The following is a 60,948-nucleotide window of genomic DNA, read 5'->3' as shown; positions in this document are numbered from 1 at the left end:
CGATCCAGTTTCTAAATGTTTTGCTGTGTCTGCTTTGCCTGTACTAAGTAGAATATAGAGAAAGAAAATAAAGGATGAGAAAACTACCATAAGGAGGTATGTCTGTACATGTAAATCGATAGAACTTGGGATTGTAATGAGTGAAAAGTCTGAATTACCTGAATTACCCTATTGAGAAACTGTGATGTCATTAAGCAGCCATTTCAACAGGCAGTGGGGTATACTCAAACCTTTTTCAAATTTAAGCCGGGATTTTTCAGAATCAGGAAATGCTAACACTACTATCAGTAACTCACACTACTCAAGTTATTATTCATATGGTGAGTTTATTGTGAATTAAGATACAGATGGTGTTTTAATGATATATGTGAAGGCTGTCACATATGCACTCTGGTTTTCATTGTGCACTGGAGAGAAGCATTAATATAAACAAAGAAGCAAATAATTATATACATCTCCTTTCCCAGAAAATCTTTGAAGCAATTCCGCCACTGTGGCAGATCATTCTGTGCATTTAACTATTCGGTAAATATATACATTAAAATCTATTTATCCACATTTTAATAATTATTCTTTGTCAGCATGTTTCATTTGGGTATCTTAAAAATGTGAATTAGTTATATGGGTTTTGGTATTGAATTTATTCTGTTGATTTTTTTTAAATCCTTTTAAAGCTAAATATGACCCACCACAATAATAAAAAAATGAGAAGAGAGGAAGAGGTAAAGTGCTAGTCTTTCTACACTAGTATTTTGGTTTTATTTTGCATTTTAAAATGTTTGTGGAATATACATATTACTTTAGCTGAAATAAAGAAAAATACTTTAATAAGAAAGCAAAAGTAGGTCAGAAAGGTCCAAAATCTAAACAGGTAAGTATAGTTCTCATAGTACTAGTTTATACTCCATTCTGGAAATAATCTATAATTAAACATAATCAGTGTGTTTTGAGAAGCATATCTAACAAGTCTTTTTGCTGTTGTTGAGCCTTTCAATGGTTTGTTTTCATGGATGGGCTCCTCTGTGCCTGTAGTAATTGTTGTCTTTGGGGCAGATCTGAAGAAATCAGTGTTTTTATCAGTGCACGTTATAGCACATCCATGTACTTGAAAATTTAAATGTAGTAAATTCTGTTAAACTGTTTTCATGAATATTTTGGGGTTTGTTTAATTTTCAGTTACTGGAAAAATTAAGAAAACATTATTTTCTGTACATGTAGATTATTTCATTTTCATTGAGGGTTGAGAAAAGACAATCTTCATTTGGTTGTCTCCCTGGGAATATTAGATTGACTATCTTTTTCTTTCTCCAGTAAGATTAGTTCAGTTCTTGCTGAAGATGTCACAATAGTTTTAGAAACTGGAACATTTGATGAGGCCCCATCAATTTCAACTTTTCCACCCTCTGTTGTTTCTTTAGGTGATAAGCTTTCTTGTGCATCAAAAAATACATCAGGTTTATCTGATGGGCTGTCTTCATCTGAGATTCTTCCCTCTTTATGACCCATCTCTTCTTTGTCAACAGTCTTAGCCTTTTTGGAAGGAGATGTGAAACCAAGCTTGGGAAATCTAAACCATCCAGTTTTTTCAGCTTGCTTAGAAGAATCAATATCTGATGCATCAGCAGGTTTTACATCTTCTGGAAGTGATTTTTTTACTTCTGTTTTTGAATCTGTGCTTGCTTCATCACCAGAAGATGAAAAGCCAATACTTGGAAGCCAAAATTTGAATCTTCCAGGAGATCTTTTACTATCAGTTTTTTCTTTTTCATTGGTTATGTCTTTTTCTTCATCTTCTAGTGCTTCAGCTACACCCTCCTCTTTAGGGAGAGGACCCGCAGTTACTTCTTCTGGTGACTTATCAGGAAGACTCTCTTCAAATTTACTGGAAGGCTTTACTTCAACAGCAAATGTTTTTACCTTTGGCAATCTTACTTCTCCACTAAGTTCTTCAGTCTCACTGTGTGGTTTGTCAGATAATTTCAGCTCAATAGTGCCAGTCCTCTGTGGTGCTACTCCAAAGCTTTCATCAGCACATTTAGGTTTGCTCACTGATTCACTTTCTGTAAAAGATGGCTCCTGGACTAGCACTTCTAAGTTACTGTGTGATTCAGGCAACTTCACCTTGAGCAATGAGAATCCTAAAGTAGGAGTTTTGACTTCTGATGAGAGAATCTCTGATTCTTTCAGTATTTCAGTAGTGTAAATCTCACACCTTTCAATAGCAACATGTTCAGGTTCTACTTTCTCACTCACTTCTTGGCCCTCTACATATGACCAATGAATGTCTCGCCCCGCATCTGAAAGGGCGGACTCTATGGTAGTAGTCATCTGTGCTGTTTTAATGTCAGGTTCAGTCAGTGTTAGAATTTTGCTTTTTGCTTTTTGAATACTACCCTCTAAAGCCACTGGTGTTTCTTCAGGGATAGCAGAGCTCGCTTGCAGTTGCACTACTTCAATGTCAGTACTAGATCCCTTTGGATCCATTACCACTTTTGACACTGAAACATCAGCTTCAGTTGGAAGAGCTTTGAAAGTGAATTTTGGTATTTTTAGTTTAGGAATTTTAAGATTGACTTCTGGGCCACCTTGTGATTTTTCCATTGTTTCCACTGTTCTGGTAGATGCTTCCATATGATCTAGGCCAATAGATCCTTCTGTTTTTTGAAACTGCATTTCTGCTGTGCCTGTTTCAGTTTTAGATGCTGAATCAGCTTCTGACTTTGGCAAATTGGTACCGTCTTCAAACCCCTGGATTTCTGAACACAACAATCCAAACTTTGGAATCTCAAACTTGTATGGTTTAATTTTACTTGTTTCTGCTCTGTCTTCTACTTGCACTTCCACCCCTGCAGACATGTCCTTTTCAACACTTTTCACTTGAAATTGCATTTCTGGATCTAGTCTAGTAATTTTCACATCCATCTTCACTCTTGGAACTTCCACTTTTAGATCTTCCAGCTTAGCTATAACATAAGCACCATCTTCTGATCCCTTTGTTGTAGACCATGCATACGTAGCCCTTTTTAATTTGCTCCCTTCACTGTCTTTTCCCATAATCTTAATCTCACCCTTTATCTTTTCTTTTTTAATTACTGCCTCTTGGTTCTGAATACCTAGCTCTTCCTTTGGAAGACTAACATCTATTTTCTCCTGTAGTGCATCCAGAGTAATTTCAGCTGATGGTGGTTTCAATCCTACTCCTGAAATCTCCAACTTAGTGGAACTTTCTACCTTTGGGAAATCTATATCCTGTGATTTGACTTTATGCTCTTGAAGTGTCACAGTACCTGTAGGAAACCTAGTTGTTGAACTGTCGTCTTTGACAATTTCTGAAGCACTTAGGTATGATTTAGACAATTCTGCTGAAGGCACTGTGAATTCTGAAGTATGCATTTTGTGTCCTTCAGCACCGTCCCTAACTATGTCCGCGTAAGTTTCAGTTTTTGGAATATTCACTCTACTGTCTGTTCCTTCTGTGGATAATAAAATATCTCCTTCCATCTTTGGCAAGCTAACATCAGAACTCTTCACAGAATCTCCTAATTTTTGAATCCCTTCTTTTCCAATAGTAATTTCAGCAACTGCGTGTGGTAATGAGAAGGTATTTTCAGCAACACTTACTTCAGTTTGTACTTTGGCAGAGGAAATGCCTGCTTGAGCTTTTTCCATACTTCTTTCAGTGTCAGCATCACCTTTTTTTTCCTTTAAGGATGCCCTGCCAAAGGCAGGTATTCTGAATTTTGGCATTTTAAACCATCCCTGATGTTCTTCAGTTGGAACTTCTTCAGCTTTTATTTCATGTTCTTTCAATTTGCTTTCTTTCTCTTCAAGGCTTTCAATAGTTCCCTCTGTCACTGTTTTATACACTGACTGGGGGCTTATGTCTACCTTTGGAGTTTCAATATCAGCTGTCAGAACTTGGGGTGTTTTTATCTTACAAACACCTACTCCAGGATCTGACATATCAGGTGTAAGTTCTGATGCTGGAACTCCCACAGCAATGTCAGCAAATTCATTTGTCATTTTTAGCTGGGGTAGCTCAGCTTCTATTTTTGGAGAGGTAATCTCTGTCTCTGGGCCTTTCCCTTTTGTTAGGGAGATTCCAAATTTTGGCTTCTGGAATTCGGGCATTTTGATTTTCCCTTCAGGACCTTCCAATTTCATGTTTCTTCCATCCACAGCTGATGATTTTTCTGTTACTGTTTCAGGGCTCCTCAGTTCAACTGAAAGTTCTCCTTTGGGGAACCTAATACTTGTTTTTTGTATGGTATCTTCATCGGCAGAACTTGATTTTAGGACAACCTGTTGAAAACTCCCCTCTGAGGGAGGCAGAGCAGCATCAGTCTTTGCTGAGCTGACTCCTGTTTCAGTTTGGGAGGCTCCAGTTTCTATTTTAGAAAACCCCAGAGTGGGGATCTTAACATCTGCCAGTTTTATGCTTATTTGTGCCCCTTCTTCTGTCCTTTCGGAATGACTTCTTTCTATATCAGGTATCTGTATTGAATCATCACCCTTTCCTTCTGTTTTAGGAATAGTAGCATCAGCTTCAACTTTTGCTGAATGGGTCTGAGATTTGGGAACCTTGATCTTGGAAAGTGAAATTTTAGGCATGACAAATTGAGGTTTTTTAATTGGGCTTTTTTGTTCAACTTTTCCTGCAGATATTTCCAGATCAACGGCTGGCCCAGTACCTTGATCGTCAGTTGCAGTTCCTCTCACTTCTGTGTCTGTTCTGCTTGACATTACAGCAAGTTTCTGATCTTCCAAACTTGCTACGGAATCCAGTTTAACACTTGCTTCCTTCTTTGGTGACCAACTGAAGGATGGAAGTTTGAATTTTGGCATTTTGAAATGTCCTTCTTTCTCTTCTCCATCTCCATCTTGCTTTATTTCCCCTTTGATTTTTAGTGCTGCATCTGAATCATGAATATTGCTGTCTGGTTTTGGAATAGAAATGTCAGCTGATGGGAGGTGAACATCAGCCTCTGATGCCTTATTGTCAGCTTTGATCATTTTGACTTCAGAGCTGTAAGTTTCTTTTCCTGTACCACATTCCATATCCAAATTCGGGGCTTCAACAGCAATATCAGCTATTTCTACCGTTGCTTTTAGCTGGGGAGACTTGACTTCTGATTTGGATTGGCTGACTTTTTCTGACACTTTCCCTTTAGAATGTGCAATTCCAAATTTTGGCATTTGGAATTTGGACATTTTTGTTTTAACTTCAGGACCTTCAATTTTTATTTCTACATTGCCCACAGCAATTTCACTTGACGTTCTTTCAACAGTTGTGTCAGGACTCTTCACCTCGAGGGAGCCTTCAGTTATCATCTTGATATCTGAGGTGGAGAGGCTAGCATTAGCAGCAGCTGATTTCAATGTCATTGATGGGAGACTGACATCCAGCATTGGTGCACCTACAACAACTTCAGCATCAGAGACCTTAGTCGGTATTTCAGCATCAGCATCAGTCATATCAGATGTTATCCTTCCCTTAGAAATTTCAGATTCAGCTTTGGAACCAATGTCACTTTCTGATGGTTTTCCCTTAGACCAAGTAATTCCAAATTTTGGTTTTCTGAATTTAGGAATTTTAACTGTAAAGACTGTGTCACCCACAGACGTTTCCGCAGCTGTTGTTTTCCCTCCAGGCTTCAGACTGCCTTGCTCCAAAGAACCATCTTCATTTAAAAACTGAAAATCTGTTCCTGGAAGATTTTCATCAGCAATAGATGATATTTTTGATTCAGATTCTGCTATATTAATTTGGTATTTAGTAAGAGTAATGTCCCGCTTTGGTAAAGAGGAATCCTGTTCACTTTTAGAAGAAACAATATCAACTTTAGAGAAACCAAGGCTAGGAATTCGGAATTTAGTATTTTTAGAGACACTATCCCCCTTACTATCAGGAAGAATTTTAGATCCAACGCTGCCTGTAAGAACAGCAGGGGTTTCCTCTGTTACAGAATAACAAAGAGCTTCTGCTACAGAAAATTCACCTCCAGATTTACCCTGTCCATGAGGTTTAAAACTTTTAGAAAGAGAAACCTTAGGCATTTTAAATAGGGGACTTTTAGATTTACCAATTTCATCCTCTTTTAAAGGGGAGGAATCAATTCCAACTTCAACAGCAGATGTTTGGATGTCGGCCCCGGGCAGGGTCACATCGACTTCGGCAGCTCCCGATGGCACTGTCACTTGGGGCTCCTTGAGGCTGACGTCCACATCAGCGGCCACAGTGGCCTTGGCGTCTCTGCTGCTGGACCAGCCAAAGGAAGGCATGCCGAACTTGGGCATCTTGAACTTGCCGTCCTTGGTCTTCGCGGCCTCCTTCTCCGGGGCTTTGGCTTCCCCTTCGAGGGTGAGGGCTGCCTCGGGTGCCTGCACGTCGATGCTGGCCTTTGGAAGGGCGACGTCGACGGACGGGAGGCTGATGTCCACCTTGGGAGCTTTGATGTCAGCTTTGGGCATTTTGAGGGAGGGCTTCTCCAGCTTCCAGCCAGCCCCTTCGGTTTTGGCGCCGGGGACGTCGGCTTTGAGGCCCAGCGTGGGGCCCTCCACTGCAGCCGTCACGGTGGCAGAGGGAAGGTCGACCTCTGCGGTGGGCAGGCTGATCTCGCCTTCGGGCCCTTCCGCCTTGGGGAGCGACACTCCAAATTTGGGCTTGTCGAACTTGGGCATCTTAAACTTCCCTTTCAGGCCCGTGGCTTCCAGCTCGGCCCCGTCGAGGGAGCCTTCGGCTGTAGGCCCTTTGAGGTCTATCTCGGGTGCCTGGAGCTCGAGGGAGCCTTCGACGGAGGGCAGCTTGATGTCGGGAGCCGCGATGCTGATGTCGCCAGTGCCGGCCTTGAGGTCTGCCTCCGGGAGGCTGACCTCTGCATCCAGTTTGGGAGCCTTGACGGTCGGCTTGGAGAAGGCCACGCTGGGCACCTTGACTTTCGGCATGTGTATTTTCATGCCGCCACCCTCAAGTTTGCCGGCAGCCACCTCCAGGCCGCCTTCGACGTCGGGGCCCTGCAGGGCGACTTCGCCCCCCTGGACTTCGGCCTGGGCTTGGGGCAGCGCGACCTCGGCCTTTGGCAGGCTGACCTGCACGTGGGGACCTTTGACTTTGGGCAGCTTGACGTCGGGCAGCTTGACGCTGGGCATCTTGAATCGACCTTTCTCGCCGTCTCCTGTGGCGGCTGTCTCCAGGGCCACCTCCACGCCGGGCGCTTGGATGTCGGCCCCGGGCAGGGTCACATCGACTTCGGCAGCTCCCGATGGCACTGTCACTTGGGGCTCCTTGAGGCTGACGTCCACATCAGCGGCCACAGTGGCCTTGGCGTCTCTGCTGCTGGACCAGCCAAAGGAAGGCATGCCGAACTTGGGCATCTTGAACTTGCCGTCCTTGGTCTTCGCGGCCTCCTTCTCCGGGGCTTTGGCTTCCCCTTCGAGGGTGAGGGCTGCCTCGGGTGCCTGCACGTCGATGCTGGCCTTTGGAAGGGCGACGTCGACGGACGGGAGGCTGATGTCCACCTTGGGAGCTTTGATGTCAGCTTTGGGCATTTTGAGGGAGGGCTTCTCCAGCTTCCAGCCAGCCCCTTCGGTTTTGGCGCCGGGGACGTCGGCTTTGAGGCCCAGCGTGGGGCCCTCCACTGCAGCCGTCACGGTGGCAGAGGGAAGGTCGACCTCTGCGGTGGGCAGGCTGATCTCGCCTTCGGGCCCTTCCGCCTTGGGGAGCGACACTCCAAATTTGGGCTTGTCGAACTTGGGCATCTTAAACTTCCCTTTCAGGCCCGTGGCTTCCAGCTCGGCCCCGTCGAGGGAGCCTTCGGCTGTAGGCCCTTTGAGGTCTATCTCGGGTGCCTGGAGCTCGAGGGAGCCTTCGACGGAGGGCAGCTTGATGTCGGGAGCCGCGATGCTGATGTCGCCAGTGCCGGCCTTGAGGTCTGCCTCCGGGAGGCTGACCTCTGCATCCAGTTTGGGAGCCTTGACGGTCGGCTTGGAGAAGGCCACGCTGGGCACCTTGACTTTCGGCATGTGTATTTTCATGCCGCCACCCTCAAGTTTGCCGGCAGCCACCTCCAGGCCGCCTTCGACGTCGGGGCCCTGCAGGGCGACTTCGCCCCCCTGGACTTCGGCCTGGGCTTGGGGCAGCGCGACCTCGGCCTTTGGCAGGCTGACCTGCACGTGGGGACCTTTGACTTTGGGCAGCTTGACGTCGGGCAGCTTGACGCTGGGCATCTTGAATCGACCTTTCTCGCCGTCTCCTGTGGCGGCTGTCTCCAGGGCCACCTCCACGCCGGGCGCTTGGATGTCGGCCCCGGGCAGGGTCACATCGACTTCGGCAGCTCCCGATGGCACTGTCACTTGGGGCTCCTTGAGGCTGACGTCCACATCAGCGGCCACAGTGGCCTTGGCGTCTCTGCTGCTGGACCAGCCAAAGGAAGGCATGCCGAACTTGGGCATCTTGAACTTGCCGTCCTTGGTCTTCGCGGCCTCCTTCTCCGGGGCTTTGGCTTCCCCTTCGAGGGTGAGGGCTGCCTCGGGTGCCTGCACGTCGATGCTGGCCTTTGGAAGGGCGACGTCGACGGACGGGAGGCTGATGTCCACCTTGGGAGCTTTGATGTCAGCTTTGGGCATTTTGAGGGAGGGCTTCTCCAGCTTCCAGCCAGCCCCTTCGGTTTTGGCGCCGGGGACGTCGGCTTTGAGGCCCAGCGTGGGGCCCTCCACTGCAGCCGTCACGGTGGCAGAGGGAAGGTCGACCTCTGCGGTGGGCAGGCTGATCTCGCCTTCGGGCCCTTCCGCCTTGGGGAGCGACACTCCAAATTTGGGCTTGTCGAACTTGGGCATCTTAAACTTCCCTTTCAGGCCCGTGGCTTCCAGCTCGGCCCCGTCGAGGGAGCCTTCGGCTGTAGGCCCTTTGAGGTCTATCTCGGGTGCCTGGAGCTCGAGGGAGCCTTCGACGGAGGGCAGCTTGATGTCGGGAGCCGCGATGCTGATGTCGCCAGTGCCGGCCTTGAGGTCTGCCTCCGGGAGGCTGACCTCTGCATCCAGTTTGGGAGCCTTGACGGTCGGCTTGGAGAAGGCCACGCTGGGCACCTTGACTTTCGGCATGTGTATTTTCATGCCGCCACCCTCAAGTTTGCCGGCAGCCACCTCCAGGCCGCCTTCGACGTCGGGGCCCTGCAGGGCGACTTCGCCCCCCTGGACTTCGGCCTGGGCTTGGGGCAGCGCGACCTCGGCCTTTGGCAGGCTGACCTGCACGTGGGGACCTTTGACTTTGGGCAGCTTGACGTCGGGCAGCTTGACGCTGGGCATCTTGAATCGACCTTTCTCGCCGTCTCCTGTGGCGGCTGTCTCCAGGGCCACCTCCACGCCGGGCGCTTGGATGTCGGCCCCGGGCAGGGTCACATCGACTTCGGCAGCTCCCGATGGCACTGTCACTTGGGGCTCCTTGAGGCTGACGTCCACATCAGCGGCCACAGTGGCCTTGGCGTCTCTGCTGCTGGACCAGCCAAAGGAAGGCATGCCGAACTTGGGCATCTTGAACTTGCCGTCCTTGGTCTTCGCGGCCTCCTTCTCCGGGGCTTTGGCTTCCCCTTCGAGGGTGAGGGCTGCCTCGGGTGCCTGCACGTCGATGCTGGCCTTTGGAAGGGCGACGTCGACGGACGGGAGGCTGATGTCCACCTTGGGAGCTTTGATGTCAGCTTTGGGCATTTTGAGGGAGGGCTTCTCCAGCTTCCAGCCAGCCCCTTCGGTTTTGGCGCCGGGGACGTCGGCTTTGAGGCCCAGCGTGGGGCCCTCCACTGCAGCCGTCACGGTGGCAGAGGGAAGGTCGACCTCTGCGGTGGGCAGGCTGATCTCGCCTTCGGGCCCTTCCGCCTTGGGGAGCGACACTCCAAATTTGGGCTTGTCGAACTTGGGCATCTTAAACTTCCCTTTCAGGCCCGTGGCTTCCAGCTCGGCCCCGTCGAGGGAGCCTTCGGCTGTAGGCCCTTTGAGGTCTATCTCGGGTGCCTGGAGCTCGAGGGAGCCTTCGACGGAGGGCAGCTTGATGTCGGGAGCCGCGATGCTGATGTCGCCAGTGCCGGCCTTGAGGTCTGCCTCCGGGAGGCTGACCTCTGCATCCAGTTTGGGAGCCTTGACGGTCGGCTTGGAGAAGGCCACGCTGGGCACCTTGACTTTCGGCATGTGTATTTTCATGCCGCCACCCTCAAGTTTGCCGGCAGCCACCTCCAGGCCGCCTTCGACGTCGGGGCCCTGCAGGGCGACTTCGCCCCCCTGGACTTCGGCCTGGGCTTGGGGCAGCGCGACCTCGGCCTTTGGCAGGCTGACCTGCACGTGGGGACCTTTGACTTTGGGCAGCTTGACGTCGGGCAGCTTGACGCTGGGCATCTTGAATCGACCTTTCTCGCCGTCTCCTGTGGCGGCTGTCTCCAGGGCCACCTCCACGCCGGGCGCTTGGATGTCGGCCCCGGGCAGGGTCACATCGACTTCGGCAGCTCCCGATGGCACTGTCACTTGGGGCTCCTTGAGGCTGACGTCCACATCAGCGGCCACAGTGGCCTTGGCGTCTCTGCTGCTGGACCAGCCAAAGGAAGGCATGCCGAACTTGGGCATCTTGAACTTGCCGTCCTTGGTCTTCGCGGCCTCCTTCTCCGGGGCTTTGGCTTCCCCTTCGAGGGTGAGGGCTGCCTCGGGTGCCTGCACGTCGATGCTGGCCTTTGGAAGGGCGACGTCGACGGACGGGAGGCTGATGTCCACCTTGGGAGCTTTGATGTCAGCTTTGGGCATTTTGAGGGAGGGCTTCTCCAGCTTCCAGCCAGCCCCTTCGGTTTTGGCGCCGGGGACGTCGGCTTTGAGGCCCAGCGTGGGGCCCTCCACTGCAGCCGTCACGGTGGCAGAGGGAAGGTCGACCTCTGCGGTGGGCAGGCTGATCTCGCCTTCGGGCCCTTCCGCCTTGGGGAGCGACACTCCAAATTTGGGCTTGTCGAACTTGGGCATCTTAAACTTCCCTTTCAGGCCCGTGGCTTCCAGCTCGGCCCCGTCGAGGGAGCCTTCGGCTGTAGGCCCTTTGAGGTCTATCTCGGGTGCCTGGAGCTCGAGGGAGCCTTCGACGGAGGGCAGCTTGATGTCGGGAGCCGCGATGCTGATGTCGCCAGTGCCGGCCTTGAGGTCTGCCTCCGGGAGGCTGACCTCTGCATCCAGTTTGGGAGCCTTGACGGTCGGCTTGGAGAAGGCCACGCTGGGCACCTTGACTTTCGGCATGTGTATTTTCATGCCGCCACCCTCAAGTTTGCCGGCAGCCACCTCCAGGCCGCCTTCGACGTCGGGGCCCTGCAGGGCGACTTCGCCCCCCTGGACTTCGGCCTGGGCTTGGGGCAGCGCGACCTCGGCCTTTGGCAGGCTGACCTGCACGTGGGGACCTTTGACTTTGGGCAGCTTGACGTCGGGCAGCTTGACGCTGGGCATCTTGAATCGACCTTTCTCGCCGTCTCCTGTGGCGGCTGTCTCCAGGGCCACCTCCACGCCGGGCGCTTGGATGTCGGCCCCGGGCAGGGTCACATCGACTTCGGCAGCTCCCGATGGCACTGTCACTTGGGGCTCCTTGAGGCTGACGTCCACATCAGCGGCCACAGTGGCCTTGGCGTCTCTGCTGCTGGACCAGCCAAAGGAAGGCATGCCGAACTTGGGCATCTTGAACTTGCCGTCCTTGGTCTTCGCGGCCTCCTTCTCCGGGGCTTTGGCTTCCCCTTCGAGGGTGAGGGCTGCCTCGGGTGCCTGCACGTCGATGCTGGCCTTTGGAAGGGCGACGTCGACGGACGGGAGGCTGATGTCCACCTTGGGAGCTTTGATGTCAGCTTTGGGCATTTTGAGGGAGGGCTTCTCCAGCTTCCAGCCAGCCCCTTCGGTTTTGGCGCCGGGGACGTCGGCTTTGAGGCCCAGCGTGGGGCCCTCCACTGCAGCCGTCACGGTGGCAGAGGGAAGGTCGACCTCTGCGGTGGGCAGGCTGATCTCGCCTTCGGGCCCTTCCGCCTTGGGGAGCGACACTCCAAATTTGGGCTTGTCGAACTTGGGCATCTTAAACTTCCCTTTCAGGCCCGTGGCTTCCAGCTCGGCCCCGTCGAGGGAGCCTTCGGCTGTAGGCCCTTTGAGGTCTATCTCGGGTGCCTGGAGCTCGAGGGAGCCTTCGACGGAGGGCAGCTTGATGTCGGGAGCCGCGATGCTGATGTCGCCAGTGCCGGCCTTGAGGTCTGCCTCCGGGAGGCTGACCTCTGCATCCAGTTTGGGAGCCTTGACGGTCGGCTTGGAGAAGGCCACGCTGGGCACCTTGACTTTCGGCATGTGTATTTTCATGCCGCCACCCTCAAGTTTGCCGGCAGCCACCTCCAGGCCGCCTTCGACGTCGGGGCCCTGCAGGGCGACTTCGCCCCCCTGGACTTCGGCCTGGGCTTGGGGCAGCGCGACCTCGGCCTTTGGCAGGCTGACCTGCACGTGGGGACCTTTGACTTTGGGCAGCTTGACGTCGGGCAGCTTGACGCTGGGCATCTTGAATCGACCTTTCTCGCCGTCTCCTGTGGCGGCTGTCTCCAGGGCCACCTCCACGCCGGGCGCTTGGATGTCGGCCCCGGGCAGGGTCACATCGACTTCGGCAGCTCCCGATGGCACTGTCACTTGGGGCTCCTTGAGGCTGACGTCCACATCAGCGGCCACAGTGGCCTTGGCGTCTCTGCTGCTGGACCAGCCAAAGGAAGGCATGCCGAACTTGGGCATCTTGAACTTGCCGTCCTTGGTCTTCGCGGCCTCCTTCTCCGGGGCTTTGGCTTCCCCTTCGAGGGTGAGGGCTGCCTCGGGTGCCTGCACGTCGATGCTGGCCTTTGGAAGGGCGACGTCGACGGACGGGAGGCTGATGTCCACCTTGGGAGCTTTGATGTCAGCTTTGGGCATTTTGAGGGAGGGCTTCTCCAGCTTCCAGCCAGCCCCTTCGGTTTTGGCGCCGGGGACGTCGGCTTTGAGGCCCAGCGTGGGGCCCTCCACTGCAGCCGTCACGGTGGCAGAGGGAAGGTCGACCTCTGCGGTGGGCAGGCTGATCTCGCCTTCGGGCCCTTCCGCCTTGGGGAGCGACACTCCAAATTTGGGCTTGTCGAACTTGGGCATCTTAAACTTCCCTTTCAGGCCCGTGGCTTCCAGCTCGGCCCCGTCGAGGGAGCCTTCGGCTGTAGGCCCTTTGAGGTCTATCTCGGGTGCCTGGAGCTCGAGGGAGCCTTCGACGGAGGGCAGCTTGATGTCGGGAGCCGCGATGCTGATGTCGCCAGTGCCGGCCTTGAGGTCTGCCTCCGGGAGGCTGACCTCTGCATCCAGTTTGGGAGCCTTGACGGTCGGCTTGGAGAAGGCCACGCTGGGCACCTTGACTTTCGGCATGTGTATTTTCATGCCGCCACCCTCAAGTTTGCCGGCAGCCACCTCCAGGCCGCCTTCGACGTCGGGGCCCTGCAGGGCGACTTCGCCCCCCTGGACTTCGGCCTGGGCTTGGGGCAGCGCGACCTCGGCCTTTGGCAGGCTGACCTGCACGTGGGGACCTTTGACTTTGGGCAGCTTGACGTCGGGCAGCTTGACGCTGGGCATCTTGAATCGACCTTTCTCGCCGTCTCCTGTGGCGGCTGTCTCCAGGGCCACCTCCACGCCGGGCGCTTGGATGTCGGCCCCGGGCAGGGTCACATCGACTTCGGCAGCTCCCGATGGCACTGTCACTTGGGGCTCCTTGAGGCTGACGTCCACATCAGCGGCCACAGTGGCCTTGGCGTCTCTGCTGCTGGACCAGCCAAAGGAAGGCATGCCGAACTTGGGCATCTTGAACTTGCCGTCCTTGGTCTTTGCGGCCTCCTTCTCCGGGGCTTTGGCTTCCCCTTCGAGGGTGAGGGCTGCCTCGGGTGCCTGCACGTCGATGCTGGCCTTTGGAAGGGCGACGTCGACGGACGGGAGGCTGATGTCCACCTTGGGAGCTTTGATGTCAGCTTTGGGCATTTTGAGGGAGGGCTTCTCCAGCTTCCAGCCAGCCCCTTCGGTTTTGGCGCCGGGGACGTCGGCTTTGAGGCCCAGCGTGGGGCCCTCCACTGCAGCCGTCACGGTGGCAGAGGGAAGGTCGACCTCTGCGGTGGGCAGGCTGATCTCGCCTTCGGGCCCTTCCGCCTTGGGGAGCGACACTCCAAATTTGGGCTTGTCGAACTTGGGCATCTTAAACTTCCCTTTCAGGCCCGTGGCTTCCAGCTCGGCCCCGTCGAGGGAGCCTTCGGCTGTAGGCCCTTTGAGGTCTATCTCGGGTGCCTGGAGCTCGAGGGAGCCTTCGACGGAGGGCAGCTTGATGTCGGGAGCCGCGATGCTGATGTCGCCAGTGCCGGCCTTGAGGTCTGCCTCCGGGAGGCTGACCTCTGCATCCAGTTTGGAAGCCTTGACGGTCGGCTTGGAGAAGGCCACGCTGGGCACCTTGACTTTCGGCATGTGTATTTTCATGCCGCCACCCTCAAGTTTGCCGGCAGCCACCTCCAGGCCGCCTTCGACGTCGGGGCCCTGCAGGGCGACTTCGCCCCCCTGGACTTCGGCCTGGGCTTGGGGCAGCGCGACCTCGGCCTTTGGCAGGCTGACCTGCACGTGGGGACCTTTGACTTTGGGCAGCTTGACGTCGGGCAGCTTGACGCTGGGCATCTTGAATCGACCTTTCTCGCCGTCTCCTGTGGCGGCTGTCTCCAGGGCCACCTCCACGCCGGGCGCTTGGATGTCGGCCCCGGGCAGGGTCACATCGACTTCGGCAGCTCCCGATGGCACTGTCACTTGGGGCTCCTTGAGGCTGACGTCCACATCAGCGGCCACAGTGGCCTTGGCGTCTCTGCTGCTGGACCAGCCAAAGGAAGGCATGCCGAACTTGGGCATCTTGAACTTGCCGTCCTTGGTCTTCGCGGCCTCCTTCTCCGGGGCTTTGGCTTCCCCTTCGAGGGTGAGGGCTGCCTCGGGTGCCTGCACGTCGATGCTGGCCTTTGGAAGGGCGACGTCGACGGACGGGAGGCTGATGTCCACCTTGGGAGCTTTGATGTCAGCTTTGGGCATTTTGAGGGAGGGCTTCTCCAGCTTCCAGCCAGCCCCTTCGGTTTTGGCGCCGGGGACGTCGGCTTTGAGGCCCAGCGTGGGGCCCTCCACTGCAGCCGTCACGGTGGCAGAGGGAAGGTCGACCTCTGCGGTGGGCAGGCTGATCTCGCCTTCGGGCCCTTCCGCCTTGGGGAGCGACACTCCAAATTTGGGCTTGTCGAACTTGGGCATCTTAAACTTCCCTTTCAGGCCCGTGGCTTCCAGCTCGGCCCCGTCGAGGGAGCCTTCGGCTGTAGGCCCTTTGAGGTCTATCTCGGGTGCCTGGAGCTCGAGGGAGCCTTCGACGGAGGGCAGCTTGATGTCGGGAGCCGCGATGCTGATGTCGCCAGTGCCGGCCTTGAGGTCTGCCTCCGGGAGGCTGACCTCTGCATCCAGTTTGGGAGCCTTGACGGTCGGCTTGGAGAAGGCCACGCTGGGCACCTTGACTTTCGGCATGTGTATTTTCATGCCGCCACCCTCAAGTTTGCCGGCAGCCACCTCCAGGCCGCCTTCGACGTCGGGGCCCTGCAGGGCGACTTCGCCCCCCTGGACTTCGGCCTGGGCTTGGGGCAGCGCGACCTCGGCCTTTGGCAGGCTGACCTGCACGTGGGGACCTTTGACTTTGGGCAGCTTGACGTCGGGCAGCTTGACGCTGGGCATCTTGAATCGACCTTTCTCGCCGTCTCCTGTGGCGGCTGTCTCCAGGGCCACCTCCACGCCGGGCGCTTGGATGTCGGCCCCGGGCAGGGTCACATCGACTTCGGCAGCTCCCGATGGCACTGTCACTTGGGGCTCCTTGAGGCTGACGTCCACATCAGCGGCCACAGTGGCCTTGGCGTCTCTGCTGCTGGACCAGCCAAAGGAAGGCATGCCGAACTTGGGCATCTTGAACTTGCCGTCCTTGGTCTTCGCGGCCTCCTTCTCCGGGGCTTTGGCTTCCCCTTCGAGGGTGAGGGCTGCCTCGGGTGCCTGCACGTCGATGCTGGCCTTTGGAAGGGCGACGTCGACGGACGGGAGGCTGATGTCCACCTTGGGAGCTTTGATGTCAGCTTTGGGCATTTTGAGGGAGGGCTTCTCCAGCTTCCAGCCAGCCCCTTCGGTTTTGGCGCCGGGGACGTCGGCTTTGAGGCCCAGCGTGGGGCCCTCCACTGCAGCCGTCACGGTGGCAGAGGGAAGGTCGACCTCTGCGGTGGGCAGGCTGATCTCGCCTTCGGGCCCTTCCGCCTTGGGGAGCGACACTCCAAATTTGGGCTTGTCGAACTTGGGCATCTTAAACTTCCCTTTCAGGCCCGTGGCTTCCAGCTCGGCCCCGTCGAGGGAGCCTTCGGCTGTAGGCCCTTTGAGGTCTATCTCGGGTGCCTGGAGCTCGAGGGAGCCTTCGACGGAGGGCAGCTTGATGTCGGGAGCCGCGATGCTGATGTCGCCAGTGCCGGCCTTGAGGTCTGCCTCCGGGAGGCTGACCTCTGCATCCAGTTTGGGAGCCTTGACGGTCGGCTTGGAGAAGGCCACGCTGGGCACCTTGACTTTCGGCATGTGTATTTTCATGCCGCCACCCTCAAGTTTGCCGGCAGCCACCTCCAGGCCGCCTTCGACGTCGGGGCCCTGCAGGGCGACTTCGCCCCCCTGGACTTCGGCCTGGGCTTGGGGCAGCGCGACCTCGGCCTTTGGCAGGCTGACCTGCACGTGGGGACCTTTGACTTTGGGCAGCTTGACGTCGGGCAGCTTGACGCTGGGCATCTTGAATCGACCTTTCTCGCCGTCTCCTGTGGCGGCTGTCTCCAGGGCCACCTCCACGCCGGGCGCTTGGATGTCGGCCCCGGGCAGGGTCACATCGACTTCGGCAGCTCCCGATGGCACTGTCACTTGGGGCTCCTTGAGGCTGACGTCCACATCAGCGGCCACAGTGGCCTTGGCGTCTCTGCTGCTGGACCAGCCAAAGGAAGGCATGCCGAACTTGGGCATCTTGAACTTGCCGTCCTTGGTCTTCGCGGCCTCCTTCTCCGGGGCTTTGGCTTCCCCTTCGAGGGTGAGGGCTGCCTCGGGTGCCTGCACGTCGATGCTGGCCTTTGGAAGGGCGACGTCGACGGACGGGAGGCTGATGTCCACCTTGGGAGCTTTGATGTCAGCTTTGGGCATTTTGAGGGAGGGCTTCTCCAGCTTCCAGCCAGCCCCTTCGGTTTTGGCGCCGGGGACGTCGGCTTTGAGGCCCAGCGTGGGGCCCTCCACTGCAGCCGTCACGGTGGCAGAGGGAAGGTCGACCTCTGCGGTGGGCAGGCTGATCTCGCCTTCGGGCCCTTCCGCCTTGGGGAGCGACACTCCAAATTTGGGCTTGTCGAACTTGGGCATCTTAAACTTCCCTTTCAGGCCCGTGGCTTCCAGCTCGGCCCCGTCGAGGGAGCCTTCGGCTGTAGGCCCTTTGAGGTCTATCTCGGGTGCCTGGAGCTCGAGGGAGCCTTCGACGGAGGGCAGCTTGATGTCGGGAGCCGCGATGCTGATGTCGCCAGTGCCGGCCTTGAGGTCTGCCTCCGGGAGGCTGACCTCTGCATCCAGTTTGGGAGCCTTGACGGTCGGCTTGGAGAAGGCCACGCTGGGCACCTTGACTTTCGGCATGTGTATTTTCATGCCGCCACCCTCAAGTTTGCCGGCAGCCACCTCCAGGCCGCCTTCGACGTCGGGGCCCTGCAGGGCGACTTCGCCCCCCTGGACTTCGGCCTGGGCTTGGGGCAGCGCGACCTCGGCCTTTGGCAGGCTGACCTGCACGTGGGGACCTTTGACTTTGGGCAGCTTGACGTCGGGCAGCTTGACGCTGGGCATCTTGAATCGACCTTTCTCGCCGTCTCCTGTGGTGGCTGTCTCCAGGGCCACCTCCACGCCGGGCGCTTGGATGTCGGCCCCGGGCAGGGTCACATCGACTTCGGCAGCTCCCGATGGCACTGTCACTTGGGGCTCCTTGAGGCTGACGTCCACATCAGCGGCCACAGTGGCCTTGGCGTCTCTGCTGCTGGACCAGCCAAAGGAAGGCATGCCGAACTTGGGCATCTTGAACTTGCCGTCCTTGGTCTTCGCGGCCTCCTTCTCCGGGGCTTTGGCTTCCCCTTCGAGGGTGAGGGCTGCCTCGGGTGCCTGCACGTCGATGCTGGCCTTTGGAAGGGCGACGTCGACGGACGGGAGGCTGATGTCCACCTTGGGAGCTTTGATGTCAGCTTTGGGCATTTTGAGGGAGGGCTTCTCCAGCTTCCAGCCAGCCCCTTCGGTTTTGGCGCCGGGGACGTCGGCTTTGAGGCCCAGCGTGGGGCCCTCCACTGCAGCCGTCACGGTGGCAGAGGGAAGGTCGACCTCTGCGGTGGGCAGGCTGATCTCGCCTTCGGGCCCTTCCGCCTTGGGGAGCGACACTCCAAATTTGGGCTTGTCGAACTTGGGCATCTTAAACTTCCCTTTCAGGCCCGTGGCTTCCAGCTCGGCCCCGTCGAGGGAGCCTTCGGCTGTAGGCCCTTTGAGGTCTATCTCGGGTGCCTGGAGCTCGAGGGAGCCTTCGACGGAGGGCAGCTTGATGTCGGGAGCCGCGATGCTGATGTCGCCAGTGCCGGCCTTGAGGTCTGCCTCCGGGAGGCTGACCTCTGCATCCAGTTTGGGAGCCTTGACGGTCGGCTTGGAGAAGGCCACGCTGGGCACCTTGACTTTCGGCATGTGTATTTTCATGCCGCCACCCTCAAGTTTGCCGGCAGCCACCTCCAGGCCGCCTTCGACGTCGGGGCCCTGCAGGGCGACTTCGCCCCCCTGGACTTCGGCCTGGGCTTGGGGCAGCGCGACCTCGGCCTTTGGCAGGCTGACCTGCACGTGGGGACCTTTGACTTTGGGCAGCTTGACGTCGGGCAGCTTGACGCTGGGCATCTTGAATCGACCTTTCTCGCCGTCTCCTGTGGCGGCTGTCTCCAGGGCCACCTCCACGCCGGGCGCTTGGATGTCGGCCCCGGGCAGGGTCACATCGACTTCGGCAGCTCCCGATGGCACTGTCACTTGGGGCTCCTTGAGGCTGACGTCCACATCAGCGGCCACAGTGGCCTTGGCGTCTCTGCTGCTGGACCAGCCAAAGGAAGGCATGCCGAACTTGGGCATCTTGAACTTGCCGTCCTTGGTCTTCGCGGCCTCCTTCTCCGGGGCTTTGGCTTCCCCTTCGAGGGTGAGGGCTGCCTCGGGTGCCTGCACGTCGATGCTGGCCTTTGGAAGGGCGACGTCGACGGACGGGAGGCTGATGTCCACCTTGGGAGCTTTGATGTCAGCTTTGGGCATTTTGAGGGAGGGCTTCTCCAGCTTCCAGCCAGCCCCTTCGGTTTTGGCGCCGGGGACGTCGGCTTTGAGGCCCAGCGTGGGGCCCTCCACTGCAGCCGTCACGGTGGCAGAGGGAAGGTCGACCTCTGCGGTGGGCAGGCTGATCTCGCCTTCGGGCCCTTCCGCCTTGGGGAGCGACACTCCAAATTTGGGCTTGTCGAACTTGGGCATCTTAAACTTCCCTTTCAGGCCCGTGGCTTCCAGCTCGGCCCCGTCGAGGGAGCCTTCGGCTGTAGGCCCTTTGAGGTCTATCTCGGGTGCCTGGAGCTCGAGGGAGCCTTCGACGGAGGGCAGCTTGATGTCGGGAGCCGCGATGCTGATGTCGCCAGTGCCGGCCTTGAGGTCTGCCTCCGGGAGGCTGACCTCTGCATCCAGTTTGGGAGCCTTGACGGTCGGCTTGGAGAAGGCCACGCTGGGCACCTTGACTTTCGGCATGTGTATTTTCATGCCGCCACCCTCAAGTTTGCCGGCAGCCACCTCCAGGCCGCCTTCGACGTCGGGGCCCTGCAGGGCGACTTCGCCCCCCTGGACTTCGGCCTGGGCTTGGGGCAGCGCGACCTCGGCCTTTGGCAGGCTGACCTGCACGTGGGGACCTTTGACTTTGGGCAGCTTGACGTCGGGCAGCTTGACGCTGGGCATCTTGAATCGACCTTTCTCGCCGTCTCCTGTGGCGGCTGTCTCCAGGGCCACCTCCACGCCGGGCGCTTGGATGTCGGCCCCGGGCAGGGTCACATCGACTTCGGCAGCTCCCGATGGCACTGTCACTTGGGGCTCCTTGAGGCTGACGTCCACATCAGCGGCCACAGTGGCCTTGGCGTCTCTGCTGCTGGACCAGCCAAAGGAAGGCATGCCGAACTTGGGCATCTTGAACTTGCCGTCCTTGGTCTTCGCGGCCTCCTTCTCCGGGGCTTTGGCTTCCCCTTCGAGGGTGAGGGCTGCCTCGGGTGCCTGCACGTCGATGCTGGCCTTTGGAAGGGCGACGTCGACGGACGGGAGGCTGATGTCCACCTTGGGAGCTTTGATGTCAGCTTTGGGCATTTTGAGGGAGGGCTTCTCCAGCTTCCAGCCAGCCCCTTCGGTTTTGGCGCCGGGGACGTCGGCTTTGAGGCCCAGCGTGGGGCCCTCCACTGCAGCCGTCACGGTGGCAGAGGGAAGGTCGACCTCTGCGGTGGGCAGGCTGATCTCGCCTTCGGGCCCTTCCGCCTTGGGGAGCGACACTCCAAATTTGGGCTTGTCGAACTTGGGCATCTTAAACTTCCCTTTCAGGCCCGTGGCTTCCAGCTCGGCCCCGTCGAGGGAGCCTTCGGCTGTAGGCCCTTTGAGGTCTATCTCGGGTGCCTGGAGCTCGAGGGAGCCTTCGACGGAGGGCAGCTTGATGTCGGGAGCCGCGATGCTGATGTCGCCAGTGCCGGCCTTGAGGTCTGCCTCCGGGAGGCTGACCTCTGCATCCAGTTTGGGAGCCTTGACGGTCGGCTTGGAGAAGGCCACGCTGGGCACCTTGACTTTCGGCATGTGTATTTTCATGCCGCCACCCTCAAGTTTGCCGGCAGCCACCTCCAGGCCGCCTTCGACGTCGGGGCCCTGCAGGGCGACTTCGCCCCCCTGGACTTCGGCCTGGGCTTGGGGCAGCGCGACCTCGGCCTTTGGCAGGCTGACCTGCACGTGGGGACCTTTGACTTTGGGCAGCTTGACGTCGGGCAGCTTGACGCTGGGCATCTTGAATCGACCTTTCTCGCCGTCTCCTGTGGCGGCTGTCTCCAGGGCCACCTCCACGCCGGGCGCTTGGATGTCGGCCCCGGGCAGGGTCACATCGACTTCGGCAGCTCCCGATGGCACTGTCACTTGGGGCTCCTTGAGGCTGACGTCCACATCAGCGGCCACAGTGGCCTTGGCGTCTCTGCTGCTGGACCAGCCAAAGGAAGGCATGCCGAACTTGGGCATCTTGAACTTGCCGTCCTTGGTCTTCGCGGCCTCCTTCTCCGGGGCTTTGGCTTCCCCTTCGAGGGTGAGGGCTGCCTCGGGTGCCTGCACGTCGATGCTGGCCTTTGGAAGGGCGACGTCGACGGACGGGAGGCTGATGTCCACCTTGGGAGCTTTGATGTCAGCTTTGGGCATTTTGAGGGAGGGCTTCTCCAGCTTCCAGCCAGCCCCTTCGGTTTTGGCGCCGGGGACGTCGGCTTTGAGGCCCAGCGTGGGGCCCTCCACTGCAGCCGTCACGGTGGCAGAGGGAAGGTCGACCTCTGCGGTGGGCAGGCTGATCTCGCCTTCGGGCCCTTCCGCCTTGGGGAGCGACACTCCAAATTTGGGCTTGTCGAACTTGGGCATCTTAAACTTCCCTTTCAGGCCCGTGGCTTCCAGCTCGGCCCCGTCGAGGGAGCCTTCGGCTGTAGGCCCTTTGAGGTCTATCTCGGGTGCCTGGAGCTCGAGGGAGCCTTCGACGGAGGGCAGCTTGATGTCGGGAGCCGCGATGCTGATGTCGCCAGTGCCGGCCTTGAGGTCTGCCTCCGGGAGGCTGACCTCTGCATCCAGTTTGGGAGCCTTGACGGTCGGCTTGGAGAAGGCCACGCTGGGCACCTTGACTTTCGGCATGTGTATTTTCATGCCGCCACCCTCAAGTTTGCCGGCAGCCACCTCCAGGCCGCCTTCGACGTCGGGGCCCTGCAGGGCGACTTCGCCCCCCTGGACTTCGGCCTGGGCTTGGGGCAGCGCGACCTCGGCCTTTGGCAGGCTGACCTGCACGTGGGGACCTTTGACTTTGGGCAGCTTGACGTCGGGCAGCTTGACGCTGGGCATCTTGAATCGACCTTTCTCGCCGTCTCCTGTGGCGGCTGTCTCCAGGGCCACCTCCACGCCGGGCGCTTGGATGTCGGCCCCGGGCAGGGTCACATCGACTTCGGCAGCTCCCGATGGCACTGTCACTTGGGGCTCCTTGAGGCTGACGTCCACATCAGCGGCCACAGTGGCCTTGGCGTCTCTGCTGCTGGACCAGCCAAAGGAAGGCATGCCGAACTTGGGCATCTTGAACTTGCCGTCCTTGGTCTTCGCGGCCTCCTTCTCCGGGGCTTTGGCTTCCCCTTCGAGGGTGAGGGCTGCCTCGGGTGCCTGCACGTCGATGCTGGCCTTTGGAAGGGCGACGTCGACGGACGGGAGGCTGATGTCCACCTTGGGAGCTTTGATGTCAGCTTTGGGCATTTTGAGGGAGGGCTTCTCCAGCTTCCAGCCAGCCCCTTCGGTTTTGGCGCCGGGGACGTCGGCTTTGAGGCCCAGCGTGGGGCCCTCCACTGCAGCCGTCACGGTGGCAGAGGGAAGGTCGACCTCTGCGGTGGGCAGGCTGATCTCGCCTTCGGGCCCTTCCGCCTTGGGGAGCGACACTCCAAATTTGGGCTTGTCGAACTTGGGCATCTTAAACTTCCCTTTCAGGCCCGTGGCTTCCAGCTCGGCCCCGTCGAGGGAGCCTTCGGCTGTAGGCCCTTTGAGGTCTATCTCGGGTGCCTGGAGCTCGAGGGAGCCTTCGACGGAGGGCAGCTTGATGTCGGGAGCCGCGATGCTGATGTCGCCAGTGCCGGCCTTGAGGTCTGCCTCCGGGAGGCTGACCTCTGCATCCAGTTTGGGAGCCTTGACGGTCGGCTTGGAGAAGGCCACGCTGGGCACCTTGACTTTCGGCATGTGTATTTTCATGCCGCCACCCTCAAGTTTGCCGGCAGCCACCTCCAGGCCGCCTTCGACGTCGGGGCCCTGCAGGGCGACTTCGCCCCCCTGGACTTCGGCCTGGGCTTGGGGCAGCGCGACCTCGGCCTTTGGCAGGCTGACCTGCACGTGGGGACCTTTGACTTTGGGCAGCTTGACGTCGGGCAGCTTGACGCTGGGCATCTTGAATCGACCTTTCTCGCCGTCTCCTGTGGTGGCTGTCTCCAGGGCCACCTCCACGCCGGGCGCTTGGATGTCGGCCCCGGGCAGGGTCACATCGACTTCGGCAGCTCCCGATGGCACTGTCACTTGGGGCTCCTTGAGGCTGACGTCCACATCAGCGGCCACAGTGGCCTTGGCGTCTCTGCTGCTGGACCAGCCAAAGGAAGGCATGCCGAACTTGGGCATCTTGAACTTGCCGTCCTTGGTCTTCGCGGCCTCCTTCTCCGGGGCTTTGGCTTCCCCTTCGAGGGTGAGGGCTGCCTCGGGTGCCTGCACGTCGATGCTGGCCTTTGGAAGGGCGACGTCGACGGACGGGAGGCTGATGTCCACCTTGGGAGCTTTGATGTCAGCTTTGGGCATTTTGAGGGAGGGCTTCTCCAGCTTCCAGCCAGCCCCTTCGGTTTTGGCGCCGGGGACGTCGGCTTTGAGGCCCAGCGTGGGGCCCTCCACTGCAGCCGTCACGGTGGCAGAGGGAAGGTCGACCTCTGCGGTGGGCAGGCTGATCTCGCCTTCGGGCCCTTCCGCCTTGGGGAGCGACACTCCAAATTTGGGCTTGTCGAACTTGGGCATCTTAAACTTCCCTTTCAGGCCCGTGGCTTCCAGCTCGGCCCCGTCGAGGGAGCCTTCGGCTGTAGGCCCTTTGAGGTCTATCTCGGGTGCCTGGAGCTCGAGGGAGCCTTCGACGGAGGGCAGCTTGATGTCGGGAGCCGCGATGCTGATGTCGCCAGTGCCGGCCTTGAGGTCTGCCTCCGGGAGGCTGACCTCTGCATCCAGTTTGGGAGCCTTGACGGTCGGCTTGGAGAAGGCCACGCTGGGCACCTTGACTTTCGGCATGTGTATTTTCATGCCGCCACCCTCAAGTTTGCCGGCAGCCACCTCCAGGCCGCCTTCGACGTCGGGGCCCTGCAGGGCGACTTCGCCCCCCTGGACTTCAGCCTGGGCTTGGGGCAGCGCGACCTCGGCCTTTGGCAGGCTGACCTGCACGTGGGGACCTTTGACTTTGGGCAGCTTGACGTCGGGCAGCTTGACGCTGGGCATCTTGAATCGACCTTTCTCGCCGTCTCCTGTGGCGGCTGTCTCCAGGGCCACCTCCACGCCAGGCGCTTGGATGTCGGCCCCGGGCAGGGTCACATCGACTTCGGCAGCTCCCGATGGCACTGTCACTTGGGGCTCCTTGAGGCTGACGTCCACATCAGCGGCCACAGTGGCCTTGGCGTCTCTGCTGCTGGACCAGCCAAAGGAAGGCATGCCGAACTTGGGCATCTTGAACTTGCCGTCCTTGGTCTTCGCGGCCTCCTTCTCCGGGGCTTTGGCTTCCCCTTCGAGGGTGAGGGCTGCCTCGGGTGCCTGCACGTCGATGCTGGCCTTTGGAAGGGCGACGTCGACGGACGGGAGGCTGATGTCCACCTTGGGAGCTTTGATGTCAGCCTTGGTATATTGAGTTTTTTCTTTTTTTTTATGTGGTACTATACTGTTATCTCCCTTTGTTATGTTTACAGTACTTTTTCTAATTAGCATTTCTTCTCCTGTTTCTTCTAAAATATTCTCAGTTTTGCACGGTTTTATAGTTAGAATTTTTTGGCTTGGCATCTGTCCTTGAGATATTTGTCCTATATCCTCTGCTTTTATTTTTCCTTTCGAGATGCCTATTTCAATTTCCTCATTTGTAACCTTCATTTCTTCTGGTAATACACTCCTTTCTTGTTTTGTGCTTGCCTCTAGTGCTGGAACTTCTCCTTCCCTGTCACTTTCCTGATCTTCAGGTTGCCCTGTCTGATCCTTTGGTGTTGCCCAAGTAAATGTAGGTAATTTAAACTTTGGAAGTCTGAATTTGCTTTCTGTTCCCTCCATATCCTTTTCTCCTGTCTTTATGCCAGTGTTCATCTTAATGGTTTTATCACTTGTGGACATACTGTCTTCTTCTATCTGTGCCTTTTTTACAATATCTACAGTTTCAGCTGTGCTTTCCTCTCTCAATATTTTCAGTTCAGCTTTAGGTGTTTTGTCCTTTTTGAATGATGGCATTTGTATTTTCCAAGTAGATACTTCTGATTCTTCATCAGGCATGTTAGGATTCAGGTCCAAATTCCTGCCATCCTCTGAACTCATTTCAGCTGTTTTTTCTGGTACTGAATGTGGAACACGACTTTCCATTTTGGTGTGTTCAGTCTCTGGCTCTTTTCCTTTGGGCACTGAAATCCCGAATTTTGTTTTCTGAATTGTTAGTATTTGTGTATCTTGTTTGGTTTGTTTTTCCCCTGTTTCCAGTGCATCAGATGTTGTATGTAACTCTGCTTTAGCAGTGCCAATTTCTAGACCTTTTACCTGTATAGATCCTTGAGCTGTGTGACCCATCATGTCTATGTTAATTCCACTTTCCCCTTCTGTTTTATCTGCTGTTCCTTTCTGTTTCTTTTTTCGGGATTTTGATGAGACTTGTGGTGTTTGTTTAGTTGGGCTTTCTTTCAGGTCAGTTGTTTCCATACTGGGCTTTGATACCTTTGCTGTTATAGCTGTTATGTCAGATACAGTAATTTTTGATGTTGATTCCTTGTCTTTTTCTTTTTTAATTCTTATTTCAACTTCAGGGCATTTTTTGGTATGAGATGGAATGCCATTTTTTATATCTTTTAAGTCTTTTGTTAAAGTTTCATGTACCTCCCCTGTTCTAATTTCATAAGCAGGAGATGTGGTATATTCAACAGTCAGGATTTCAGGATTTTCCAGGCTGATATCTTCTTTATGTATTTTCTCTTTTTCAGATAACAGTGTAGTTTTTATTTCTTTTTTTTGCTTGTCTTGTGGTTCAGGTTTGGATCTGTGCATTTTGAATCCAATGCTAGGGAACTTCAGTTTCTTTTGGCTTCCTTTTTTTTCTTTGATATGAACTTCTTGTTGAAATTGAGACTCTGTGTCTGTGCTTGTAGGGGAAATATCCTGTATAGCAGGCTCATATGCATCTGATGTACTATGAGATCTTCTGTGGCCCAGTATCTTTTTATTTTTGATTGACTGGAATTTTGGCCATGATAATCTATCTTTTTTAGGTCTCTTGCTTCTTCCTACCCTTTGACTTACAATTAATGTTTCCCTGTCTTCTTCTGAAATGGTTTTTCCTGAGTCATGCAGTGTTTCTTCAGGAATGCTCTCACTAAGTTCTTTTTCCTGAAAGAACAAATAATAGTCAGAAAATTAAAAATAAACTAAATAGAGGTGCAAAACAAAATAAAATACATACTATAAAATATGCAGAAAAAAGTGCTTTTCTTCACAGTATCAACTTGTTATATAAAAAATTCCTCAAAATGGTGTATATAATTCAGGCAGAAATTACATAAAACAAATGGGTTGTATGACTGTAATATCTGAATTTCTGAAGGTCTGCATTCTTTGCAAAACATTGCAGTAAATAGAGGTTTCTATATGTATGTCTCTCCCTATATATGCCTGGATATATATAAAGGATATCTATATTAAAATATATATAGGTATTTGAAGAGAAAAATAATTCTGAATGTGATGGAGACCTATAAGCAGATCATGTCTGTGATATCAGTGATTAAACACATGTTTTTAAGAGAAACTTTCATTGATGAGCTTTTGAGAAAAATATTTACAGATACTTTACATTTTGGAAAATATTGAATATAAATACTGAAAAGGCTCATCTGAGCCTGTTCTATCAGTGAATACTTAACAACAACAAAACAAAACAAAGCAGACTCACTAGAGAATATTTTTCTACCCTAACACAAGATTGTAGCTTTATTCAAAATTTATGGTCTTGCCAAGGTTGTTTAAAAATCTGCAAATATAACGTGGATTTTTTTCCCCTGTCACGGATATTCATGCTAGTAAGTTGAAACATATGAGCCTTAAGAAGACTCAAATGCGTATTTTCTGGTGTATCTCCACACAACACAATACAATGTTATCCAGATTTTGTAAACTAATCAAATATCTACCTGACTTACTCTTTCCTTCTTGTACTGGACTGTGGAGTGAATATGTTCTAGCTCTTCTTTCCCAGCAATTTTTCTTTTGAGGCTGAATTGGACTCTGTATGGCTCAGAATATTGGAGAATCTTGAGTGCGTCTTCATATTTGATATTATCAAAAAATATTGTAGCACTTAGAAGCTGATCACCTGGAAGTAGAATCAGAAATAATTTTAATTGGTTTGTGTTTTCTTGCAGTTTTTCAAACTCTGCTGAAATAATCCCCACAAAAAACCCCAATCACCTTATCACATCCTATTTATTTAAAATATGAAATTATGTTCACATAATAGAATCACAGAGTAGTTAAGGCTGGAAAGGACCTCTGGAGATTATCTAGTCCAACCACCCTGCTCAGAGAAGGGTCAGCTACAGTCAGTTGTCAAGGTCTGTGTGCTGTCAGGTTTTGAAGATTTTCAAGGATCATGACTCCGTAACTTTGCTGGAAAATTTATCATCTATTATTTTTCATTCCATTATATATTGGTTATTTATTATATTCTAGTGTCTGACCACGCTTACAGTAACAAAGATTTTTCTTACATCTTTCAGTATTTAGGCTTTGGGGTTTTGTTCTTGTTTAAATCATTTTTTATTGTAGTTTTGTGGCATACTATTTTGTAAAAGAATCAAAGGCAGGTTCTTCATAAGTGTTATGAGTCAGGGATTTTTTCATTTTAATTGTGTATATACTACTTTCTACGTATATTTTCCACTGTTCCAATGAAAATTAGATTTTTTTTTTAATGGTATACAAAAAAAATCACATTTCATTATTGTTCAAGAAACTGATCTTTGAAATTCTTAATATGCAAAGGTTAAGGTCATTTATAACATTGGTTGGTTTAGGATCTGTTATTTCTATTACCTAAAGAGATGACAAATCAAGTAGGTATCTATATGCATACACAGCTACATACCTGTTATTTCAAGCTATAAAAAAACCCCAAAACAAAACAGAAAATCAGACTGTACCTTCTCTCAGACTAAATATTTTTGAAGCAGGAGATTCCTTAAGTACTTTTTTAATAAATATTCCTTCATTTCCTCCACCCATCACACTAAAACCACTAGCACCAGCTTCCACTTCTGTTTTCAGGGTCACTTCCATTGTCTCCTAGATACAGAAAAAGGTGTGAAATTGTAATTTTTATTTGTATCAAAGTGTTCTACATTATTATACAATAAAAGTTGACTCTCCTCAGGTATATTTTCAGTAGCTCAAGAAAGATTATCTGAAACAGAAAATGTACTTGTTCAGCATGGGTTTGATTCTGTTCTAAATTAGAATTCAGCACATGTATTATGGTTATGCTGAATCAAGGTTTTGGGGAAAATAGGTTATAATTTTAGAATGTGAAATATATGGAAACTTTCAGGGCCAAAAGATTGTATTTTCCGTTAAGATGTTAAGTACATGAGTTAGAGTCAATGGGCCAGAAAAGTCAGATTAATAGCTAATGCTGTACTGTACTCAAACCAGGGAAGGCTAAAGAATGCTGAAAAAATTATGCAAAGACCCCACACAGGGCAAGTAAGTGTTCATGCCTGTGACACAGATAGGCTATTTGTGAAGTTTCTGGTCAAAACAAGTCTAAAGTGACTCTTTGCCCATTTGTCCTTCCCTCCGTCCACAAATCCATGTCTGTGTGTTGTAGTAGACTTTACTATTTTGCAAGCCACATGCTTAGAAACTACAGAGTGCTTTTATACCAACCTGTGGATGACTCTGTTTTGCTTTGTCTGTAGAATATTTTTTGTTTTCTTCTTGAAGCTGAAAAATAATTTGCAATTATTTAGTGTTCGGAAATCATGCTGTTGCAAAGTATAACAAAAGTCCTACATCAGTTAAAATCCCTGGTTTAGACTAAGAACTGCAGTTGGCTTTAGTGGCAACAGAGCCAAATTAGGATCTAAAAGTGCAATGTACAATGTGAATCATTTAACTATATTTTTCTCTGTAGTAAATTAGATGCCAAGGCCTCCCTGTATTGTACCAAAATTTGCATGAAATGAACACCAGAGACCAACTGTATTAAGACATTGGGAGCTTTTCTGTGTGTTACTCATGTAGCACATTTCTCTTGCTTTCATCTTTGTGAGCATATGTTTTATTTATTCGACTTCAGCATGGATTTCAAACTGCCTACTTACCTTAACATGACTCTACTAATTAAATCTTTAACACTGAATAGCCAAGAGGTAATTTCAAAATACATATTAGATTCAAGCCAGCATAAATATTCTAATAGGAAAAGCACTGTGATTTCTCGACACTTTCTGCCCCAGGTCCTTTAAGGAATGAAATAAAATGTATTTTTTGCCAAGAAACAAGAACATGGCCAACAACAAGTCCAGTACAATATAAAGCCACGAATGAACATGGCCCTGATTTTGGTGGGGACAGGAAGACAATATGGCTGCAACAACATCCTGTTACACGACATGAGCCTCAGCTAGCTGTAGTAGCTAAGGCATCTTGAATCAGCTTGCTAAAGCCATGCCTGCATGAAAACTCAGTGTCTTGCCTTTAAATATTCTTCTTCTATGGAATATTCATAAACTGGGGAGGATCCTTGTGGCCTTGGACGTATGTCTTCTACTGCCACTTCATTAACCTGTGGAAAAGAAATGAGTGGTGGGAAAGGAACGGTCACCACTAAACAGTGGATGAGGGTTTTTTTAGGAGAGTTTTTCTACTTAGGTATGAGTCTCCTTCTGTATACAAATCTTTCATCAGTAATGGTGGATGTAGAATAACCAGCAACTCTTTCCTTAGGTCAAGAATAAACACTGCTCTCATTTAAGGATGTTACTCAAGAACAGATACCTGAGAGACAAAAGCAATGGTATGCTGATTTTTGGGTTTTTTATGTATTGTATGTATCTGTGGGCTGAACAGACTGAAAATACTGACAGATCAGTTGGTAATAATTAAAAAAGGCAATAAATATTCCCTCCTCTGCTTTATTTGCACATCTAATCTTTGCATCCTGCATCAAACTTTATTGTCCTCTATGGACAAGCAAACTATGGAAGAGTCCCAGCAGGAATTTCTGCTGACAAGGAATTAGCATGCTTCCTTCTGGAGCCAAATGATAGGGAACATAAACTTGCTAAAGCTGTAAGTTACTGTAGTCAACAGCCATGTAGCATTTTGCTAAGTCTTGGTATTAAACTTATGCTGGTGAATCATGGCAAAGAGCAGATCACTTTATATTGAAGCATCATTCTGGCTTTTGAGCTGGCAGGAGAATCTTGAGCAGAAATACATTTTTAATGGGGAGAAAATTCACCAGCAAGGCCCAGCTATAAATAAAACATTTCAGATCCCATTTTAACAAGTCAGCTGCCAAACGTCCATCCCAAAGAAACCCAATTAAAAAAAACTCACAGAATCTTCGTCTTCTCTATCTGCTTCAGCATCAGCATCTCCTGGAGGCTCAGCCGGTCTCAGCTGTCGTCCAGAACCTGAAAGCAGCATTGAGGTTGTTGGTGTCTGCAGGAGCCACACAGAGCACAGGACAGTCAGCTTGCCAGCCGAAGCTCTCTGCCACAGCACACCTGAGGGACGTGCATGGGCCAGCTACAGAAAGGCCTGTTTTTCTTTAGATTCATAGAATCACAGAACGGTTTGGGTTAGAAGGGACCTTAAAAATCATCTAGTTCCACCCCCCTGCCATGGGCAGGGACACCTTCCACCAGACCAGGTTGCTCCCAGCCCCATCCAGCCTGGCCTTGAGCACTGCCAGGGATGGGGCATCCACAGCTTCTCTGGGTAGCCTGTGCCAGTGCCTCACCACCCTCCTTATCTCAGAACTCATCAGGCCAGTCTTTCCAAAGACACCAGAAATATTCATATTCAGAAATGTAAAGACAACTGTAAAGGATGAAAGTTCCCAGATTGGAGAGAACAAAACTAGAATTGGCCAGATTTTTTATGTGTATATATATATATTTTAATTACCAAGGAGGGATTGAGGTGTGTATTGGGCACAGTTGGCAGGGTTTTGGCCATGGTGTGCCTGTGGGGTGGTCTCTGTGGGAAGAGGTCATGGACCACCCTGCACTGGATACAGACTCTTGCAGCCAGCTCCGCCTACAATGCTGAACCGATCAGAGGGGTTTCTAGCACCTCTGTGAAAATGCACGTAAGAAAGAGTGGTAAATGCTGAGGAAAAGACACCACCACTAAAGGAGAAAGAGAAAGACAGAGAAGACCACACGAGAGCAGGAGGATAGAGGAGAGATGGCAGAGCAGGAAAGTTGCTGGAGCAAAATAGGATCTCAACCAGGGGCCAAAGGAAGAAAAGCTGCCTGAGCAAGGGCAGAAAGGAGAAGGCTCAGCTCTGGTGGTCCAGCAGCTAGTGGAGGAACCCACATTGGGGCAACTGAGCAAGAAGTAAAGAGTGGAAAAAGAAAAGCAGCCAGCATCTGCTGACCCCCATCTCCTGTCGCAGCCCTCACATCCCCAAAGGGATTGAGTGTAGCCCACAGTGAGGGGACTGGAGACCAGAAAGAGGGGAGGAGAGGTGTACAGAGGGGAGCTGAGGTGTTTTTCCCTGAGTGGTTTTACTTTTTTAAAAATATCTGCCTCAGTAACTAAAAGTTCTTTAACTGACAATACATTAAATTGATTTAAATACCCTATCCTGAAACCCTTCCTTGCTTCTGACAGAGGTCTTAAGACAGGAGCTGGAGAGTCTACATCATGAAGCTTTGATAGTCGTAAAGACTCTGTTTTCTTGTGTTTTAAAAGCATGAGGGCAGAGAGAGATGAGGTGAAGGAGATGGGTTGTTTGCAAGTTTGATACTGTTGAAATGCCCGAAATCAGGTACTGAAGAGTGGAAGTATGAATAGATTATCATTTTCAGAGATCCAAGATTAGCCAGTAGAGGACAGTGTGGCTGAATGACACATTCCCTGATGCACAGGCTATTCTAATACACACACAAATCCTTGTCCTGACAACTATGTCTCTTTCCTGTCTTCATGCTCCATATTTTTTTCAAGCCATCAGGCTGTCTAGCTCTCTCACACCCAGTTCTGCAACTGTCAGTAGTATTCATAGATTTGGCTCTCCTAAACAGATCCTCTGGCTTTAAGATATGCTTGAATGCTAAAGAATAGAACCACAAGCAGAACTGTACAGCTCCTTCATTGCCTACTTTAAATGAAGAATCCTTGCCTGGAACACAACATTTCTGGATGTGGATATTGCATGCTGTGTGTTCAGGCAAGCTGGCACAACTTAATACATTAATGTAGTCATTAACTTGCACAAGTTGCCAAGCTCTTGTTAAAATCGCTGTGATTTTGCTAGCCTTTCCTCGTAGTTTTCTAATATCTTACATTTATTTTTTCCTTGGCTTTTTTGAAAATGAAATTATTTAGTACAGGCAGGATTTTGAAAGGGTTATGCCATGTTATCAGTGATGGACCGCTTCCTCAATGTGAATGGAAATAGCATGCTTCCAGTGGGAATACCCCATTTCAGTCTGTGGGCCAAGTTTCCAAATTCGACAGAATAGAAGGCATCCTCATAGGTACATCATAGGTACACAGGCATAGGTACATCATCTTAATCAGTTCTCCTGTGGTATTTTAGCTTCAGAGAACTAGGATCGACTCAGAACACATTAGGGCTGCAGACCACACCTTCAGAGGACTAGTTCTGATGCCTGCAATGGACAATTCTAGAAAGCGGTCTTAATGCACACCCTAATTCAGATTAAAGAACTGTGTAAACTGGCTTTTTTTTTTCAAAAGCTCTAGCATTTGCAATTTTCAGAAGCTCAAGAAAATAGGAAAATAAACATAACTTTGTTTAAAAATTTAGATGTGGATTTAAGAACCTGACTTTAGACATTTTGGCTTGAAAATTCTGGAATACCTTCATGAAGATCTTCACCACATGTATTTTAATAAGCATCATATGAGAAGAACTGCAGGACTGAAGCTTGATTGTTTAATTTGCTTATGGCTTCTAAAGATTCAGACGCCAACAGCAAATTTTATGGCTATTACTAAAATTCCAAGAAATAGCAAGGACTTAGCCTTGTGGCACTGCTGTATTTTTCACTTGCAAGAATCCCACTCACAAGTGCTGCAGTCCAACAGAATGACTGAACAAAATATTGCTTGGATTGCTAGAATGTTTGCTCTTCACTGCAGCACTTCAAGGGTAATTACAGCATTGATCCCTGGTGGCTGCCAATAGTTTTGCTAGTGGAAAAGAAAAAGAATTTTTGGGGAGAATTCTTGGGTCAAGTTCACTGCTGCTTCTCTTGCTTTATTCTGGTGTAACTTCAGTGACATTTTAGTTGTCTAAAACTGGAGCAATGCAAGTAGGGGTACTCCTTTCTCAGGACCTGCGTGGTCCTGTGTAGTCTGTGCTGTTGATTTTTCACCATCTAGTGGGGCATACCCTTCGAGTCTAGGGTACTGCAGCTACCCTACAGGTTTGACAGAGGTGAAAATTTTAAAACCAGATGTTTTAAACAAAGGATTCTTAGAATGATTAGGTGGCCAACACCTTCAAAATCTTCCCATTGCTAAGACCAGGCTACTCATAAAATCCAAGAGAATTAGATCACTTCCTGCAGTGAGACCTGAACACTTATTTCCCATCAGGATGCCATTTTAAAGCAGCAGATGACACTGCTGATTCTTGTTCAGCACAGATGTAGAAAGGTAGATCTGCCCTGGAAGACATCTCATCTGGGCCTGGGCCAGAAGAGAATTTTCTTATTTTTCATCAGCTGCTGATCAAGCAAAGCAGTGGTGTATGAGGCACAAGGGTGGCTTCACATGCTTGGCCAAGTATTGGCAGGCGATTGCTCTTCCTGTCCTTGCTGGAGGGGCTGCAGATCAAGGTTTGCCAAAATGTTGCCAGAAAAATCCCTTGCTGTTAAGAAGAAAACCTGTCAGCATAAACGGCCTCTTTCACCCACCTCATGATGGGTAGGAAGGGACACAGTCCTGTGACAGCCTTAGTAAACTGTTACCTCTCCTAAATGGTGATATGTTTGTAGGAAATCTTTCCTACAAAAGGGAGGAACAGATTACTGTTGCCAGAGCTAATAGAGCTGTGGCTGAGATGGCATGAAGGGACATCAGCTACACAAATGACCTTCCCTCCCGAAACTTCACACTGAGGCCTTTCCATCCGCCCTTGTTTCCCCCAAGTCTGCTTACTGTGCCCCTCTACCATAGCTAATTCATGGCATAAAAGACTTCTTGTGCCCCTGATTCCTACTGTAGGCTAAGATTTGCTTCAGATTTTTTCCCAGTTCAGAATACTTCACAAAACCAATCTATAAAAGAGAGGAATTACAGCACGTTGATGAATTCCTTTTTCAGCAATGGCTTCTTTCTGTGTATAAAAGACTGTGCCAATGAACTATGATTTATATGCATGTCATTCTCATGCCCCAAATAGTAGCAATGCCAACATTTTATAGGTTTAAACTTTTTTTATAAACCCTGGACAATCAATGCTTTGTTCAAAATATTTTCACAAACAAGATGGAATTTACATCAGTGACTACTTCTAATAGCCACTGAACTGACTTCAGAACAAGGGAATTTTTCGAACGTAGGCAGTAGGAGTTACATAGGCCAGAATATTTTCACATCATATGACTGAAAAGTGTATTTGCTTTTTTAAATGCAATTTAAAAAAACATTATTTTATCTCTAATCTAGAAACCCAGCTGGACTGTTTTAGGTAACACCACAAAAATGTAAAACCAGGTTATTTTTTTGGGATCCACATTCAGTGGGTAACAGTCTCCAAAACCGTATTTGAGACATTATAATCAATTTCAAGTATGACAATGTCATTGGATTCAAATCAGTTGTGCTTTAATGTATTGTATAAAATGAAGAGAAACTTAGCTTTAATTGGGACACTGATGTATAAAATCACCATAATCCATATACTTTAAAATTAAATAAAACAGCAAATAAGAATACTGGAGATGTTATTAAAGAATAAAACCAACAAACAATAACATTCTTTGCTGATCATTTTAGCTTCCTTGCTTCCAAATTATATCCCTTTCTCTGCAATTCTTGGATTTGAGTGTTCTGCTTTTTAAGATTTTATACTAATGTTTGCATATCAATGTAGTGACTTTAAGGATGTAACTTTTCCTTGCATCAACTTCTCAGGCATTATCTTTCCTGCTAGAAGTGGCTTGTTTTGTTTTTTGTTTGGGTTGGGTTTTTTTTTCTATTTTATTTAATTTTAATCTGGTTTTTGCCAGAGAGAATTAGAATGCTCTTGTTGTATTGTTTCCCCTGGGATTTCAATTTAGATCAGTTAAAACTGACAAGAGTTGCAATGCACGTATTTCTTACAAAGATGCAGGTTAAATATTGCTCATTCTCAAGCAATATCTTCACAGGGAGAAGAGGTTCCTTCTTGCCATGTACTGACTGGTATGAGTTATCTAACTTAATTTCAACAGATAATTTCTCTTAAAAGGCAGAAACCTGGTCTGTGGTAAACCTTTGTTCACAGGTGAAAACTTGTATGATTTTCTCACTCTATTATTATTATTCATTAATATATGAAAGTCACAACCTGTGCCTTTACTAGGATTTTGGCATTTACTAGTTGCCATTTCTTAGCTGTGATCAGAAATCTGATTGTGCAGAAATGATGTGTGCAGAAAAGCTGTGATCAGAAATTTGCTGTGATTGTGCAGTGTTGTGGAAATCGATAGCTTTGAGTCCACAGCCAGCTAGGAGACTCATCCCTTGACGTGTGAGGAAGGCTGAGATGTCTTTAGATCGGGACTTTTCTGACAGTGCAAAGCTCACTCCGGGCACATAACCCAATTTGTATTATTGATAAGGAGAAGGAGGAGCAAGACAAACAACAACAATAATAACAATTTAATATTATTGTCATTGTTAGCACTGTGTTTGACCCAGCAAAGAATTCATACATGTAGGTCAGCAGTTTCCACAGTGCTCCCTCATCTGCTTTTCTTCTTGTTGTAAATAAGGTTGTGCACTGCTGCTGTCATGGACACCTTCAGCTAGCTCCTGTATCAGACCTCTCCTCCTGTGACCATCAGTTCTTGTACCTGCCAAATTGCCTGCCCCTGTGCCCTCAGGCACCCTGTCCTGGGTCTGTCACTTCTCACACATGCACGGCTAGATACTGCTAATGCATCACTTCAGAATTCCTCCTTATTTTTAAAATTAAATCCCTTTCTCAAAGTGGGTAGTGTGCCTGGGGTTTTTTCCGCACAGCTTGTTCTCCTTCTCTGGCAGGTATCGCAATTACTGGGATTCCTTTTCTTCCCTCAGAGCTCTCACAGCCACCTGAGCAGTGCTGCTGCAAAGCCCCACCGCTGCTTCTGATTCACTTCTTATATTTGAAATAAGGAATATCTAGAATAGTTAGAATATTTAAAATCGTGGGTTCCAGTTCAGGAAAGCACTTGGTAACAGGAACGCTATGCACATGCCTGGCATTCATCTCAGCCTCTGAAGAGCACTCTTTTAGATAGGTAAGTTCACCTGACCGTAGTTTATTAAGAGAAATTTTTCACTTCGGGGTTGTGGGCAAAAGGGCAGCAATTTGAACACTCTACTTTTTCTTTGGCAACCTCAGTGCTCCAGTTTCCAGGTTATCTTCTTTTTTATACCCATCCCAATCCACTGCCTCTACTATTTTGGTAAGTTATTAGATTAACGCACCTTGCAGTGTATTCTTTGTGTTTTCCAGGATATCCCAGAAGGCTAGTGACTGATGGATAAATGTAGCTCAATGAGCTAATTAAAAAGCCACTTCAGCTAGACAGTGTCATCAAGCATATAAGCTATTCCATTCTTGGTTTCGTTTCCTTAAAGCTCCCATAACTGAAAAATGGCTTAAACCAGATTTTCTTTAAAAGCCCTCCCAGAAAGCGTTACAATGACAGCAAAAGAACCACCTTTTCCATCTCAGCTACCATTTTCTGGATATAAACATGAGATTTTGGCACTTTAAAATAACTGTTTTCACCACTTTCCAAAATCAACTGTGCTAAAGATCTCTGAACCCACAAGCAAATCTTTGTGTTCTGCTAACTGCATCAATCGGCTTGGCAAACCAGGATTTGCCAATCCTTGCGCTAAAAATGTTGTGCAAATGACATGTGCAAGCCCAAAAATAGTTCCTCAGTATCAGCAGTGGCCTGAAATGTTTCACTATTTGTTTCCCCCCGAGTTTTTTTTTTCAGCTCCAGTCACAAATGGAAGTAGTAACCTAGCACTACCTTAAAGAGGACTGAAAGCCTAGTGATGCTGTCATCCTTCAAGCTCTGCTGTCAAAAAGAAGCAAACCATGGCAGGCAGATTCCTTGTCTCTAGGCTACGTGGCAAAGAGCATCTTCTCTAACACGGCACCTCGGGTCCTGCTGTGAATTAGCTTAAGGGTAAATGTCAGTGTTAAGTGTAAAGACCATGACCAAGGACAATCAGGAACACAGGAGTGTAGCGGGGCTGCTCAGTGCGGGGGGCTTGGCTGCGGTAGTTCAGAGCAATCACCCCCACCACCCAAATCCTCCTATGCAATTTGGTGGAGGAGTCATGTTCTTCCAAGCAAGCAATGCTGGAGGAAAATGATCCTGCAAGCATCAGCTGGCAGAGATAAGAATCTGAACATGTCAAAGGAACTCTTTTATGCACGCATGGTATTCCTTGAGGGAGCTGCCACAGGCTTTAAAGCATAGCTTATGGCACGGGCTCTTGCACAGTCTGTGTGGCCTTGACCATGAGCTCCAGGGGGCCCATGGAATTCCCAGTAAGCAGCTCCAGCTATGCTGCGGAAAAAAACAGCAAAAAAACCAAGACGTTCATCTTCCACAGAGATTTCCTAGCACATTCCAGAGACCTAGATTCATTCCATTGTCCTGCAAGATCCCAGGACTGAGTTACAACTGCTGGGCAGGGCTCTGGGGCATGGCAGGACCGCAATGGGAATGCCGTGGCTGTCACTTTATCCGGGCAGGATACATGGCAATGGGGAGATATGGATGCAATGTCACAGAGAAGGCTGCCTCTCCCAGCCCTCCATCGCAGGAATGTAATGTCACTTCACTTGAACCACTGCCAGCAAGGCAGCAGGGGCACCCCGGTAGCTCCACCTTGACAAACCAGCTTGTCAACTCAGAAATGAACGATTGCCACAGTGGAAAGAGCAGCTGCTCTGCCTCAGAAAAAGTGACAAAGTGAGGAATAGCATCTCCCCTTTAGTGTTTCCCCTCTGCCTGGTGCTGGGGAATAGGACCTCTGCACCAAGCCTTGAAATCATGATGTCCCTAACTGTTTCTGTGGGATGAAGACAAAGGGCTAATCTGTGGAATCGAGATAAGATTTTGCTGCCAAAGGGGTTTAACAGGCCTTATTATCTGTGGGATGCTGTCAGGACCAGTTAGTCCTGTGTTGAAGCTATACTCCTGCCTTTGTTTTGTATTTGGTTTGGTAATGCCCCCCGGCTGCATTCTGTCGCTGCATACCTGTACGGTGATGGATGTAGCTCAGACTTTGGAGCCAAAAGCAGGGGCTTGTACCACAGCAAAGCCAAAGGAGCAGCTACTCCCAAATAACCAGCGTGTGAATAGTTTCCTTCCATTCAAGGCATGAACAAGATGTTTTGATTCAGTGCCTTGGTATGTTAAGCTGCCCTTGTCGGCAGTTAGAGTACTTCATTAAAAGCTTTCAAATCATCTCATCTCAAAACCTTCCAAAACCAGAAAATATATGTGACAATCCTCAATCTCCTTGCCTGGCTGGAGACCTGTCCGTGAATTTAGCTCCTACTTTTATCAAAAGGAACGGCACTCTGCTCTGCAAAGTACATCCAAGTAGAGAAAAGTCTAGGGAACTAAGGTTTCTTACAGACCATACTGAGCTCTGCAGGATTTTATGGAGCATTTTCTATAGGTTGGCTAATACCAAGGACGAAGTGGAAGAGCACTGGCAATGAAGAACAGATACAAACACTACCATAAAAAGAGAAACTAGCAACCCCCAGACAAAAAGGAGAGGGAATGGCTTTCCCATGAGTGGGTGTTTATTGATAAGCTCTGCTCACAGATTTAAAACTATTAAAAACATGCCTGCTCACACTTCACATTAGGAGCAAAACCTTTAGTGAGACCGATCAGTATTCTTACAGTAGTCCATCTTTCCTCTGGTGGTAGAGATAACCTTAATAGAATTCATAGGACATTCCAGAGCACGAAAACAAATCACTCTGGTGGGTCTCTGCACAGACTTTCTCAGCTTGAGTCCTATTGAAACATAAAAAGCACAGGGGACTTTTTTTCTTTTTTTTTTTACAACTGTCAAATTGAAATTTCCCAGATCCTGGGTTAATGAGTTTCATCCAGCTATCACCATTTTTTTGGTTACCTGGCTATATCTGAAATACAATTTGGCCAGATCCAGATAACTCTTCTGGTACAAGAATAAAATATTTACTAAAGTATTTTATTAGTCCAATATTTCACCTGTTGCTAAAAAAGAATAATGTTTCATAGAAGTAACATAGTGTTTGAAAATAAGCTCTCAACCAAAGTTTGTGGTGAGAACATGACTAGGATGATGTCCAAAAGAGACAGGAAAAGCAGGAAGCCATGGCTGATACCCGGATTTCTCCTCCTGGTCCATCCCTCCCCTCGCTAGCTAAAATGCAGCTGCAAGTGGCAGAGCGAAAAAGGCAGCTGGAGAAATGCTCATGGCACCCACCAGATGAGCAGAGGTTTGCTGGCTGTTTCCCCTACCCAATGGTTCTGTCTCAGAAGTACAAGTTCTGCATTATCTCTGTAGTTTTAGTCTGACTAAAATTAGTCTAATTGCCTAGAGGCTAGGTGCAGTGTCCTACCCTTCGTCTGTGGGTTTGCTTGTCTTAGGCAGGAATTTTCCTCTCTCTCAGGTTTTACGTGACAGAATGAGTTTCAAACGTGTGTTTTACTTCCTGCATGAATTCCCGTGGCGTTCTGGTGTATAATTATTGTGATGATGGTGTGACATTAGGACCCTCTCTGATAATTATCAATTATGAATTTTCCTAGACTGCAGGGTATCTATTCTCACAAAGTCAGTAGAAAAGAATCACCTTTTAGCAATTATTACGTATGTCCTAACCCCGGGACTGAACCAGAATTGGACAGTGCAAAAGTCAGCTGGAGATTCACAGCCAAATAAAGCAATAAAGACTTGTCTAACCCACTGTGATCCTCAACAGTTTTATCTCCTGGGACTCTCAACAATTTTATCTCTTGGGATATACTGCATTTACTTGTGATTGAGTCTCTACCAGTGCTGTAAACAGTTGCACGAATACCCGGCTAAAATCACCCAGGGTGTCACTGTTCATCTGGATGGTCCGGATTTCAAGAAGGGCTGCAGGGACATGTTGCAAGTGAAGTACTCTCACTTGTTCACCACCATACCAGCTTCAGAAATCCTAGTAGGAACTACTCTGCGTTATTTCAGTATCTGTATATTGATTAGACATGTTGCAGCTTTTTTCCCTTGGAAAGAAACCCCTTCACTGATACAACAAACTAGCCTTGGAAAGCGAACACCAAGCTGCCTTCCTCTTAGAGCAAGGGGCAGTTGATTCCTACTGTCCTCCCTGTCAGATAGCTGTGAACTCAGCTCTTATCACGACCTGCCTCGAAGCAGAGGCAGGTGGGTGCCTATTGCAGATAAGACCCATAAAGCTTACACAAGTTAACTTTCCCACATTCCTCCTCCTTGCTGATTCACATCCCCAAGAATCCAAGCTTCTCCCAGAGCAGATTGCCTGTTCCACTGCCAAAGCGCAGCCCTGCTCAGATTTAGAAATTAATCAAATGAATACATGTATTAAAAATGATCATCTTGCCCATGTAGGCTTGATTGGCAGCCCTGGACACTCAGTTTCTCTGGGCACAGGATCAGTATTGCTCCAGAAGCAGTGGCCACAGCCCCCAGCTGTCTCTTAAGGTAGCCCAGTACTGCCCCAGAGAGGTAGCAAGGGACCTTGACTACCCTTTGTCCTTTCTCTGATGCATTAAAGGAGGATGCTAATTCTTGGTGGTTTTCATAAAGAGCACATTTGCCTGCTAAGGATAGGTCTTAAGATGAGAATAAGAATAAAGGATCTATTAACATCATGCAAAAAGCCCAACACAACTGATACAGGCTTTATATAAAGGGCACTTACTGCTCCAAATTAGAAACAGAATTTTCAGCTCAAACTGCTCTTCAGAACCACTGCTTATAAAATTTCCTCACCAGAATCAATGCACAGTAAAACATTTTCTATTTATATATAAACATATATATACATACATGGAGAGAGAGAGTTCACATTAAAGATCCTTATGATCTAGGAAGACTTACTTCACTGATAAAATTCAGTGCAAAATTAAGTGTCTAGATGCAGGAATATTAATGGAGTGATGCTACTTTGGCTGTCGCTCTGGTATGCCGAGCATAGCCCCTCTCAAAACAGGAATGCAACAAAAACCTTGTAGTTTTTCCACAACCTTTTATGGGGGGGGTTATATAAATATCTGCCCTTGGAAACAGGTTTTCAGTTTGAGAGAAAATTCCCCGGGCAACTTGTTTGGATGTAAATCATCACAGAAGCAAATATCATTTAAGCTTTTAAATTCCTTAATGTATATGTAATACAAGAGATATGGGATAAAGGTGACAGAAAATTATTATGGGAAAATGTTTTACATCAAAGATAAAGTTAGCAGTTCCCTTGCTTTGTTAAGATAAAAATCTCTTCTGTCAACAAACAGTGATGGTAGCAAAACAGTATTTGGCACAGCTCACTTACTTTTGGTTTTGTGTGGTGTAGGAGAGTGCCTTTAAAATTAGAGAGAATTTCTGGATGCAGACTGTGGGTTTACAAAAAACACAAAATCTCATTTACAGATAAATTGATCCATTGAGTCAGATAAATAAATTAATTAGTATAGTTCTGTTCGCATCAGTGTAATTCAAATCTGAATAAATTAACTTAAAACTTGTCTTTCAGTCCAAAATAGGTCAGATTTCAAAAGAATTCAACAGGTGACCTACAAAGTTCTTTTAAAAGATGTTGTCTCCTTATTTCAATTCATTTGGTTTAACCTCTTTTTTGAAGTTTTTTCCCTAGCAGATGTATACCTTGCCCCAGCATTTTCCAAACTTGCCATTTGAGAAGTGTCATCTTTTACAAATTAAATCTGTGAACTTAATCTTTATTGTTTGATATTAGAAATAATTAGATATAAGACTGAAAAGCATTGAAATTTTAAGTGTACGTTAAGTTATAGAAGGGAAAACTGAAGATGACAAACTTTCATCGTGTTATGTTTTTGCAAAAAAAAAAAAAACAACCACTTAAATCTTTGCATGTGGTTTTTAAATGATTCAGTGCTCATTTTCCCTCTCTGTGCTTTCTAGCCAGTACTGAGGCACCCAAAAATAACAAACCAGCATGCTCGCCTAATAGAGGAAAACACAGTTTGGTTAAGGAAATGGATTTCAGTTTTTCACGGAGGCTAGTATAAATGATGGGGAGAAGCCATTTTTTTAAAGAGTCATTATTGTAGTTCTGGATTTCTTTTTTGTTAAAAACTCAAATAGCAAGAAATTACCTACACTGCAGTTCATCCATGTCGTAACTGGTGAATGAATTGAGATGGGTGGAGTTGTTTGAATGCACTAAGAGGACTATTTCTTGGATTTGGTTATCAACCCTAAGGCTGATGCACATTTCCAAATATTCACAGCCTCTCTGCAATAAGATAATAACGATATCTTATAGAAATAATTAACTTTATCATAATGGTCTATTCACACACAGGTTAAATATTTTTTAACCCCGCTAAATTGGGATGCATTCTTTCTGAAGGCACATGGTAGCGTTTTTCTCAATGAACAGTTCTGCTAGATTCAGGCTAACGTATAAGGGAGAGAAAATTACATTTTTCCCTTTAGCTAGATCTTATCTACTGAATCTACTGAAATCAACAGCCTTGTACCAATACAAAACTAGTATAAGGAAAGGGAAGACCCCAGGGCTTCAGTTACAGCCTGAGAGATCTACTGCAAGTAGGTGGATCTGATTCTTCTCTCGGGTGGCTCATTCAGAGTGATTTAAATCTGTGCAACAGGAGGGTGATCTCCTTTGAAGAAGGGCAATGACCACCTTGATATGTGGAGCTATGGAGAGTTTGAGTGCAAGAGGATAGAATGGGAGACACCTGGAGATGCTCCTTGTCCATCTGTAGGTTCGCCTGCACATCCTTGCAAAGAGTATTTTAAAACTAATGGCGTTTTACTACTTATGCTCTCTTAGATGCTGCCTCATCCAATGGCCCCAGTGAGGACTCTGCTTTCTGTCTGTGAGCTGTGGTTCATCACGTGCAGCAGAGAGACTGTTGCTTTCTCCTGAGGAAGGTGTGTTTGTGTTCCTTGCCCCACCACCATACATAGCTCACAGTCAATAAAACCAGAAAAGGAGAATGACTGCTACTGTAAAATTATCCTGTCTACTGTTTACAAGATGGAATAATTGTCATTTTACCATCAACAAACAAAAATCTCCATCATCTTACTGCAACAGGTTTAAATAGTGGAGTCCCAAAGTCCGCCATGAACTGAGATGTCTAAAACATTTCAGCAATGACTGAAATATTTGCTTTATATACTGCTGTTTGGGTCAGTTTTGACAGCATTCTGCAACTACACCAAGGGCAGAATTTGCTTTTTCTTCATTGCAAGTACTTTGAATGCTACTTAATCACACTTTGCATTTATTGGGAAGTTCTGTCCCCGTTTGACCAAAAGGGAGTAAAGGAAAGAGAAAAACACTGAGATGATCTTTGCAAAGAAGACAGCCAGCCGGAGCTCTCCTGTTTTCAGAGAAATAAAGTGTGTGACATCTTTCAATGCAGGGCTTGATGTAACTGGGTGCAGATGGGAAAAGGGTAAAGACAACCCACACGTAGCCCAGAGTGAGTCCTACTTCAGGATCTGATAACTGAAAAACAGGTCCTTTTACACTTCTACACCAGGTAAACCTACCATAGTAAGATTATTTTTAAAAGCTTTGAAAAGACGCCAGGGTCTCAGGTGTGTAGGACCCAGAACCAATAACACTAAGCAAAGCACAGTGAATAGGGCCAGGGCTGAAATGTAGGATCTCCTGGGGCATGTTCTTGTGCTTTTGTGTGTGGTTGGGAATAAGAGCTCTTTGGTTTCGGAACACAGCTTGACAAATCCTTGGTGCTAGGTCTTGTTCTTGATCCCTGGACTTTGAGAGGCAATTCTCAGAGGGCCTCTGCACACATGTGCAAACTATATGTTGCTGTGGGATTATCCTCTGCAGCTGGAACAACTGACCCAGTCAAAAACTTCTGGACTGGTAGATACAAAGAAGGTTTTGAGGGTTTTGCTGCTTTTATTGCTTGGACACATGTGGATACTACTTATGTTACTCTGCGCACCTCTGCAGCAGGGAAGGTCACGAACACTTCGCAGCTAGATGTCTCAAGAGAGGGGTCTGAAAATGTATCTGAACAATTTCTAGGGAAGTTTAAGCTCTCCTTGCTGAACAGTGCCAGTTCAGGGATACTGGAAAACACATTTTTCATGCATGTGCTTTTTATTAAATGCAGCTGTCAAAAAAGAGGAGGGCTCGTGTTCCTGAAAAGGTGCAGTGAAGAGAAGACAAATGGTTGGAATAAAGCATTAACAGGAATGTGCCTATCCTGCCTAGGCAAAAATCACCACTTCGATGGAGCCTTCAAGGCAACCTCTAAACCAGCTGATTCAGGGACTAGAGGCTGTTTAGCTGTGGGATTTCAGTGACCACTGTACAAACCCAGCCAGCCCCCCCCCCCCGGGACGTCAGTACTTGCTGCACAAACCACCCCTGCCTGTCCCCAGGCCGGCTGGATAGGCAATGCCTCTGCACGAACTGCACCTTCCCAGTGCGGCGTAGGCACAACCCGAGAGGGACTATCTTGAACCAAGCCTCGCTCTCCCTGCCATGCTGCAGATGTTTTCCAAGCGTGTTGGCAGCCAACTTAAACCATCTACTGCAATCTGATAATGCTTACCTCTAATCATTTTGCTGAGCAAAATTATGGAGGTGAAAACAGCAAAGGCAAAGTGAGTGTTTATTTCCTTGATGACAGTTTTGCTCTTATTCAGTAGATATAGATTCAGATTTTGTCCCCTGACCTAAGCATGTATCCTGAGGGAGCTCAGCTGGATTTATACCAGTGCAATAGCAGAATTTGGCTTGTGATCTTCAGATGACAACATCAGTTAACATACTTGCTTATTTCTTCGCACTATACTCTCTGGGTTTTCTATGAAGTTCCTGTTCAACATGCATAGTAGTCTAACTACGATGCAGTTGTGTGGCAACAATGTACTGCATAAACTAAGCTAACTCTGGGTAATATCACAAAAAAATATGTGTTTATAGCTTCATGCCAGTTTCTGACTAATGCTTTTGTTTGTTGCTATAGCAAACCACACATGAATCTGATAGCCAAAAGCATGTTTATGACTAACCTTAGCTCTCCAGGGATTGAAAATATGGAATAAAAAAAACCCACAAAAAACAACAAAGCGCCACGATACACAATGTGAGGAGAATATGATAGGAAACACCTTTTTTGGCACAAGTTACTATGAACATTAAAAGAGAAGAACATCATGAGTGGAAAAACATTAGGAAATGGGAGCTGTGGGAATAACCAGTTTTAACCCACAATGATTCGACTACGGCTTTCACGTCACATCGCAAAGTTGTGTGTGCAGGACTAAGGTATGTCGTAGGAAGCCCTGGCTGTGTGTTAAGGGATGGATTTAAGCCTCTGAAGTCTAGAGAAGCTTTGGATCATACTTTCAAACATCCAGATCACTTCATGTGAGACCATTTTTACACTCTGTCCTGACTAATACCTAAGTATTCACTTAATTAATTCCTGTTACAATTTATACTTTGGTAGTTCCCAAAAGCCTGTCCCAAGACCGACACCTCATTACGCTGTACAGACACAGAACGGAGAGCAATGCCGGCCCCGGAGAGCCAAAGGGAGAGGAGGACGGACAGAGGGAGGGTGGGAGGCAGACGGAGAGGTGATGTGGCTGCATTGTCTACCAAATCAGAGGTTGAACCCAGGGGTCTCGCACTCCAGTTGACTGATTCAGGTTGCCAAATGGGTTACGGCAGGAAGAAGAATACACTATGTGCCGTGCAGAGGAAGGAAAATCAACACAGCTACAGTGATTTCTAAACTAGGATAGCTTACAACAAAGCTATAGTAGTCAGGCAAAATCTATACTAGTGTTGTCCTGTTATTCTTAATTACCCCTTTCCTTCAGGGATTAAACAAAATAAAGGGGAGCATTGCTGTATAGCCTATAGATACAGATCAGTTTCTCTCTGTGCTTCCTGTTGATATCAATTACTCTGGCTCTAGGCTGGATATTGCGCCTTTATTCACAGATTTGTACTGTGCATAAAGGTACACGATTATCACAATTCATGGTGAGTTCTTACATCATCTATCCCAACACTCAGCAGAGAGTTGAGATCACCTACAGCTTTGTGGAGGAGTAAGTCTGCCAGGCTCTAATGTTCTAGGTATTTCCAAGCTGGTGTTTGTGAAAGACATCTTGACCTGTCAGTAGGATAAACATGGCAGTGCCATAAATGGAAGCTTACAAAAATCTGTAGGACTCTGGTGATACCTGCTGGTCATTTAGTGCCACAGGATCAAACCTTGAAGTATTGAGATTTCATGCTGTGCTTACTCAAACAAGACATCCGTTGGCCTTAATAGAACTGATATATGGCATGCTGCATCGCATTCATCTTGTAATTCAGACTGTGATGTGGGCTCAGATCAGCTTCGATTCCATCTTGTAAAACTCAGCATAGCATACAGCACCGCACACAGTAATCAGGTCAGCATCCTTGTAAGAGTAAAAACTTTTAGGAAAAAAATGCAAGCATTTTGTGGAATAGCCATGAATTTAACTGATGTGTACAGCAAGTAGCATTGAGAACATCCGTATGAAGTGGAAAACAAAGGAAAATAAGATATAGGCAGATGTTTTCCAGCTATAGCCTAAATATCAGTTCTGGACTACAGAGCAATTGCTGATGACATGCAGAAGGCCATATATGAGTCTCTCTTTGCTTTCATACGCTTTTTTGATTCTTCACATTTGGCAGAAAGTGCATCTTACAGAAAAAGAAAGAAAAAAAAGAGATGCCAGGCTTCTTATCTCCACACTGAGAATCTGAAAACAGCTTCGGGTACTGGAAGCACCATACAGAGACCATTTCAAAATAGCTACTTCGATCCCTGTGATTTACCTCAAAAGTAACACTTCCCTGGGAGTCGTGTAGTAAATAAAGAGAACCTAAGTATAGGTGAAAGAGGTTGCCAACCCAACTCCTGCTCTGAATGACTTTCTGATCTGTAGTAGCAAAAGGCACTGAGCACTAGTACTTATGGATACATATTAATGCAGGTGCAGTGCTACTTAATGAGCATCTTTCTCTTTGGGGTCCCAAAGGGCATAGCTACCCCTTGCACCCTCTGGGGTATCCATCACCCAGACAGCCCTACCTGGCACATATGAATATACCAGCTTGGCAACTGCAGCATTTGGTGATGGTCACCAATAAAATCCCTGCACCTGCCCAGAGCATCGTGAGAAAGCAGGTGAGCTTTCCCTGCCTCACAGAAAGTAAGGTAGCAAAGCAAGAAAAATATTACTTGCTCAAAGTCACAAAGCGAGTTGGCAGCAGAGCCAGCAATAAATACAACCCAGATGTCCTGGATTCCACCTCCTCCCTGCACCATGCTGCCTCTCTTAGCTCAACGCTGGAAGGAAATGTTTTACATTTACTCATCCCTCCTTTTCCTTTGTCAATAGAAATTAAAGCAGGCATCTGACTGCCTAAGCCTTGAATACTTTGATGGTTTCCAAGGCTTGCAGTGCAGTCAGCCAATATTTCTATTACATTCAGCCCTAACGGACAACTAAAAGTAATTCCTTTGCCAGCTAACTTATCAGTGCAAAACTTGTACTACTTCTATAAAGATATGCATTATATATATATATATAATTTCATGACTTTGCAAAGAACCACTGATTACAAAAATACTATTTTTGCAACTGTGCTGGTTTTGGCTGGGGTGGAGTTAATTTTCTTCATAGTAGCTAGTATGGGGCTATGTTTTGGATTTGTGCTGGAAACAGTGTTGATAATTTAGGGATGTTTTAGTTATTGCTGAGCAGTGTTTACACAGAGTCAAGCCTTTCCTGCTCCTCACCCCACCCCACCAGTGAGCAGGCTGGGGGTGCACTAGAAGCTGGGAGGGGGCACAGCTGGGACAGCTGACCCCAACTGACCAAAGGGATGTTCCACACCATATGACATCATGCTCAGCATATAGAGCTGGGGGAAGAAGGGAGGAGGGGATATTCAGAGTCAGAGCATTTGTCTTCCCAAGTAACCATACAAATGATGGAGCCTGGCTTTCCTGGAGATGACTGAGCACCTGCCTGCCCATGGGAAGTGGTGAATGAATTCCTTGTTTTGCTTTTCTTTGCTTGTGTGTGTGGATTTTGATTTACCTATTAAGCTGCTTTTATCTCCACCCACAAGTTTTACTTTTTTTTCCCCCTGCCTAATTCTCTCCCCCATCCCATTGGGAGGAAGGGAGTGAGCAACTGTGTGGTGATTAGTTGCTGCCTGGGGTTAAACCTCAACAGCAACTCAAACGAGCAGTGAATAGACTGATCTACTACTATTGAAAAAAAAATAAATAGAATACTGCATCATGATTTTTAAGTATAGATTTAAAACAAGCCTTTATACCTTTTTACTTTGTTGAAAGGTAGGAAGGTCTGTCAGGATGGTTCTTGCATTGAATGCACTTATGTCTGATTAAAGATTGATAGCTAATTAATGTTAATTTTCCATTATTTTGTGAACAGAATATCCAAATACTTAAGTGAACTGTGGTGTCTGTGTGGAAGGCCACATCCATGTGTTTTCTAAAAGCAATGTAAATCTAATTTCCATGGGAATACATCGTGTCCAGTCAGCAAAATATCCTTACTGCTGTCAGCCCAAGGTGAGTCCATGTCTCAAGCGGTTGAACACACTCTGACTTGCTTTTTTTTTTTTCACCCTCAAGGTGAAAGCCACTCCATTTTTCCTGCCTGTCACCGTAAAAATCTAGCTGGGAGTTGTAGGTGTCATGCTGCTGTTGCTGGAACTCCACTGCCAATGTGTTGCTCTGGCTACCGAAGGGTCCTTTCAGGGGAGCTGGGCAGAAGTCAAAAAGAAATGCAGCATTGCACATTGTATTCTTCTCCCCCCCCCCCAAACACCTAAGGGACATGACAGTGGGAACAGAATCTTTAGCAGCTGCAGGTTACCTAAAATACTTAATACCTTTTTGCAGAACTCCCTCATTTTTCTGGTCTAGAAAACAAATGTACACAAGATTTTGCATTCAGGTCTCCAAGCAAAGATCTCTGCTCCTCCACAGGACAGCAGCAGGAGATCCCACACCCGGCAAGATCACAGTGCTCATGCTCAGATGTACTATGAGTCTCCACCATGAGCGCTCTGCACAAACCCACACGCTGGATAACCGCATCCACTTCTTTGCTCCAGCCAGCAGGGATTTATTATGACTGAGAATTTCTGAGATCTTCTAGACAATGAAACAAACCAAAATGCAACCCAAAAAAGCCTTCCTTCTTTCTCTGTAAAACTGTTTCCACTATTGCCTCATCACTGCCACCACTGTTTTGCTCAACTTGCTTGGCACAAAGCTTGTCAGTTTTCCAAGGCACATCCAGGTAGGTGGCTACATATCAGCGTGGTGGGGACCTCACCCTGCCATCAGGCTGCAGCAGCAATAAACAACAAGAATCAGCCTTGAGGAACATGGCTGGATTGTGCCATTTTTGTGGAACAATAGTAAGCCTGCCAGATTTCTGTCTGCTCTCATGGCAGTCATTGCCTTCTGCAAAGTCTCTGCAAAGCAGGAAACTCTTGCTCCTCCTCAAAGCTATTGCAGCCAGGTCAAGGACATTGCTCCTGGCTGCAATTTGTCAGTGCCGACTTAGAGAGTCCCAGCTCCGTTCCCCTGAGCACACAGGCTCTCACTAACCTTGCACGTAGTTTCAACTGTGTCTGAGAGCCAAAACCTTATCACAGTCCATCATTGTCTCCTCACAAGAGCAGAGCTAGTGGAGGAATTAGCATGGTCTGTTTGTGCTGGTGTGACAGCCAGCTCCTGTTTTGGATTAGAGGATGATGGTTTTCCCTACCTCTCCACCCCTTATCAGGCATTTAAAAGAGAAGGATTTGTGGGAAAAAGAAAACGCTCGTGGCTTTTTATGTCTCTTTTGCCCTCCCTCTGCTCTGGTGCAAATGAAAGCCCCAGGCCCAGGCTCATGGGCCAGGGCTTGACTTTTGTCAGCCCAGACCATGAAATGGCAGCGTGACAGGGCAGAGGTGCTCATGCAGCACCTGCATGTAGCTGCAGTTCCCCACACAGAGCACTGCTGGCAGAAGACCAGTTTTGCATGTCACAACTTGGTAGAGCATTGCAAAAGTGCTGCTTCCCTATCACAGGCCGGTGAAGATCTCTGATGCCAATCCTCAATTTTCAAAGCAGGGCAGAGACTGAAGGTGAACCAGCAATGAGACCCAAACACAAAGGAGTGCAAATAAATTAATAAACACAGTCGAGAATGGCAGGGACAGCAGTCAGCAAAACCACCCCAACTACCCTGGCCGCTGTGTGCCTCACTGCTTACGTGTCACTACAGCTCTGTGGCACCTGGGCGTGACACACCTACAAGGTGTTTTCCCTGGGCTGGAAAGGCTGTGGTAGCCCACAGGGGTAAGGAGGGGGGTTTGCTCCTTAGAGTTGTCTCACCTACACTGGTTTTCACTGTTTTGTGGCTGGATGTGTGTGCGTGTGGCCCTGCCCGTTGCTCTCACAGTGCCCTTGAGAAATAAACCAAAATCATTGGGTTTCTTTCCCTGCCATTTGCTTCTGTCCCTGCTCTGGGGTTGTCTTTGACTCTATCCCTGCAACACGAGGGTTTGCAGGCACCTTTAGGCAGCTCCCAAACCTGTCTTTGTCCCAGTGTATCTTCTCTCAGCACTGCCTCTGATCCCAGACTGATCCCAGAGACACCAGCCTGCAAAGGGCTTCGAAGTGGGCCTGTCAAAGCTTCCTTCAGGGGTGCTGTATGAATTTAAACTTTTCTTCAGAAAAAAAAAACCCAAAACCTCCAGAAACTGAATATAGGAAATCAGACTTTTTCCACAGGTTTTCCTACCTAAGCCTTGCCATCAGCTGTGGTCCACATCCAGCAAGTTAATCTGACCAAGCCGCTTCATCTGCTTTCAGAGCACCTTGCGTCCCTCCGGTGATGACTGCCCTGATGTCCCCTGCCAGCATTGCGGTGCAGGGCTGAGCACCATCTGCCTGCATGCAAACACTCCCCTGCTGAACCACCAACCCATCTCCTCTGCCACCTGCCTGCCACAGCCGCCCGTGCTGCTGCACTTGCAGTTGTCTTCTGGGCAAGCCATGGTCCTGTGCTGAAAGAGGGGGGGGCGCGTCATGTTTTTAAAGAGAGAGAGAGAGAGAGACGTTCTGCCTTTGAATGGCAACGTGCTCCAGAGCCTGTAGGTCGACTGGGATGTCATCTTGCCAGACACTGACTGGATGTACCATAGAAGCTGCTGACACATGTAGCTACGTGTGCTGGCCCCAAAATGACAACACACTGCTGCCCTCCAAACCACATTTGTGCTACCTGATTCCTCCTACCTACAGCTCCTGAGATCCTGCCGCTCTAGGACGTTGTATTTTCTAATACTCTCTGAACAGCCTGGCCTCTGAATGCCATACCCCATGTGTCCATACCAGCCCACACTCCCAGTCCTGCTCTACTCAGCAGCAGCAAAAGGGGAATGATGGTCCATGTCTTCAGGAGGAGCCCCAAGGGGTGTGAGCAGTTCTGCAGGACCAGGACTGGTTATCCATGGTAGCAAAGCAGGAAAAGGGATACAGGGAGAGAAGGAGGGGGAAGCACAGGGCAGAGCTCCTGAAACATGGGCTGTGGACAGTTTGCTTGGGCTCCTTGGAGACTCCTGATGGCTGTTCCGATCCCCTCACCAATGAGACCCAGGGATGACTTGCTGCCACATGCACTAAGCACCCTGTTTTCTTTCTAAGAAACAAGCTGGTATATTTAGGAAAGATTACATTCATTCATGAGTTTATCTGCAAGCACTAGGCTTATTCTCTAGGCTTTAAGATTTATTTAGAATAAATAAGGTTTATACATTTGGTTGGTGAAGCATGCAATGTATACATTATAATTATGTAATTAATGCTCTAGTCTCTGTGATGAGCTTTCCTGGCATAACCCTGTCCAGTTATCCAAAAGCTTCTTTTTAATCTCTGAGGAAGGATAATTTTAAAAAGAAAAATATGGTTTCTCCGGCTATCTCTAGCCAAACCATTTCATTCACAGATTCCTGTTAGACTGACTGAAGCAGTTGTTAAATCCACTGTGGACATATAATCCAAACATAGATGTAAGATCACCGTGCCATTACTAAATGTATGCCTTACATAACAGTTTTGTGGGGGTCCTGCCTCTATCCAGCTCTGTAAATCACTGAAAGGTCCTCTTATAAATAACCGTGTGTTAAATAACTTTCAAAAGTCTGCTTTACACCACTTACACAGTCAATAATTTTCTAGTCAACAAATGCTCCAAGAGAACGATAGCAAAGCCTAAGAACGTATTACCCTTCACAACCACTCTAGCGCTGTCTGTTCATAGGAAGCCTGATTAATAAGTTAGCATCACAACTGCACGCATCGTTGCCTCTGTAGCCATCCATCACCGTGAGTACAAATGCTGCATGTAGTCATTCTCATGTGAAAATGCCCAGTTTGCCTCCAAAATGGGCTCTAACTGGTTACTTTAATTAGGCACGGAGTTGTCTGAGCTATTTATTGCGCAAATAATTTTTTTCTCATAATCACACCCATTATGTGAAAAAGTCAACCTTAAGGAGTGTGAGGACACAGTTCATATGAAAACCAATGCAACTTTTCAGTAAAGCATAAATCAGATGAGCTCTGCCCTATATGAAAATATTTGGGGAATGTTTAATGACATTTTTGTGTTCTTGTAAATTATTTGCTTTTGACTGATTTTAGAAGCAGGAATAGGAAAAGTTCAGCTCACATGAGAAAACAGCAGCCATCAAACCCACTAGCTTTCCCGTGATAGTTTCACAGATCTTCAGCTCATATACCTTCCAATAAACCCACACACATTTCAAACAAAAAACTCACCACCCAACCTTTTGAATGTTTATCTGATCTGATGGAGAGCTGTTAACCTGTCTGACGTTCACCAAAAGCTGATTTCTATTTTTAAAAATAACGATGCCTAATCCCACTTAGATATTTTTATGCAGAAATAATGCAAACGTCAGTTAAAGCGGTTCTTGCTGTATAGAAAAGTTATTATCCCATTCGCTACCGAAGTCTAACTTTTGTTCCTGCATGCATGTCCTTTGAGTATCCTCTTCATGCTAAAATTTCCATTTTGGAATTCACTCCTCCAACTAATTCTTCAAAGACTGTTCTGGTTCTTTGGATTTCAATGAGAATGACATGAGGCAAGGGGAAGTGACTGCATATACTTATTTTGAGGGCCAAGTAGAGCGTTGTGCGTGGCTGACAGTCAAACGGCTGGGTGCTGGGGCAAATCACACAGCACGTAAATGAAGAAGTGGCCAGTGGAAAGCTGAATGACACGAGCTTTCTAGGGATGGTACAAGAGTATGGGATACTAGGGAAAACAGGGATGGCTGGACTAATAAAATGTGTAAACTTTCAGGAGTCACTGCAAGGTGGAACATTTTATATCTATAGTATTTTATTAGACTATTTAGCTAGGACTTGTAGAAATGGGAAAAAATAAGTGCAGCTTGAAATCTTTGCTTTTCAGTGCTGGTTGACTGAGGCCACAAACATACCAATCTTTAAGGGGGGAGAGCAGAGAGGTCAGTTTGCAGGTAGAAAGGTATTTAAATTCAGATGGCTGCATGGATAACAGCTGCTCCTCTGACTCTGCGAATGTCAGGCACAGCCCACCGCTATCAAAGTCAAGTGGTGTTTGTTCTCTTAACTACAGAGAAGAAATAACATTTGCCCAACAGTGAAGAACAGTTACTACGTCTCTGGAGTCTCGAGCATTTATCAGCAGGCTTGAAAATCATATAAACCTTATCTCCTTGTTTGTGTTTTTGAGAAACAGATAACTTTGCCCTCTGAAGACACTGCTATCTTTATTGGGCAGATGAAGTGGGCTTGGTGCCTGCTCTTCTTCAGACACTCACATTCCTGCTCTGTGGAATTTTGCTGGGATGTGGGATGTGGGCTGTTCCTGTGGCCTGAGACTCGCTCCCTGCAGAGCTGCTTCCCCTATGATGGGTCTGATGGGTCCCCTGTCAGTTACCTTGGCTTATTTATTGCTTACATGCTATAACTTTAAGACATTTTGGCTTGTTCCAGCTACTCTGGACTACATGTTTGGTCAGATTTGGATGGTGAACACATGGGTTCCCCTTCTCTGATAGAAAACTGTAGACCCATGCTCTGCAATGAGTCAGCAGTTACTTCCACGTATTTGGCTACCTATAGCCTCCTTTCAGGAAGTAAACATGTTTATAGGAAATATTTAGCATCTGAAAGGTCCTCCTCTAGCCTGAACTTTTGTTTTCCTATATAAAATACTGAATTCCAGCCCTGACTTTAAAATCCAGAATGAGATGAGCAAATGTGTGGATTTAGCAAGTTTCCCTAGGTGTAGCCATAATCCTCCTGCACTGGGACTAGGCACAGCTGCAGGTCATCCAAAGAATCTTTCTTGCTACGAGTGTGTTGTCTTGATCTCTGTCACATGTGTGGAGATGGCAACCTAGTCTTGGTAGGGTTTACTCTTAGCTCCATCAGGAGCTGAATCCTCTACATTGCTCAGCGTTGCTCCACCACTTGGCTTCGGAGGGAAAAGCCTGCTAGACAGATTGGAAGTTACAGCTAAGGGAAGCAGGAAAGGCAGTAGCTGTTAGATGATGTTGTTAGGAAAACAGGTTTTCAGCGCACTAGGGCTCAGGGGCAATGGCAAACTGCCTGAAAGCAAAAGCTCGCCCTTGCCTGGGCTGCCTGTGCTGGCACAGAGGGTCAGGTACCCCCTCGCTCAGAGCAGGGCTAATGCTGAGGTCTTTTGCAGCCTTGCTGGTTTGGACTGAACCTGCAACGTGGATCCCAGAAACACAGTGAGATGTTCTTCCAGAGTTGGAAACCCTGATTTTGCCAGTGCATGTTTTGCTGCTTCCTGATCTGAGTGACATTATGGAATGTAAAAATAAATGGATGTAAAAAATAGATTGAATCTATTTATTCAAATATTTACTCAGAATGTAAGCCAGTAACTTTCATGCCTTTCAGATACACTGCCTTATATTCTGATTATTTAGGTCTCTGGATGTGAGGAATCCTGGAAAAAATCTTACATAAATCCCACAGCATTTTACATTTGCATAGGATGAACTGACTTCTTTGCCCTAGAAGAAAACCTGAGGAAAACCAATGCAAAGCTTTATGCATCTTTAGAGGTTCAGCCAAGGGAATATACATTCCTGTGGCTTCATACAAGACGTATCACTTCGGTAAGACCTTGATGCTGTACACCCTCCTGCCTCCACCCACAGTGACAAGATTCAGTGAAGTGCCAGTGAAGTTCCTAGGGCGGCCTCCTGGAGAAGGGTGCCTCTGGGCACGGGGCACCAAACCCACTGAAGACAACAGGAGGTTAATTCAGCTCATGGCTGTTCCCCTGAGCGTGTATTGCAAATTGTTGGATTTTGTTTCTGTGAGGAGCTTCAAGTACAGCCAAAAGTGAATAGAGGCACGTTGACCTCATAGTTGTGAATCACTGTCCAAGACAATTAAAAGCAGAAAATATGTGCCATCTCCAAACCCCTGGCGAATCAGTGTGAGACGTTAACGCTGCCCCGTCCGACTGAAAAGATGTTAACACCCGCTTTAGAAGAGGTTGGAAGGCAGCCATCCTCAATGGACTGCTTACGAGCACTGACTAGAGTCAAACTGACTTCAGTTGGAGATTTACACAAGCCTCGTAATCTAATAGTAGAGTTTACTTTACAAGAGTGCCACACCAAAGATAGTAAAACGCGATTTTAGCTAACAAATCTACGTGCTTCCACAGAAAAGCTACAGCCATCATGGAACATGTCAGCACTGCCGAGTGCCTTGCACAGATTTATAGTTTTCATTTTATTGCTGAAGAGTTATTGTTAACTCCATTGTTATAGAGTTACTGCAATTAGAAGTTCCAGTCACAGTTATAATTTTTAAACGTACCTAATAAAACCCAATGAATTCTCAGACGTTCTATGTTTTCCTGTGCTGTTAAACATCTGAAACTTTTTAACGCTGGATTTTTGACCTATGTTAGGATAGATTTTGGAAGTAAATTGGCTGTCGTAAACTGCTTTTCACCTAATTTGCTTGGATCTGCAAAGTCCCTTACAGTTATTCTTTATTATCGTAAGAGATATAGCAAGACAATACTTAGGAGTTTTAGCTCATGCATGCAACAGGTGATCATAAACTAAGTACTGTTATCTCTTAAGAGTCACCTTCCAACTTTATGTGTTTCTTGTTTCATAAACTATGAAGAATAGCCATTTTTGTTGTAGGGGGTAGATATTTGGTATTCTCTCTCACATAAGCAATGTTTTTTCTCTTTTCTAGCAAAGCTTTAAGAACATGTACGTTTCATTTTCTCTACAGGTACCAACATACAAATCCTACTTCTGATCATCTGGATTCACGTGTTCAGAAACACATTAAGGTACATGGATAAAGCAAAGAACCTAGACAGGGGGACAGAATAATTTTACCCAGCATGTTTCCTAGCACTTTGCAAACTAGCCTCATCAGCCCCACAGTGAACATCACAGGATCCCACTTCTACTGACAAGGTTATGGATCTGGTTTTTTTAAATGCTTCAAGGTTAATCTTAGTCTCAAATACCACTAACATAGACAGATCATAGTGCCAAGGCAGTGTATTATTTTTTGTACATGTATATATATTGCAGATGGTATCTGTTGAGACATAATATCCACACAGAATTCCTCTTGTAGAAGGAGAGACACTATAAAAATCCAAACATATCTATGGGGAAAACAAGTAACAGAAACCTCACATTCATCAGAAACCCGCTTCAGTGCAAGTAAATTGCCATTTGCACCTTGCAATTCATTGCCACAACTGGGACCAGCTCTTTGTACTCCAAAAGAGAGTTTCACTATCTTTGAAACCATATGATGGGTTAAGTATACAGACAGAGGAAGTAAGAAAAACAACGCGCATGATCTGGAATAGAGATTACTGAATGAAGGGGTGTGTATAAGTCTGAGAATCAACATCCCTCTGAAAGCTTTGGGAGGTTTAGTGCACCAGCTTGAAACCCTGCATCAGAAACGTGGATCAGAAACTTTTCAGCAGGCTGAATGCATTCATTCATCTCTGATCTCACTTCTTCCTACACAGAAGAGACAAAGCTTTATGCCAGGTGGGATGCACCTTGGCTGAATCTCTGGCCATACTTTTCCCCAGCGGTATCACTTAACGCACAGCATCTTCAGGTTTCACTTATCAAGTACAGCAGCTGGGAACTTTATGTCTTCATAATCAGAATGTCCAGTTTCTGTATCAAAGGACACAAAATACACACGCCCCTATGTCTTTGCAATTTAAAAAGCCCATCATCTACTGCAAACTTGTACAATCTGCATTAGAGGTTAAAAAGAAAGAAAAAGAGAGAGGGGGGGGTTGTTTTTTTAAAAAAGAACTTACCAAAAATAACTGAAGTTCTCTAAAGTTGCCCTGAAGTTGAAATAGCCCAGAACACGAGTGCAGAGTCTGCCTTAAACTCTCTCTCTCTCTCTCTCACTCCCCCTCTCTCTTCAGCAGTTGGAAGGAGGGCTGTGTAGAAATTCAGCAAACAATTTTCCTTCTATGTCGACCAGGGCGTTCCTCTACGGGCAGAAGGGGGATGGCTAAGCCTGGGTGAGGCTTGTTGCTATCCCCAAGCCAAAGAGCGCTGTCGCAGATTACACAGCCTCTGAAATCCAATCCCTTTCTCTACTAAGGCAACAGCTGTACAGCTTCAGCCGAGGCGGGAGCAGCCGATAGACCCTGGGCTTGTTGCTGGTCAGGCTTTCCATGCTGGGAGACGCAGAGAAATGGGGGTACCCAGGTCTCCGTAAGCTCCGTGTCTTCTCCCAGCTTACTGCCTACAGCTACAGGCAGGAGCATACACAGGGTGGAGATACAGGGCAATTTCCTCGGTAATGAAAGTATATGGGATGTGGGCGCCTGCACAAAACAAACATCTCTTTTCCTGAAATTCATGCCCAGCCTTGCTTCAGGACATACGTGGGTAATTAACATTATACGTATCTGTAAATTCTCATGCAAGCATGTGTGCACACAGGACACTGTCACAACAGTGTGGTTCAAATGGGTTTCAAGGCTGTTCTAGTGTCTTCAAGTTCAAATTCCCTTGTCATTTTAGTCAGCTGTTTAATTTTTTCCAAAAAAACGCTGAATGCTGAGCTGACAGACCTTACACCAAGTGAAGCATTATCATGGCTCGCAGCATGGGAGTGCCAGTGTGCTTAGTGCTGCCTTGCAGTGTGTCCTGATACCAACACATGAAGAAAGCTGCTTGGCGCCAGCAGAAATAGATTTAATAAAATTCTCAACCCCTCCTCTCACCTGTTTCTATTTCTCCACCCCCTGCAAAAGAAAGAAATTTGTCATACAGCTGATTCCTCCCTCTCTGAGGAATTCCACTGATCTGATTCCTCCTCCCTGAAGCTTTAAAAAAAATCACAGCAACAGATTTCAGCCCAGGCTTCCTTGTTTCACTGAAGTATTTGGCTGCTCGTTTGCATGCTGTCAAATAGGCTCGAGGTGAGAAAGAGTGCAAAATGCAAACAACATAGCAGCCCTGGGAGTGCCCTGCAATCGCTCCAACTGCTTTGCCAACACACCAGAGCAGGATATGTACAGGTAAAAAACACCCCAGCCAAACGAAAACCCCTGCATTTACAGAGCACCTCATTTCACGTCAGGGCAGATGATGTACTGGGGTTTCTTACGCTGTTGGCTCTGAATATGTTTCAGTACATGAAATTCTGTAGATGGCTGATTTCTGGACTCAAATTTAGAATGGGTGCAGATGGGTTCTACAGGGGGCATGTGAAAATCTGACAGTGAAAAGTGTATAGCTCTGCTTCCATCCTACGTGGATACTTAACACAGGCATTTTGTGAAAACTAGGTCTTAGCAGAACTATGGTATTTATATTAAAGCCAATTCTGTCATAATTGTTGTGTAATTAATGTATACTGTTTTATCTAGTTATACATTATATAAGATCACATATATAGATTTATATAGAAATGCCATATGTAATTTTAGCTAATTAATATACACAGTTTGTCTGTATATGAACTGAAGAGTGCCTCTAAAAATGTGTCTTTTTATTACATGATTATATGGCGTATATCTATAAAACACAATATATAATAATGTGTGATTATAGCCTATATATATAATCATATATAATCAATATAAATATTATGTGAAGCACTACTCAGTTCATACACAACCTCTGTCTTGTTGTGAGCGTGGCATCCATATCAAGAAAGAGCAAACACATTGGCTGTAGCCAATGCAGGGAGGTATGGCAGCGAAGGAGGGAGACGAGGCGATGGGTTTACATCAGCACAGGGGATGCAAGACTCTTCAAGGTGGCGTGTTTCAAACAAGACCTAGCACAGCTGCCTTAAGGACGGAGGCAACCAGAAGCAATAAAGGCCTCCTGAAGTGTGGTCAGCAGCAACAAAGTAAACTGTGATGGCTGGGAAAGGGAGCAAGACCTCTCTAATAGCTATTTTTTGGTTTGCTGTGCTGCCATCCCTAGTGCTGTGCTCAGTCCTTGAAACTATACCGAGGTCCAGCCTTTCTGAATCATCTTTCAACATCATCCTAACAAGCGACATGTATTTTTAGAAACACGCAAAACAAGAAGCCCAACCTGACACCATGGTTTGATGCAGAGACAGCTCATTTGGATGCAGATCTGGCTCCTACCTCCAGAGCCAGCAGCAGCCCTTCAGCAGGGCACAGACCACGGCGTAACAGCAGCAGTGTGCTCAAGCTCCATTCAACGCTTTCTTTCAGCTGTCTTTGCTGAATATATCGATGGGCGTTGTTTTGATCTTTTAAGAACGTTTAAAGCCCACATGAGACAAAACCCTGGCTAAGTTGAGAGAAGCCAATTGTTTTTCTGTAAACCTGGAAGAAATTACTCTATCCTTTTTCAAGGTATTGGGAAATCTA

General features: G+C 48.2%; 1 protein-coding gene and 1 long non-coding RNA gene across 6 annotated transcripts; one reads left to right on the top strand and one right to left on the bottom strand.

Annotated features, from left to right (window-relative positions):
* Positions 1–306: 306 nt before the first annotated feature.
* On the bottom strand, positions 307–58,509 carry AHNAK2 (AHNAK nucleoprotein 2). 5 transcript variants are annotated; one of them, XM_080397287.1, is made up of 7 exons: positions 58,393–58,509; positions 30,736–30,812; positions 29,870–29,959; positions 29,059–29,115; positions 28,317–28,458; positions 27,309–27,490; positions 307–26,508 (listed from the first exon to the last, which is right to left on the bottom strand). In XM_080397287.1, the coding sequence occupies exons 5-7, from the start codon at positions 28,450–28,452 to the stop codon at positions 1,258–1,260; spliced, it is 25,569 nt and encodes an 8,522-aa protein (XP_080253413.1). In that variant the 5' UTR covers positions 28,453–28,458; positions 29,059–29,115; positions 29,870–29,959; positions 30,736–30,812; positions 58,393–58,509; the 3' UTR covers positions 307–1,257. The 5 variants fall into 5 exon arrangements, with proteins under 5 accessions (XP_080253413.1, XP_080253410.1, XP_080253414.1 ...); XM_080397284.1 differs by having other exon boundaries at positions 30,736–30,840; positions 58,393–58,463; XM_080397288.1 differs by lacking the exon at positions 29,870–29,959.
* On the top strand, positions 29,969–45,840 carry LOC308067831. Its single transcript, XR_013929768.1, has 2 exons — positions 29,969–30,190; positions 30,765–45,840. It is a non-coding gene; the product is annotated as an uncharacterized lncRNA (long non-coding RNA).
* Positions 58,510–60,948: the final 2,439 nt, after the last annotated feature.

The sequence above is a fragment of the Falco punctatus genome (genome assembly GCF_963210335.1).
Source record: "Falco punctatus genome assembly, chromosome: 7".
NCBI lineage: Eukaryota > Metazoa > Chordata > Aves > Falconiformes > Falconidae > Falco > Falco punctatus.
Note: the sequence above shows the minus strand (reverse complement) of the source record. Positions and strands in the feature narration are given on the sequence as shown.

What these genes read in the sequence shown, in the direction of transcription:
- AHNAK2 (XM_080397284.1), bottom strand. Translation starts at nt 30,825, where the DNA reads ATGCTGCTTTCAGGTTCTGGACGACAGCTGAGACCGGCTGAGCCTCCA. An exon ending in CAAAACAGAGTCATCCACAG is followed by an intron (nt 28,459 to 29,058) that starts GTTGGTATAAAA and finishes TTCTGTATCTAG; the next exon opens with GAGACAATGGAAGTGACCCT. An exon ending in AGAAGGAAAGAGTAAGTCAG is followed by an intron (nt 26,509 to 27,308) that starts GTAGATATTTGA and finishes TTGTTCTTTCAG; the next exon opens with GAAAAAGAACTTAGTGAGAG.